This window comes from Pollicipes pollicipes, unplaced genomic scaffold, assembly GCF_011947565.3.
Source record: "Pollicipes pollicipes isolate AB1234 unplaced genomic scaffold, Ppol_2.1 Scaffold_4002;HRSCAF=4701_pilon_pilon_pilon, whole genome shotgun sequence".
Classification (NCBI taxonomy): Eukaryota; Metazoa; Arthropoda; class Thecostraca; order Pollicipedomorpha; family Pollicipedidae; genus Pollicipes; species Pollicipes pollicipes.
Window position 1 is genome coordinate 2,043,506 of NW_023596420.1, and position 71,170 is coordinate 2,114,675.

The 71,170-nt window shown below is 52.8% G+C and overlaps 4 protein-coding genes and 1 long non-coding RNA gene across 5 annotated transcripts in view; 3 read left to right on the plus strand and 2 right to left on the minus strand.

Annotated features, from left to right (window-relative positions):
• LOC119094075 (uncharacterized) overlaps nt 1-1,262 on the plus strand; it is a 2,103-nt gene extending 841 nt beyond the window's left edge. The window contains exons 2-3 of the long non-coding RNA XR_005093752.1: nt 684-880; nt 1,131-1,262. This is a non-coding gene — a long non-coding RNA (uncharacterized LOC119094075). The remainder of the gene's footprint in view (nt 1-683; nt 881-1,130) is intronic.
• Nucleotides 1,263-12,398: 11,136 nt separating this feature from the next.
• On the plus strand, nt 12,399-14,576 carry LOC119093380 (cysteine sulfinic acid decarboxylase). The gene has a single exon (XM_037216336.1). It carries the CDS (start codon nt 12,399-12,401, stop codon nt 13,863-13,865), a length of 1,467 nt encoding a protein of 488 aa, XP_037072231.1. The 3' UTR covers nt 13,866-14,576.
• A 6,167-nt stretch (nt 14,577-20,743) lies between these two features.
• LOC119093748 (7-dehydrocholesterol reductase) lies at nt 20,744-30,301 on the plus strand. The gene is made up of 2 exons (XM_037216754.1): nt 20,744-20,914; nt 28,945-30,301. Exon 2 carries the CDS (start codon nt 28,960-28,962, stop codon nt 30,190-30,192), a length of 1,233 nt encoding a protein of 410 aa, XP_037072649.1. The 5' UTR covers nt 20,744-20,914; nt 28,945-28,959; the 3' UTR covers nt 30,193-30,301.
• A 1,257-nt stretch (nt 30,302-31,558) lies between these two features.
• Nucleotides 31,559-45,659, minus strand: LOC119093381 (zinc finger protein GLIS2). The gene is made up of 5 exons (XM_037216337.1): nt 45,529-45,659; nt 35,778-35,918; nt 35,356-35,474; nt 32,176-32,523; nt 31,559-31,620 (listed from the first exon to the last, which is right to left on the minus strand). The coding sequence occupies exons 1-5, from the start codon at nt 45,657-45,659 to the stop codon at nt 31,559-31,561; spliced, it is 801 nt and encodes a 266-aa protein (XP_037072232.1).
• Nucleotides 45,660-68,757: 23,098 nt separating this feature from the next.
• The window catches only part of LOC119093383 (integral membrane protein GPR180), a 97,479-nt gene continuing 95,066 nt past the window's right edge, over nt 68,758-71,170 (minus strand). The window contains exon 7 of the mRNA XM_037216339.1: nt 68,758-70,751. Within this exon, the coding sequence (XP_037072234.1) occupies nt 70,483-70,751 (269 nt within the window). The 3' untranslated portion in view covers nt 68,758-70,482. The remainder of the gene's footprint in view (nt 70,752-71,170) is intronic.

A 71,170-nucleotide genomic window follows, 5' to 3' on the forward strand; every position in this document is an offset into this window, starting at 1 on the left:
CAGAGTCCCATCCTGGCTGAAGCTGAAGATATGTGCTAGATTCTGCCCTAGTGGAATGGCTCCAACTTCTACTCACAGGACACATTGTCACCTGCAATGCTGACTCTTGGGCAGCACAGCATAGTTCTGCAATTATGACTTGATGAGACATGATGTAATTGTGTGATCCACTTTGATGGTGTTGCACTAGCAATAAGCAAGACATTTATGAATGACAATATAAGGATATGCGACATTAGTGTGACAACTTGTCTTTTGGTACCATGAAAGCATGTAAATTACAAATATGTTGATAACAAGACAGTGATACATATGTTTCTTCCGTATGTTGTCTATGCAGGATCTGTCAAAATAAAAGCATGCATTGTTATTAGAAGTCTAGAAGGTATCAAGGCCACTGAAGTCACATTTTAGAAAGATATGTGGAAAGAAATAGCATACCATTCTAATTCATTCTGTTCCTGGATGCATAGAATGTTGTAGAGCACTTCTTCTGTCTGATCAAGTCTGATCTTAGTATATCATGCTTGCACTCTCATTGAACCAAATCCATTGAGCAATACAATTCAGGAGAACATACAAACCTCATTTGCTTGCTAGACATTATGAGAGGTAAGGGCACCTTAGTGCTACTTGTTTTTTATTGGTACATTTATATATGGATGTGCCTGCATATATTTCAGGGAACTGGCTAGGCTTCTTCACGGGTGCTGGTCTGCCTACCCGTGTGGCAGCAGACTATGCAGTCACCTTCAGCGACAACAGGATGAGGCTGGACATGCTGCCTGACCTGAGCAAAGATTACCTCAGGGATATGAATATCACAGTAATGGGCGATGTTATTGCCATACTCAAACATGCCAAAGCTGTCAGCCAACAGGTGAGCCATTCAGGTTGTCAAGGCACTGTTCATCAAGTTGGCATTGTAGTTCACAAAGTTGCAGTTGAAGGGTAGGTGTATGAGTGGCAGTGTCTCAGGTGTTCAGAGTTAGTTGGAATCAAGGTACTGTTTTTTTTTTGCCATGAGTATATTTTAGTTCTAGGACAAATGGACTCAATAAACTGTGTCATTAGGCTCCTTCTATCCTGTGTCTGTCATCCATGTGATGGTTGGTGTACAATGTATGCAGGAGTACACGGCTCGGAAGATCGGCGTAGGCGCGGCGGCGACCCAGCGGACTTCCGGTCGGCCGGAGGCGGCGGCACCACCGCCGGCGCCCCGTGCCGCCGTCCGGCCGCTGCCGGCCGAGCCAGCCGCCCGGCCGCCACCGGACCGCGCCGGCGTCGGCCGCACCAAGCGCGCCGTCGACGCCGACGACGACGGCACGTGCTCACCCGCTGGTGGCGACATTGCACGGGCCCGGTCGTGCCGTCATCCGCGGCGACCAGAGCTGACATGCTGTGGGAGAGGCTGCGAGCATGAGTTACCTGCGCCGCTCATAGGCATCACTGAAAATTGTGTGTGTTAAGTTGCAGTGCAAGGGAAGAATACCACGCTGACACAGTGTGCTTGGCGCGAGCGCAAGACTCTTACCTTGTTATCGTCCCCGTTTTGACTGACGGGATATTTGGGTTCGTCCTCGCCAGGCTGGCGGTGGGCAGCGCCGCCGACAGCCAGGCGTCGGATCGTGCCGCCGGGGCCGGACGCGCCGCACGTCGACATGCCAGGTCGGTGGGCCCGTGGGGCCGCGGGTGCGACACGGCAGCGATGTCAGCTGGACACCAGATGCTCGGATCGCTAGCGTTAAGCTGCTTAACCCACTCCCGGATGGCTGTGTGTCCGGTACACTCCCTCGATGACGGACAGCCGTTTGGCCTTGCAGCATGTTCTTGTGTCCATTGGTTGAATTTCGTCGGACGTTGCGCGTGCGTGCGCGCACGCACGCGCAGCGTCCGACGAAATTGCGAAATTGCGCGCGTGCGATGCGTCGGTCAGCATTGTGACGCGGGCCGATGTCCCTGGTGCAGTAGCTGTTCGGCAGAGAGTGGCCGCACCGGAGCGGATGAGGCCGGCTGCACCGGCGCCGAGCCGACTCCGGCCGCCGCCGACGCCACCGACGCCGCCGCCGGCCCCGGCGCCGGCGCCCCAGGCGGGCGCCAGGCCGCGCCGCACCGCTGAGAGCCGGGTCAGCTCCACCACCGGCGAGGGCACGCGGTTCGCCGTCACCGGACTGGGTGGTGGCGCGGCGGTCTCGCAGCTGCTGCAGGTGCGGTTTGGCGACGGTCCCGCAGCCGGGACGGGTGGGACCGGGCAACCCGGCGTGGCTCGGCGCGCTCCACTCGTATCGGTCATATCTGAATGTAAGGATGTGCGCTGGCGCTGTTGTGCCGTGCGATGTACGCATCATAGCCCTGTGTGCTTGCTGTGTTCGTAGACGTTACGGTTTGTAGACGTGGCCCGGAGTACAGCGGTGTGTGTGTGTGTGTGTGTGCGTGTGCGTGTGCGTGTGCGTGTGCGTGAGTGTGTCTGTGTGTGTGTGTGTGTGTGTGCGTGTGCGGGCCTGTATGTGTGTGGCGCGGTGGTGTGACGTGGGCGCCGTCTCCGCAGCGGCAGCCGCTCGGTGGCCGGCCGGCCGAGGCTGCTGCGCCTCGCCAGCGCATCACGTTCGCCGGTGGGGAGCAGCAGGAGGAGCCGCGCCCCCTCAGGAGGACGGCCGCGCCAGGTACGCAGACGGCGACTCGGCCCCGCCCACGGCCTGGCTCGGTGACCGCCGCCGGGCCGCCAGCCGGCGTACCGCGCCGAGCCCGGCAGAACTGACCCTCACTGACGCAGAACGCCGCCAGTGACCGGCGTACCGCACCGAGCCCGGCAGTGACCCTCACTGACGCAGAACGCCGCCAGTGACCGGCGTACCGCACCAAGCCCGGCAGTGACCCTCACTGACGCAGAACGCCGCCAGTGACCGGCGTACCGCACCGAGCCCGGCAGTGACCCTCATTGACGCAGAACGCCGCCAGTGACCGGCGTACCCTTACATACATACACAACTGGCGTATGGCTAGTAAAAACACAAGAGCTGCCGGCGCAAAATAGTTCACAAAGGCTCGGCACTCGGAAGGACGTGATGGAGTAGGTTATTAAACTGTTGCCTCCGATCTGTTCAGGATTTTCGTGTTGACGCGGTTCTAGTCTACTGATAGAAAGATTTTCCGAGATCACCATTATCCCATCTTAACTTGGTTCGGTGTATGTCAGAATTGCTGTACATTCCATCTGGCGCTGCACGCCAGATACCGACTTCGTATTTGGTGGTAGCTGCACTGAATGTCACTTGTGGTCGTACATTGCACTGGAGCATCCGTCAGAATCGCGAAAGCGGCCAGTCGCGGAGATGACTGGAAGTGCTCCTGAAGTGTTTCCGGGTCAGCCGATGGACGCTGGAGCGCTCCTGAAGCGTGTCCCGGTCAACCGGTGGACGCCGGGGGCCCTCCTGAAGCGTATCCCGGTCAGCCGGTGGACGCCGGGGGCGCTCGTGAAGCGTATCCCGGTCAGCCGGTGGACGCCGGGGGCGCTCCTGAAGCGTATCCCGGTCAGCCGGTGGACGCTGGGGCGCTCCTGATGCGTATCCCGGTCAGCCGGTGGCGCGGGGGCTCCTCCTGATGCGTATCCCGGTTAGCCGGTGGACGCCGGGGGCGCTCCTGAAGCGTATCCCGGTCAGCGGTGGACGCCGGGGGCGCTCCTGAAGCGTATCCACGGTCAGCCGGTGGACGCTGGGGCGCTCCTGATGCGTATCCCGGTCAGCCGGTGGGCGCTGGGGCGCTCCTGATGCGTATCCCGGTTAGCCGGTGGACGCCGGGGGCGCTCCTGAAGCGTATCCCGGTCAGCCGGTGGACGCCGGGGCGCTCCTGAAGCGTATCCCGATCAGCCTTTGGGCGCCGGGGGCGCTGGCCGTGGCTCGTGGTCAGCGTGTGTCGTACAACACATTCTGTGCCGAGATCCAGCTCTCCCTTATCCGCCCAGTCACTACTCTGACGATTTTGAGGCTCCTCTGTACACACCGTCACGCGACCAGTTGGTTCAGGACGAAATTGCCGCATATCTTTACGTATGGCTGCAGACAGCGAGTACAAGAATAGGGTTGCACCAGGCTTCTGTACCGCCGGACAGCGAATGCTATCCATGTGGGCCCGATCACTCCATTTGCTGTCGTGTTGGATAGCAGATTTTCGTGCAACGATGTGCTAGTAGTAGATTGTAGGGCACTGTTTCCCGGTCTGGCATGGTAAGCAATCATCCGCCCAGCACGGTTAGAATGGTGTTTCTCACTCTGCGCAGTCGGATGTTCACGCTGAGTAAGGAGTTTGGAGTACTTTGACTGGTGATAATTGACCTCTGGTGTACGAGGAAGCACTGGGTAAATGACGTTCTTAGGCAAGCATGTGTAGGCCGAGGCGTCGGGGAGGGGGGGGGGGGCAAGTGCGGTGGGGGGGGGGGGGGGATGGGCGTGCTTTTGAGGCTTCGCAACTTATGTTGTGTCCAAGGATGGGAAGATATTTCGTATAGTGCATTCAGAGTTGAACGCCATCGACAAATTAGAGATTTCTTGCAGTGGAGGGGTCTCTTCGCAGGTGTTCACAGATTGGGAATCAAGACGCTTCTGCTTTGAAATGCATTGCAGTATCAAGAATATTTGTATTGGGCTACAAGTAACCTTTATATGTAGCTGTCTTCCCAAACTTAGATTCGCCGAAATTGGCGTAACTGACTTCCACTGGCCTAGTTTGTTTGGTTTAGTAGAATACAGATGGTAGCCCTCAGTATGAAAATACGTACGTGCAACGGTGGCTCTGTGGCTTATGGTTATGTATCGCCATCCTTCACTCGTACATTTGCACTTTTTTAGTATTTGCCACGTGCTTCGTCGGGAAGTGCCTTTTGTAATGTCGAGAACTTGTGGGTTTGGCTATCTGGAGGGGATGAAGTCAGTGTGAATGGACGCGGACCCCCGCATGGAATTCTTGTCGTTTCCGGTTGCCTTTTTAGCCCCACAGGCACTCATGGACGAGAACGTGGTTTTGTACGTGTACACGTGTATTTACTTGTGTACGGAGGTGTGTGCTACAGCTCACATAACACATGCATGCTGTGGACCATGATCATGGTAGTTTTCCTCCCCCTTTGATAATGCTAATTCGCCTCCTCTCCCCCTACGGTTATGATGTTCTCGTCTATAAGGTAGGTGGTATGCCATGCCGAGCATCGTGACGCGCCTTGTGTGTCGTGCGGTGGGGGCGTGCCGCCTGCGGGTGCGGTCGGTGCCGCTAACCCCAGCTGTGTCCTGTCTGTCGCAGCCGCTGTCGCGCCGGCGCGAGGACCGCCTCGCCGCCGGGTGGTGCCGCCGCCGGAGTGGCCGGTCCGGCCGTCGGACCGCGGCCAGCCCAACGCCCGGCCGGCCGTCTCTGTGGAGCCGGCCCGCTCGCGGGTCCGGCTGGGCGGCGCTGGGCGTGAGGAGCGGCCGGCGGCGGCCGGGCACGGCGTCCGCTCGCGGCTGGGTGTGGCCCGTGTCCGGGTCACCGCCAGCGGCGGCCAGGTGGTCCGTCTGAAGGGCAGTTCCGTCTACAGCCGGCTGGGCACGTCCGAGCGCTGAGGGGAGCGCCGCAGCTCTGCCTACAGCTGCTGAGGGGCGCGCCACAGTGCCCATCACCCCTCGGCTGCTCCAGCCAGTGCCCATGGAGCCGTCAGTGTGGCGCTGGCAGCAGGCCAGACGCCACGCTGACCTGGGCCGCCGGCAAGCTGTCGCGGAGTCAGGCCGGCAGGGTCTGCAGGGTCTGGCCAGACGCCACGCTGACCTGGGCCGCCGGCAAGCTGTCGCTGAGTCAGGCCGGCAGGATCTACAGGGTCTGGCCAGACGCCACGCTGACCTGGGCCGCCGGCAAGCTGTGGCGGAACCAGGCCGACAGGGTCTGCAGGGTCTGGCCAGACGCCACGCTGACCTGGGCCGCCGGCAAGCTGTGGCGGAGCCAGGCCGGCAGGGTCTGGCCAGACGCCACGCTGACCTGGGCCGCCGGCAAACTGTAGCGGAGCCTGGCCGGCAAGGTCTGCAGGGTCTGGGGCCGAAACGAGGGCTTCGTTGTGAAATCGGCTGCATCTGGCAGGCCTTCTCACGTCAGTCATGTGCGTTCGTGTGGCCAGAATGTTTTGCTGGCTGTCTATGCTGGCGAGGCGTGCTTTGTGAAAGCACGGGAGTTAACGGTATGTGACATCATTATAGGAGACAGCTGCGTTACTTCATGGCTCTTCACGCTTGCTAAGGCAACCATGCTGCAATATTTTCAATTGCTTTCTTTGTGTTTGGAGAGAGCTTCTCGGCGTGTGCAGCGTTCGCAGTAGTGCCGTGACGGGAGTTCAGATCACTGATAGTAGCATTGCTTGCCAGGATATGAGCTGGCGTTCGTCCGCAATTGATTGTCATCACGTGGCTGGCTCGACTAGCGCTGCTTCCTTTGCATCATTTATGCGTACAGGTAGGGCACTGGGCCAATGTTTTGTTAGCTTACGGATGGGTCTCTTGAACTCTGCGCCTTGTGACGGGTTTTGCGGTATTTCAGACCTTCCGTCACCCTCGCTGAAGTGTTTCTTGTGTTTTGCCGATGCACTCAGCTGAACATGGATTTAAAAATGTCAGACTATGTTGTGGCGGCAGCAAGCGCACTCGCGAGACGCCTTATTCTGCGCGCGGTCTGCGGAAGTCACGTCATTCATTGCGATAGTCGTCAGAGGCGCCATCTGATGCGATCACTCCGACGCCGGAGGATGCTGTCGGTCGACGAGCTCGCGGCTGTCTCAACTCCGGGAACGCCGTGACGTGATTGCCGTTGCGCGCCTGTGACTGGCTTTGAGTTTCGTTTGGTTCGGCCGATGGGGTGAGCCGAAGGGCTGATTGTGAGCTCCACGAAGCCTTCGGGCGAGCCCGTTGGCACATATTGGACATGAAATGGCCATCGCCGACTTTATGAGGCCATAAAGATTGTGCAAGCGAGCGTGCTCATGATGTGGCCAGCTTGGAGTCTGTTGGCAGATCAGTGCGACGAATTGAACGCTGGTGATCAATGCGCGATCTTGTCACTAGGCCGATCGTAAGAAAAAAACATTTCAGATAAAAATTTAAGCTACTGGACGCTTGATCTTCACAGACTGAAACGTTGGCTTTTAAAAAAGGAAACCTCGAATTTGCATGTCGCCCTTTCTTCGGAGGGCGGGGGTCGCGGGGTATTTTCGTTTTTTTTTTTTGCTTAATGGATCTATCCATGAAGAAATTCGGGTATTTCCTGGAAGGACTTTTTTGACAGACGCTAGCCAATGCAATCAAGAGGATTTTGATCCTGTGCATTTCAAAATGGGCCGATGAGCTTCATGTGACGTGGGATTCCCCATCATGGAGCTTGAATTTGACCTTGGAGAGTAACCTCAGCGCAGGGGCGGACCCAGGGGGGCACGGGGCCATGCCCCCCTTTGGGCCCGAAGGGGTCCAATGGCTCCGAGGGGCCCGTAGCCGGCCGAACAGGTGGATTTTTGTTAACACAAAATGCCACAAAAGTGGGTATCTCTGGACTTCCGAGCGACCAAAACAAGTCGTAAGCGAAGGCGAAGGGCCTATAAGAAGCCCCAAAAATTATTTAGCAATTGGAAAAGTTGTGAACGGGAAACTATAAGCCCCATTACACTTTTTAGCGGCTGTTTGCTGTTTCCGAGGGACCTATATGCCCTCTTCCTAGATCATTTCGATCGTTAAGGAGCATTCCACGTCGCTCTTTATCTCTTTGCATTTGCTCGGAGGGCCCTGTGCTCTTGTTGGGGCTTTTCCTGCTGGCGTGCCGGGGCACTCTTGTCAATCACGGTCCCTTCCGCGGACTTTTTCCGTTTGCCAAAAAGGCTCTGTGAGCTATAGCCGGGACCCCCATATCTTAACCTGCCGGGGTCTTCTCGGCTGCTCAAGGGCCCTTCACGTGGGTCCCGGTTAACCTATCGACACACTTGCGATATGCTCATGGGCCCTCTACATTGGTCTGGGACGTTTCCAGTTCTCTGCCACTTGTTTGGGGCCCTACACTCCTATCTGGGGCCCCATCTGATTGCCTGCTTGGACACGCTCAGTTGTTTGGGGCCGCTCTACGCTGGGCCTTGGGCATTTATTTTCTGAATGGGGGGCCCTACGCTCTTGTGGGGGCCTATGTGGTAACCTGCTCGGGCACATTCGATTGTTCGGGGGCCATCTACATTGGGCCTTGGGCATGTGCTAATTGAATGGGGCCCTACGCACTTGTCGGGGGGGGGGAGCCTTCTGTTCGCCCCCTCGGCCACGCTGGATTGCTCGGGGCCCCTTCACATTGGTTCTTGATATTTGGATTGAGGGCTCTCTGCTCCTATCGGAGTCATGAGGTAACCTGCTCGGATACACTCCATCTTTCGGGGCCCCCCCGCACCGGGTTTTGGGAACTTCTTATTTGAATGGAGGGTCTTTCGCTCCTGTCGGGCCCCTTCTGATAAGATGCTCGGGCCCATTCCATCGTGGGGGACCTCTGCATCTGGTTTTGGGCACTTCCTTTGTGAATGGATGGCCCTTCGCTCTTTTCGGGGCCCTCTGTTAACCTGCTCTAACCTATGTTAACCCCATCTGCTTGCCTCCTCCGCTACATTGGCTTATTCGGGGGCTCTGTATATTGGGTCTTGGTGTTTGAATTTAGGGCTGTACACTCCTGCCGGGGCCATCCGATAATCTGCTCGCGTGTCCTCCATCTTCCGGGGGCACTCAGCACTGGGTTTTGGGTACTTCTTATTGGAGGGCCCTACGCTCTTGTCGGGCCTCTTCTGATAACCTGCTCGGGCACATTCCATCGCTCGGGGGCCATTTACATAGGGTCTCCGGTATTTCCCGTTTGAATGGAGGTCCTTACGCTCTTGTTGGAAGCCCTATCGATTAACATGCTCTGGCACACCCGATCATTCGCGGGCTCTTTACGTTTGATCTTGGGCGCTTCCTATTTAAATGGAGGGCCCTACGCTCTTGACGACGATCCTACATTTTAAGCTGCTCGGGCACGCTCGATCGTTGGGAGCCCTACATCTTTTGTCGCAAGTATTTCTTTTTGAGTGGATGGCCCTATGTTCTTGGCGGGCCCCACCAATCAGGTGCTCATGCCGGTGGCGGATGCAGAGGGGGTGGGGGAGGCACGTGGCCAAATTGGACGCCTTTGGACCTACAGACGACCAATAACAATTGTTTGCAAAAGCAGAGTTCATGAGCAGACGAAGTTAACTCTTTCCGTATTGAAAATGGCGTCTCTTGGGGGGAATTTTGGGGCTCAATGCGTTGCCCAGAGGCCTTACGCTGCTTCCCGAGCCCTATATGTCCACTTGCCGGGTCAATCTGATCGCTAAGGAGCTTTCCATGTTGACTTTAATATCTTCGAAATTTCCTCGTAGGGCCCAACACTTCTGTTCGGACGCTATCTGCTTGCATGCCTGGGCGCTCTGGATCAAGCAAGGTTTCCTCCATGGATTTTTCCCATTCGCCTAAATGGCTCTATACGCTTTTCCGTGGCCTCATATGCTAGGGTACGCTCAGTTGATCAGGGGCCCTTCATATCAGTCTCAGGTTCTTTCCGCTTACTGGAAGAGCCTTGTGCCGTTGCTGGGCCCTTATAAGGTAATGCACCGAAACACTCGATGTTCAGGGGCCCTCTACTTTGATCAAGGGATCCTTCCCTTCGATCTCATTTGCGAAGGGACTCTGCACTCCTATCGAGGCTTTCTGTTAGCGTGTTCGACTCTCTTGATAGCACGGGGATATTACTTCATGGTCTTGGGTAATTTCCCTTTGCTCAGAGGGTTTTGTGCTCTGAGTGGGGCAACATATGTCAGCTTGCCGGGACACTACCGACCGTTTATGGGCCCAACACGCTGGCCTTAGGCTCTTTTTGCTTGCTCTGAGGATCCTATACTTGTTGACGAGGGGCCGATTTGTCGGCCTCCAGCGGCACCCATGATCGCGCAGGTTTCGTTCCAATTGCCCTTTGTACCTTCGCCGTAGAGCAGTAGCCGAATATGCGCCGATGAATTTTTACGCTCAACTGCCGGGCGTAATTTTACATACCGCCGGCGTCGTATGTGTCATTTTCATTGGCTATTGAGTGCGTGACACTTATGATACTGGAAATCACGTTCTTTGCATAGGTTGAATTATATGTTCTTCTTTATGATAAAGGAAAAGTTATACGTTGGTCACCAGCCATCACCTAATGTCATCCCCCAGCCGGCTAGCCGTAATTACAAAAGCTAGAAATTAAGCCCATGCTTGGTTTTGATGGTTGTTGGCAGCCAACTCAAGTTCATTTTGCCTGTTGCTCCGAGACGCCTGCTTCAGAATCACAGCATTTAACATGATCTGTCAGGTCTATGTGTATGCATGCGTAGCACGCCTAGCTTTATAGGGCTGTGCACATGAAGATGGGCTTCCGTACTTAAAAATAAATGAATAAGTAAACACACACACACACACACACACACACACCACACACACACACACACACACACACACACACACACACCACACACACACACACACACACACCCCACACACACACACACACACACACACCCACACACACACACACACACACACACACACACCACACACACACCACACACACACACACAACACACACACACACACACACACACACATATATATATATATATATATATATATATATATATATATTACATACGTCTTGTCTCAAGATGTAATGACGGAAAAGCAAGAATATTTTTGGACAGGGCCTCACAATGTTGTGTGCCCCTCCCCTTTGACGAAATCCTGGACCCGCCCCCAAACTTTTGGTTATACGGAGTTCCCGTCATTTGATCCTGGATGCTTCCTTGAATTCCTAGTCAGCAACAAAAAAGACGCCAGGTTCGGTGTTCTCGCGCCGTAATTGACGACGTGCCGTGCCGTTGATGTGCCGTAATTCATCATAGTTGGACTGGTTGCTGACTGGATCACAAACTTCGCAGATGTGTGTGCATCATGGATACCTTTTTGCTGTTCCGATACTTATCTGGAATTGGGATATGCTAATTTATGGTGTCCGGTCCACGGTGCTTCTAGCCCGGGCCGTGCCGGTTTTAAATCTTGGGTGAAGTTCTCCGGGGTTCTGTCCGCCCATTCAAGCCTTGGGAATATCTTCAGTCCTCATGTCACCCGTTGGTCCATTAGATCCAGGTCTCAGCACATCGGTAAGCACTTTTATTCCGTAAGGCGCCCTTGCCAACGAGACACATTTCCGGACATACGGAGCGCCGGTAGAGCACCTAAATAGGACCATCCGGGGATTTTATGGCGTTTAAGGTGACCATTCTCCTCTGCAAGGCGTTTTTCTATGCTCTTACTCCTGGCACAGACTGGACTTACTCCTGGACCTACAGACTTACTCCTGGCACTTACTCCAGAGTCCATGGCATGCCTTGGGTTGAAGGTTCGCCCAATACTTCGTCTCGCTGTCAAAAATGGTTGAAATTGTGCGAGCAGTTTTCATTTATTACCTACTCTACCTCTTCTTAACCGTTTAAAGCTGCGCCGATACCCCGGTCCTGTATCCACCGCTGGTGCCTCCGGTCTCTCTAAGACTTGAACCGCCCCCCCCCCCCCCCTCACCGTTTTTTCCTCTGACACATATAAAACCCGCGTGGTCACGGATGTAGATTAGTTTACAAACAGCCCATCAGGTGTCGCCACGATAGGTCGACGCCCAGCCATGCGCTGGTAATGACCTTGAGCGTCGCTGATGACAAGGGCGAATCCGTTGGCACTGGCGTGCTCAGCGCTTATTGTGATTGCGAATTGAAACGTGCAGTCTGTTCTAAGCAGAATTTGTCAAGAAATAGTTCCTTCCACGGGATTTTGTTGCGACTTTTTCATCAAATAAGGAATACTGCAATACCCATGATGGGGACTATGTTGGACCCGGCAGGTCTCAAACCTGTCGAACTGGCGCTGCGGGCAGCTGCGTGGCTGGGTACGCCGCTGCGTTCTGGCGCCGCCGCCTGGCCAGTGTGTCGGCGATCGGCGCGTTCGTGGGACGTGGGCTTGATTTAGCGGCTTTTTCTCCGCCGCGTAGATAAACAGCTCCGGCCTCCCACGTTACCTGATAACCGCGGTGCTTGTGATTGAACCGCAGCCGTCTTGCGCGCCGCCGCCTGCCAGAAGCGCCGCGACGTGCCGGCCGGGGCGGGCATGCTGCCCAGCTGGGGTCGACTGGTGGGCTTAGTGCCGCCCGCACGCCTGGCCTCTCAGTTGGCAGGCGCGCGTCCCGAGTGCGCGCGCGGCTATCCCGCTGCCCGGCGCCAACCGACCCGTATTGAGCCGACAGCCGACGGCGGTCGCCGAGCCGGCTCCACCATGGCGGCGGAACCCGACGCCGGCCCGCTCTACCGGCGCGTGCTGGCGCTGGTGGACGAGCTACGCCTGGCCGAGAGCGCGCCGCCGGCTGAGCGGCGGCCCGTGCTGCAGTTCCAGTCGCCTGCCCAGCTAGCGCAGCAGCTGCCGCTGACACTGGGCGAGCCGCTACCAGACGAGTCGGCGCTGCTGCAACTCTGCCGCCAGGTGGCCAGCTACTCGGTGCGCACTTCTGACTTTCGGTTCCGAAATCAGCTGTACGGCGGCGTGGACCAGTATGGGCTGGCGGGAGCGCTGCTCACCGAGTGCCTCAACACCAACCAGCACACGTTCGAGGTGGCCCCTGCCTTCATTCTGTGCGAGGCTGCCGTGCTCGAACACGTGCGCCAGCTGATCGGTTGGCAGGACGGCGACGGCATCTTCGCTGCTGGCGGCTCGATGGCCAACCAGTACGGCCTGGCTCTGGCGCGTTACCACCGCCACCCGGAGGTGAAGGCGCGGGGCCTGTTCGGCCGCCGCCCGATGGTGGTGTTCACCTCGGAGGACGCACACTACTCGATCCTGAAGGCGGCCCACTGGCATGGATACGGCCACGATAACGTGCTGGCCGTGCCTACGGACGAGTGTGGCCGGATGCGGCCCGACGCTCTGGAGGCGGCGGTGACGCGCGCGCTGGCCGAGGACCGCGAGCCACTGGTGGTGAACGCCACGTGCGGCACCACCGTGCTCGGCGCCTTCGACCCGCTGCCGGAGATTGCCGACATCTGCCACCGGCACGGCCTCTGGCTGCACGTGGACGCTTGCTGGGGCGGTTCGGCGCTGCTATCGCGCCGCTGGCGCCCTGTGCTGGCCGGCCTGGAGCGCGCTGACTCGGTGGCCTGGAACCCGCACAAGATGCTGGGCGCGCCGCTGCAGTGCTCCCTGTTCGTGACGCGCCATGCCGGCCTGCTGCACCGCTGCAACGCCGCCGCTGCCACCTACCTGTTCCAGCAGGACAAGTTCTACGACGTCAGCTTCGACACGGGCGACAAGTCGGTGCAGTGCGGCCGCAAGGTGGACGGCTTCAAGCTGTGGCTCATGTGGAAGGCGCATGGGGACGCCGGCCTTGAGCGGAGGGTGGACGCGACGTTCGCCGCGGCCGGCTATTGCGCCGACCAGGTGGCGCAGCGGCCCGGCTTTCGGCCGGTGCTGGCCTCGCCGCAGTGTGCCAACGTCTGCTTCTGGTACGTGCCGCCGTCGCTGCGCGGCCAGGAGGAGACGGCTGCGTGGTGGGAGCGCCTGTCGCAGGTGGCGCCGCGTGTCAAGGAAGCCATGGTGCGGCGAGGCTCGCTCATGGTCGGCTACCAGCCACTGCCGCACAAACAGCTGGTCAACTTCTTCCGGCTGGTGTTTACGGGTGTGCCAGAAATGGGGCCAGCTGAGGTAGACTACATGCTGGACGAAATCGACAGTTTGGGGCGCGACCTCTAGCACCCACAATGGCATCTGCACGGCTTAGTGGCCCCAGTTGTGACGATGAGTGTGCTGGGCGGGAACGGGGTGGACATGCTGTCGGGGCAGCTGGCGGTGGACATACTGTCGGGGCGGCTGGCGGTGGACACATTGTCGGGGCAGCTGGCGGTGGACATCCTGTCGGGGCAGCTGGCGGTGGTCCGCCAGTGACTGGCGGCTGAAGCCAGCGACGGTTCAGAAGCGCCAGTCTCCGGGTCTTTGGAGCGTGTGGAACTGACAGTGGAGCGATCTGAACCTGCCAGCCGCAGCAACCATCTGTCATAGGCGTGCCGTTCTCTGCGATTTGTCACTGAGAGGAGCTTGACGCGAATTTTTTAACTGTTTTGAATACCGTGACAGTAGTGTTATGCCGGGCGGTGTCGTGGGGAGCAGCCTCGCCGTGTGATTGACGACGGCTTGTTGGAGTCAAAGTAGGGTTTGTTCGCACTAGTCGAGATATCATCACTCAGGGGGTGCGGATGTCAGTTATGACCGGTGCGCGCCCACTAGGAAGGATCGCGATCACGACTTCATATCGTCGATGAGGCTCCAGTACCGCTCAAAGCAGACGACGCGGCAAAATACTGCCGTTTGGGCACGTTTAAGCGCGTTTGAGTGTTAGGTTATACTCTGACATCGGTGCCATGAAATAGGCATTTGGCACGTTCTGTAAGAGAAAATATATGTGTTTGCTGCTGCTGTGCATCGCTCATCACGCTACCAGGCGGGCGGCCCCGTTCCAAGGTACGAAGTCAAGGAGTCATGTAAACAAAGCAGATGGCATCGTCCGGCGATCAAGTTTTGTCACCGGATTTGCAGTGCTCCCACAATGCTGCCATTGCACACAATGACAGCATTGAACTGATAACCCTCCCCCCACGCTGCGCATGAACAAATATTTTGTCATTGATCGCCGTAAATCGCAAACCGCTCGCCGTCGCCCGCTCAGCAGCATTGAATGGTAGGTTGTCAGCGGTTCAAGACAATGGAATGGATGACACCTCCCGACAAACGTATTTCAAAGTCAACTGGTAGCTCTTGAGCAGGCAGTGCTTTCAAATGTGCATGACGACCCCATGACGCTCTACGCCCTCGTGTTTTTGCCATTGATGTGGAATGCTGGCCATCACCCTTCCGCTCGGCCGCCTGCATTTAGTTTTGTGCCGTCAATCATTCAGATAAAATCAGTGCTTTCGGCCGACTACCGGTTTACTTTGCCGGCCGAGAGTGTACCAACAGTACTGTCGCATGCACGCGGACGCACACGCTGTCCGCGGCTAGCTGCATTAATGACTGATCGCCGTAACTTTGCCGGCTGGCTCACGATGATTCAGTGATGAGAGTGATGTGTGTGATGTGAGTGATGTGATGTGAGTGACGCGCAAGGTGCTCAGCCCAACAAAATGTATTTCGTCGGCCGACAAGCGAGTTCCTTTTTCAGCTGAGTGAGCATTATCATTGCCATCGAATGCGCACGGTCGCATCCTCCAAGCGTGATTCCAAGTGCTTCCTGACCCGCCATGGGTTTGTCACGACCCTACCGGCCGGCCTGCGACCGTAAAGGAGTGTCTGACTTTTAGGGCATGTTCCAAAAACATACTAAAGTGAAACATCAGGACAAGTTATGTCTAATAAAATCACCGGATAGTACGACTACAGCACCGCCAAAGCATAGTAAGGATGAGTTTTGAATATTTTCGAATCCAAATTACGCCATTCACGCATCATAACAGCACTGCCCAGTGCCACTATATTTATTCCCTGCAGGTGTGACCACTATCGTCATAGCAACGACCGTGCGCACCTCTGCTGGTGCTAACAAAAAACACTTATGATTGGCTCAGCGGGAAACGGCCTGCTGCCGAGAAGTTGGTTGGGTGAAGTTTGAAGCAATGCATCACTCGCGCAGGTCATGTGCTGCTTCCATTTCCGAAGCCAAAGTGCGCCTTCAAACGAGCCACTGTGGTGTTCGCTGTGGGGGGGGGGGGGGGGGAGCAAAGCCTTGGCATAACGTTTCGTTAAATTCGCTTGAAAATAGCCTCGTGTTCGCATAGCGTTTTTGTTTTTAACAGTTTTCAAGCTTTCGTAGCATGCATCACACAAACAATTGGACGCATTATTGTATTGCCAACATTGCGGAACGCCCGCATTAGAAACGCAGGTCTTATTCAATGCATTACTTTCGTAGTGATGAGCAGGTAATGAAGTGAGATTTCTCCCGGGCTCCTTCAAATCAAAATTATGAGCTGTTTGAAAGGATTAGGAGAAAACTGGCATTGCTGGTCAGATCGTGCACGTCTGATGTGACAATAAGTAAAACGCAAAAAGTGGGTATGCTCCCTTTAAAAGAAGTGTTTCACATTTGCCTGGGGTTTTGAACTGGAATAGCCATTTTGAAGGTCACTCGGTGCAGTTTACGCAGCCCTGCCTGTCCTACACCTAAAATACCTAAAACTCTCTGCCTTTTGAGCTATACGCCCGCAAAGATGTGCAGCCTTTTCATGGAGACTGTTCCAAGATCACCCAGACACCCATGACGTCATTGAAATCCTGTTATTTCCGTAAGCCATGCAGCGCTCAAGGCTAAACAAAGTATATTTGTCGAATCGCTCATATCCGGTGTTCATGAGCACGATTTCCAGATTTAACGGCCGTTAATTGGCTCTCAACCAACGTTCTGCAAGTGACGATGACATCAGACAATGATGTTAAGGAGCGTTTTTACTTAACGGAGACATTGTGCTGTCCACAGCAGCCTCTCCCGGTCAAAAGTATATCCACAGTCATAAGCGAGCTTATTTCGTCATGTGTGATGCCTGCTGCAATATCTTTTATTATAAACATTCCCTGTAAGTAGTGAGCTGCCACGATTATATAGGAACAAAATACGTGTAACCGGCTGACGAACAACATACGTAGCCGGCCAACAGTGCTCCCACAGTGCTATCATGTGCACGCAGCCGCACTGGCCGTGAGGGACAACACATATTCTCAGCTAACTGCCGTAACTTTGCATATCACCGCTGCGAGCGACACACTGTCAGGGGGTCAACCTGGTAAAGCTGGCAAATATGTTCCAGCGCCAGCCGACAGCCTCTCAGTAGTGTTATGAAAAGTATATTCGCTCTCTCGGATATGGTTTTACATGCATACACTCACATACATACACACACACACACACACACACCACACACACACCACACACACACCACACACACACAAACACCACACACACACACCACCACACCACACACACACACACACACACACACACCCACACACACACACACACACACACACACCACACACACACACACACACACACACACACACACACACACACACACACACACACACACAACACCCACACACACACACACCACACACACACACACACACACACACACACACACACACACACACACACACCCACACACACACACACACACACACACACACACACACACACACACACACACACACACACACACACACACACACACACACACACACACACACCCCACACACACACACACACACACACACACACACACACACACACACACACACCACACACACACACACACACACACACACACACACACACACACACACACACACACACACACACAACACACACACACACACACACACACACACACACCCACAACACACACACACACACACACACACACACACACACACACACACACACACACTATATATATATATATATATATATATATATATATATATATATATATATATATATATATATATATATATTTATATTTATATTTATATATATGTGTGTATATATATAGGTCATCCTAGGTCATGACTTTCGGATTAAAAAGGGTCAAACAAGGTCAAATTCCAGGTTGATCTCCAAAGTGCCCCTAGAACCTAGATAACCGTTTCTATGCAAAAGGTCGCATTCCCATTCAAGGTCAGTGACCATGTTTGACCTTTTTAAGGTCAAGGTGACCAAAATCATGCAAGATTGCTTTGAGTTTTGCATTTGACAAAGCGACAAAGATTACGCTAGGCAGTACGTTCTTTAAATAAAAAAAAATGTTGACCTGGGTCATTTTAGGTCAATGACCTATTATGAGCTCTAAGAAGTCCATGGAAGATGTATAATGTGGTTCTTGCTATCAATAAACTCGAAATGAGCACCGGACACAGCATGCCCCAGAGTAACAAAACAGGTTGGTTTTGACCTTGGTGTGACTTTCATACCTGACCTTAGGTCAGTGTAATTTGCTCATGTGACTGTTGTGTTGCCTAAGAAAGCGTCTCAGAGATTATGGCTTCGTCTAACACTCCGTTGTTGGATCAGATTGAAGAATTCGCTAGAAATTGTCTTCCCTGAAACCATGGCCTGACTTTGACCTGTCGTAGGTCAGCGACCTTACAAGGCACATCTAAATTTGCGATGCCAAACGATCCGCTATTCAATTGTCTACAGCTATGCAAAATTCGGTGCGGCTGCGCCGCGCCGTTCGAAACCATTCTGGAAAAACCTTCGGGGGGTCAATTTGACCCCCACCCGAGGGCGTCTTAAGAGCCGTGTGTTTTCGACAGCTTGTGCCGACCGGACACCCACTACAGATTATTGGTGCCCAGAAGCTGGTACGGAGCATACGGAAATACGCATTGGCTCGGAAGCTAGTGTTGGAATTCCATAATTGGCGTACAGATTACTGGTGCCCAGAAGCTGGTACGCAGCACACGGAAATCGCGTTGGCTCGGAGGCTATTGCTGGAATTCCATAATTGGCGGTGCGAGTTTTGAAATGCTGGCAATTTTTTGCAAATAGCTGTGCACTTGCCTTCTGATTTCACCAATCAAATGTTTCCAAATATTTCCGTATTGATGCCGGTATTAAAATGCACGGTAAATCCAAACACAACTTCGAACATTCAACTACGAGGCGGTCATTCTCCTATGTCTTGCGGACATTCTTGCCTGTCGAATGCGAATGCTCAGCTTTAGTAAGCACAGCACCTCCGAATTTGTGTAGCTGGTCAGCCAGCCAGGCAGCCAGCAATTGTTCTTGTCGCCGCTTTTTCATGTTACCATGTAGTGAAGCATGGGGCTTAACCAGTCCGCTGTTTAGCCGTTCGCCATTTTGGTTTGCAAAGGTTTTGGTACATTCCTATTCCGCAGATGGTCATTTGGTAATTTTCCGGACTGAGAAGTCGGCTATTTTACGCTCCGCATTTTTGCAGGTTCTTCATCTAGCCTTTCACCATCTCCGCATGCTGACTTTATTACATTTCAAGATGGTTTACCATCTTGTGCTTGTGAAATGAAAGGCGTGCTAAGTATTCAATAAGATTAAAGTGGCCTTCTTACAATAATTACATACGTGATAGTCGTTCAGTAAGATGTATTTTCCATGCATGTTTGGTTACGGACCTTTCTCACAAATTTGAAAAGTAAATTATTTACATGTAGTGTGTGATAATGCTGCGGGCACCTACCCGCGACAATCGGCATTTTTGCCACAACCGCATAGCCAGACCTTAACTCAACTCAACTCGTCGTCGTCAGCTCGTCGGCAACTCAACCCCCTGGGAGGATAATGTACAGCCTGCGACTGTACATGTGAGGTCAGGTATCCTGTGTTTCCGTGCGGCGCTGGCCGGCGACACTGCAGTTGATCAGTACTGAGAATGATGACACATTACACGATGTGCTCGTCCAGTGCGATGCCTTCATAGATAAAAGCCCCTCAATAGCCCCTTCATGACCTTTCCAAAGCGCTCCATCCTCCTTTTCCGCATTATTTCTGGTTGTAAGTGGAGGTAGATCAACAAGATTCCACGCTCGTCAGCCGTTGAAGCGAGCCGACAAAGCTCGGCTGTGCGAGTCTATGCGGGCACGCGCGAGCTGCGTCCCTGCATTGGTCTCCGCCGGCAGGCTGACGGTGTGCAGCAGCGGCTGTGCGACTCTATGCGGGCACGCGCGAGCTGCGTCCCTGCATTGGTCTCCGTCGGCAGGCTGACGGTGTGCAGCAGCGGCTGTGCGACTCTATGCGGGCACGCGCGAGCTGCGTCCCTGCATTGGTCTCCGTCGGCAAGCTGAAGGTGTGCAGCAGCGGCTGTGCGACTCTATGCGGGCACCCGCGAGCTGCGTCCCTGCATTGGTCTCCATGGGCAAGCTGATGGTTTGCAGCAGCTGTATATGCACGTACAGGAGTTTTTAAAAAATGAAAGGACCAATCCCTCTTGGATGCCAATGGCCCCAGACATCAACAATGATCCACTGCTGCACTTAAACGAAAAGCAGAAAGGCTATGACTGATGCTGACATGCCTTCCCAAAACAGGCCTGGAGCCGCCAAAAACGAGGATCTCGCTTACAGTATTCTCTGTTGCTATGCCACCAGATTGTGAGCGCGATGTTCGTTATTCTCGACGTCAGTTTTAAAATGGAAACCATACGCAACCCGCCCAATTGAAACAGGTGAAGCCTGGAATGGAGAGCACCTCGAGTGTTGTTATTTGCTTTTGTTCCCATAAATTGACTTTGGGAAGAAATAACTGAGCTGCGCGCCGTGGAGCAGGTGCCCCAAGCCGGCTTCCTATGCTCATCACTTGCAATCTACGCCTTAAATTCACGTCAGGGTATGCTCGGCTTCCCTTCTGTTTCCCAGAGGCTGATGGCGACGTTGCTGCATCGCCTGCCGTTCAGGGCGGCAGCAGCGCCGCTTCCCGGTGACAGACTCCGCCGGGCGGAGGGGGGCGCCCGGCCGCCCCCCCCCCCCCTACCCCTGGCGGTCACATCTGGCGGTCTCGCGACGACGCGCGTAGCGGGCGGGAGGACCTGATATCCACACAGACGGCCGGCGGCAGCGGCAGACCAGCGCCGGAGTGAGGCAGGCGCCGACCGCAAGCCGGCCGGCCGTGGCAAGGACTGCAGCGACGCACCATCGCCGGACTGGGGCGCGCGCCGACCGCTACTCGTTAACTCAACCTCCTCGGCGGATAAGCAACTGCAGCCTGCGACTGTGCACGTGAGGTCAGTTATCCTGTGTTTCCGTGCGCCGCTGGTCGGTGACACTGCAGTTGATCAGTACTGAGAATGATGACACATTACACGATGTGCTCTTCCAGTGCGATGCCGTCATAGATAAAAGCCCCTCAATAGCCCCTTTATGACCTTTCCAAAGCGCTCCATCCTCCTTTTCCGCATTCTTTCTGGTTGTAAGTGGAGGTAAGTCAACCAGATTCCACGCTCGTTGGACGTTGAAGCGTTAGACCACGTTATCTTGATAAGTCACGATAACTTCTAACAAAAATATTGGACAAGGAAGCACGCATGCCAAAGCCCGTGCGCATGCACGCGCCACCACTGCATGCTTGTTTCATGCTGTTTGTGTCTGGTCTTGCCCATCATCTGAGCTAAAACCGATTTTGTCGTAGTTGTGATCAACGCTTGCGTGTTGAGGATGGTGACATGGCGGCAAAGTCTCTCGTTTCTCGGCCAATACTCTTGCATGCACATGTAAACCGGCTCCCATGTATGCTCGTTTGCGGCGTTCGTTGATATGGTTACGTCATGGTTGGCATGGTTACGTACGCTGTCTGAACTTGGAGAGCTGGGAGCCTGCGTTGTTGTTATCTTTCCTCGTGTCGGTGTCTGGTTGCAGCACTGATGAAAGCAGCATTCGCAGCTGCATAATCTTGTTTCAAGTGAGGGTCAAGAATTTGTTGTTGTTTGCACTTTGCAATGAACGTAGTGTGCACCAACGTCCGTCATCGTCCTCACAAAAAACAGAAGCGTAGTCATGTAGCGTAACAGACTGAAGATGCGCAAACGTGCGAGATCAGACGTGCTCTCGCCTTAGCCTTACCATGACTGACTTGATTTTAGTAGCTTTCTCAATCACTGGTAGGTGCCATTCGATCGGATGCGGCACCTACTGTGCACCAATCCTGAATCCGCCTTGGGCTTTGGGGCATCAGCCGCTGACCTTCGCGCGGTGAAGTGGCCCCGATCAGCGCGAGGCTAGCGCTTGCACGTCTGGTCACAGTCCAGCACTCGAGTTACGTAAGCAAACAGCTGTCGATAAGACACGTAGTATCAACCGATATCTGGCTAACGACACGGACGGGAAAAGTCGAAGCACGTGCTTCCGGAGGCTTCTCAGTAATTGTGAGCTGCAGTATTACGGCTGTGGCGAAAACGGAAGGAGTGGAGTACCCTCCGAACGTTAACTGTTGGTGCCACCCGCTGAAGAACGCGTCAGGCTCGACGTTCTCAAACGGTCCGAGCCGTATGTAACTTGTCACAAATAAATGTAGGACACTCACGTGACTGGTACGTCACGTAAAGACAGTGTTCTTCACGTGTTGATGCCAAAGTTTGGGCTTCTATGGCCTGAGATTTGGTGTTTTTATTAGTCGCGGTTGAAAAATATTTCGTTGAGTTGAAATGTGAAAGAGCCCAAGAACTCTAGCTCGGTTTCTGCCGCATAGTTCGTAAATTCATTTAGTTGAAATTTGGATCTACCAGTTTCGCGCATGCTTGCATTATTACTTCTGACAATAATAATTTCTTGTTGCGACTGCTAGCTACCCTTTATTAGGATATAGGATATCTGCTAAGGCACCCACACACACACACACACACACACACACATATATATATATATATAGGTTATAGGTAGGGTTATATATAGGTAGGGTTATAATCGTAGGTTCCGAGGGACCCTTCGGGCCCCTCGGAACCTACGATTAAGGGGCCAAAAGGCCGGCCGGAGGTCGTACTCAGGGGATATGGCCCGCGGGACCGGGAACTTTAATGCCACCCAGAGGGCCCTGCGTGCTAATCAGGGTCCGCTGAGTCGATCAGGGCCTATCTGTTGGCCAGGCACCACCAGTAACGTTCAGTCGGCTCCGTGGCGGTATGGGCCTGACGGTCGATTTCCCAACCAGGGAGAATGCCGAAGTCAGCAGTTCAAATTGGTCGAGGCCCCACAGCGCCTAACTTTACTGGCAAGGGGCAAGGTCCATTTCCCAACCTGGGAGAATGCCGAAGTCAGCAGTTCAAATTGGTCGAGGCCCCACAGCGCCTAACTGTACTGGCAAGGGGCCCAAGTCGGCCACATGCAGTGTTCAAGGAGGCCCGAAGAGCATCGAGCACAGTCCGCTGCATATCAGTATGGGCCGAGGGTCCACTTCCGCCGAGGGTCCAGCTACAATTCTAGGGCCGGGGATTTACACTGGTTGGGGTCCCCGTCAGAGACCCACAGCGCCTAATAGAGGGTCCTGTGCTCCCAAGGGGCCCCGAGACGACGAGGGGAAGTGTCCGGTGAGACCCGAAAAGGCGTCGGTTCAGGGGGACCCTCCATCGTCGGTCCAGGGAGACCCTCTGGTGCTCTCTTCTGGAGAGGTCGCGTTGCTAGCAGAGGCGGCGTCGGTGGTAGAGGTTATGCCGCTGATGGAGGTGTCGTCGTTGGTCGAGATGGCGTCGCTGGTGGAGGTGGCGGCGCTGGTGGAAGTGACATCGCTGATGGGGGTGCCGTTCCCCGTGGAGGCGACCACGGTCTCGCTCTTTCTATGCCGGAGTGAAGCGGTGCCGTCGGTGCCGTCGGCTGGACTTTTGCAGGCGGCGGTGCCCGGTGTGTAATAGGCTGGTGAGCGTGATCCTGCCGCGGGGAGGCCTGAACATGCTGCGGAGGAACCCGAAGGGCCTGAACGTCACCGATGTGCTGAACATGGAGCTTTGGACGGTGCTGCTGCTCCGGCCTGTCGCGCTGCTCAGCTCGTGGGCCAGCCCCAGCTCAGCAGGCGGCTCGCTCGACAAACGAGCCGACGTGCCCGCTCACCGCCGCCGAGTCACGTGCCAGGCACGTGCAGCGCCTGAGTCGCGCACCCTCCACTGCGGCTGCTATCCAGCTCATGTTTCGCGACCCTCGCCCTGCCTTTCTGGCGTCCTGACGTGCCACCCAGGCAAGTCGTGACGCGTCACCCAGGCGAGTCGTGACGAGTCACCCAGGCGAGTTTTGACGCGTCACCCAGGCGAGTCGTGACGCGCCACTCAGGCGAGTCGTGACGAGTCACCCAGGCGATTTTTGACGCGTCACCCGGGCGAGTCGTGACTGCGCTACAGCGAGTCGTGACGCGTCACCCAGGCGAATCGTGACGTGTCACCCAGGCGAATCGTGACGCGCCACTCATGCGAGTCGTGACGAGTCACCCAGGCGAGTCGTGGCGTGCCACCCAGGTGAGTCGTGACGTGTCATCCAGGCGAGTCATGATGCGTCACCCAGGCGAGTCGTGACGCGTCACCCAGGCGAGTTGTGACGCGTCCAGGGTCCAGCGGCCGCTGAATCTCGAAAGAATCGCGGGCACGTCTCGGACAGCAGTACTTTAAAACACCGCGCCGTTCGTTGGTCCACATGGGTGACCAGTCATCACCCATCACCCGCAACGTACCCTGAGGCCGCTGCGTCGGCAGTGTGCGAATCCCCGCTGTCGGCCGCCCGCTGGCCATCTGGCCGTGGGTTCCGTGTGTGCCTATGGGCGGGCTTGACCGAATCGGTGGTTTGGACATTCAGCCATAGATGGTGCTGAACTCTGTAGTCCATCCTTGATGTATGTGTGTACGGCGATCATATTCCCGTCAGGCGAGCTGCGCTTCGTGATGCAGTTGACGGGTTTATCGTCTCCAGCCTGTGGTTGTGGACTTGCCCCAAGTGCATGCATTTTGTACCCGGGGTCTGTTGTGATAAATCAATATAAAATACGGCCGCGATAAGTCAGGGTATAATGTTCTTTTCACACAAGCGTTCTTTACGCGGGTTGCATTAGCCCGGAGTACAAATCACACATGTACTTACATACAGGGTTTCGAGTTGGGGGGAGGGGCAGGATTTTCCTGGTAATTCCCATTCCTAGCGCCTTGAGCAGTTAGGCTGTGGGGGGGGGGGGGGAGGGAGGGAGATACAAAGTCGGAACGAAAGCTCACGGTGGGAAGAAAGAGCAGGATAAAGTCCTTGCTTTACAAATGATGCATGGTGCATGCAGGATGTGTCCACAGCATAAAAGCGAGATAAGAAACGACGAACAGACTAATGGAAAGTTTGTGAAAAAGTTTGTGAAATTCGCTTTGGGACTGCTCTGACCGCGTAGCTGCGAAGAAATCACATCTGCGCCGTGATAGGTTTGCCAATAGGTAGTTCACGATTAGTCAGTTCCGTCAGTGGGTTCGTGTTTACAGCACGTAAACCCAAATACGAGGACATTGGCTTTGGACTTGGTAGACGGGCAAAATGGAAGCCAAGTCAGCAGCTGCGAACCAGGAGCACAGTCGGGCTTCCGTAAAGGTGGGCGCCGGATTGACAGGCGGGCTTCTGCTGGTGAAAAGTCTACTCCCAATACAATTCTCTGAACGTTGTCCGCCTTATTTCTGGGGAGGATTTCCTTCATCTACCTTGGTTTGCGTTCTTTAAAGGGAACGTTTCTCATTTGGAGGTAATGAGGCCAGCATCAGGTATGATGATACAAGCTCACTTATAACTATTGGTGCACTTTGAAGCGGAAAAGACTGCTCTTCACAGCACAATGCTGTCTGGTAGACATGCTCCTCAATGCGTCATGGTTCGATCACGTCACCTGCACCCAGCACGACGCTGATTGGGAGCCAACTGACGGCCGTTATATCTGGAAATCGTGTTTCACGCTGGGTGTTGCAGTCTCTGTAAGCCGCGCGTCGTCGGTCCCACGCATAACACCAGGCGGAACCAACCGCTGGACGAAACGACCGCGCGTTGGAAGTTAGTCCTTTTGGACGTTTTACGGAAAAATTGGAACATTTGGTCGGTGGTCCTGATGGCAGATTTTACCCATCCGATTATAATACTGATGTCCGTAACGGATTAGCGTTTACAGCACCGCGGTGCACCGTGGCTGCTGATTTTGAAAGTGCACCACCGCGTGGTGCAGTCTGTGTTATTCGTATTGCTGTAAATGCTAAGCCGATCTGAGGATCAGCCGCAATATTGCAGAGGCGAAGTATAACCCCAGTCTAACCTTTCGAACGATGTACAGCGATTCCAATAGGTATCAAGAGCATCGCTCACCGACGTCTGTTTTTATCGCGCTTTCACCTCCCGCCACATAACATTAGCGGCGACGGCCAACGCCACTCGGTTCGACGGCGATTCTAGCTCCAGGCATCGATGTTTTTGCTCCTAAATGCCAGCACGGAAACTCAACATTTTAAAATTATATTTTGCAATTGTTGATGTCAAAAGGACGAACTCAGGACTAAGGTAAACGTCCGTTTGGTGTGTCGATAATTTGTTTTACCTTGTTTCGATGCGCATTGAGCCTTAGGGGGCCCCTCCTCTCTCACGGCAGGGGCCCTGTAGGTAGAGCAGTGGGTGGCAACTTCTCCCGCCAGGGGCTCAAGGGCCTTCTGTCCGAGCCCGAGATACCTACCGGTTGTCATTCTGACTGCACGTAAGCCTGGGCCCTCTGGTCGATTCCAAGGTCCTCAGCGGGATACATCATGCGTCGGTCCGCTTCATGACGCTGCGGGCCACCTGACCGGGGCAGTCGGCCTGGGATCACCGTAGATGGTCCAACCGACGTAAAGGAATCCGTTGATGGCATACTGTGTCCAGTAATTGTGGCGGGGACCCCAGTTTGGCTCATCGGGCCACCAGATGGAGCGGGGCGAAGGGTATCCGTATAGTACTGAGACCCTGACTGGTACAGGGCCGTTACTTCATCTGGTATGGGCATAACACGCAAGCAAAACCATAACGGTTGTCGGCGTGTAAGATAAGCCGCGGTGTTTTGCGTTGTTAGGGTACGGCTTTGATAAAATGACGTCGTGTTGGTCGGCATTCTGTGCGTATTCTGCATATGGAAAGCTCCTGCCAGTGAAGATCTAGTGCTAGACCTGCTAATATTACTGCCTTCGTGAATGACAAGCCTCCGAGACCTTCTCGTCGGTGGCACGTTAGTGTCCCTGATCACGTGCTTGGCCGAGAGCGACCGTTTGGCGCCGCTCCTTTGAGATGTCAGCAATGTCATGCTGCTCTACTGGAGATGATATGGCAATACAATAAGGCAATATGGCTTTTACTAACACCTTAAATCGTCGACGTTGATGTTGGCTCACTAGCACTAGTTCCGCCATGTACTTTAAAAAATACGATGTGGATCAGGCAGAAGAAAATGCAAATATATGGAACTGGCCTGATAAGACACTCAAAGGATTAATATGCAAGTATCCGGAAAATGCCGCACATCACAATCTGGACTATCCATGGGTGTTTGTTAATAGGGTCCATACAAAAAATGAATTTGCCGGGAAACAGTTAGGGACAATTTAGCCTAATAAGACAGTAGTAATAGCCTTATTTCTGGTATAAAAACCAGGAGAATGAAGATATAGGGGCTATTTCTCAATTCTTCCGGTTTCTTTACGAGGAATAAGGCTGTTGCTATTGTCTTATCTATATGCGTAATGTTCCTCGCGAATGCACTAAAACACTCACACAGTTTAGCCTAATATCTCAACAAAATTGCCTTCACGTAGAATATAAGTTTTCACTACGTTTCGAACACAGAAAGGTGTGTCAAAGCTAGTGGAAAATGAGCGGTGTTAACTGATTAACACAATACATGCAAAATGCGCCCCCGTCCATTTCAAAGTCACATCAATGCCGGCCGCTAATGCTCCGACAAATGTAAAATACGTACATGAAAGCTAAATGATGATGAAATTCTAAAGGTTTTTTGCTTATACGTAACTGTATTGAGATAAAAATTCACTGCGTGGGTGGCGAGTGCGGATTTTGCATGACACCTAGCACTGCTCCCAGATATGCAAACTGTCCATGGACTACAAATACTCCAATGGTGATCTTTTTGTAGGTTATTCCATCTCCACATAAGTCTTTGAAGTCAAAAGATCTCTGGTCCAAAAATACATGATTTTTTTTAGAGATTCCGCTTAATGATCAGTATACTAAACCACTATACTGTCATGATCCTGCGCAACGCACGAGCGATGTGGGCATTGCTGGGATTTCAGCAGTGGCATTTGGTGGTGGATGAAATGAGATGCAAGGAGCGTCTTCAACTTTCAAAGAGAGGGGATGGCGAGACCATCGTATTACACAACGTAGTGCTTCAAATATGTTGTTCAGAACTACCTAGCAAGCTGAATGCAGAGCTGGATAATGTAATCAGTAACTCGGCATGAATTTATCAGGAAAGGCAAGTTTGTCCATTGGAAACAGAACGCAGATTGCTGGCATCTAAACTGAATTAAACTGGACATTTAAGTCTGTCCATTAACAACACAAGTGGATTGCTGGCATCTAAGCTGAATTAAACTGAACATTAAAGTCTGTCCATTAACAACAGAACGCAGACTGCTAGCGTCTAAGCTGAATTAAACTGGATATAATCGCTACACAGGCTTGCATCACCATCAGCTGTGACAGATACTCAGCTTAAATGTCCGAGCTCCTGTCGTTGGGTCAAAAGTTGGGTCATGTTTAGCTCAGACGTCAGTCAGTGCACATTCATTTGTCCTGTAAATTGTCAAGATGTTTACCTGCTGGCATAGTTTCTGATTCAGTCTAGGCCAAGGCCGATGTACAACTGGACTGCTGCATGGATCTTTTCCCTTTTTCACTTCGACGTGTGGTCGGGAAACGGCAGGAAGGGTCCTAAAATGCGGTTCAAAGCCAGGCCCGTGTCTTCGCTAACCCTGGCATTGCAGCGGTATGAACACAAACTACAAACCAGCAAAGAACTTCTGGGTTGATGAAACGTCCAGATCAGCAGCTTCGTACCGTGTGCCAATTCGGGTTGGACGTGCCTGTACAGAATTCGGGCCTAATGCACTGCAAAATGTTATGGGCAGTGGTCCATCTCACGTAGGTTTACTGGGCACAAACACAAAGTGTTAGGCCCATGCTCAAACTTCGTCTATGTAGCCAGTGAGCGCTGTCACTGGAAAGGCGTATACATGACCTGTGATGGAATACCAGCATGCAGCTGACTCACTTGCCTTTGCAGGGTGCGCTGGGCGAGATGACTTTGTACGACACGCTACACTACAGCGTGGTGCCACCGCTGTTCCTGCTCTTCTTCACGCCCGTGGTACAGGTGCTGACGCGCGTGGCTGACCCGCAGCCGCTCTCCTGGGCTGTGTTCACCGGCAATGCCTTCTCCTGGTGTTTCACGGCCGTGATGGTGCTATGGGCGTACTTATTCCTGGTGCTGCCCGGGGCCGTCCACCACGGCCCGACCACCGACTTCGGCCAGACGCCCTCCTACCGCGCCAACGGCATGCTCTACTACACAGCCACCCTGGCCGCGTACGCGCTGGTCGAGACGCTTCTGCTGCCGGGCGTCTCGGTGCTCGTGTTCTCCAACATGGCGGCTATCCTGGCGTCCCTGAATGTGCTGGCGCTGCTGCTGTGCACGCTGTTGCTGGTGCGAGGCAAGACGGCGCCGCAGACGGCGGAGGTGGTCCCTCCGCGACCGCTGCCACACGAGTTCTACCGCGGCATGGAGCTGCATCCGCGCCTGCTCGGAGTCGACGTCAAACAGCTGACCAACTGTCGGCTAGGCATGATGCTCTGGCAGCTGCTGGTGCTGGTGTTCTGCGTGGCCGGCGCCCGGCTACACGGCCCCTCCGCCGGCCAGCTGGTAGGCGCCGCCATCCAGACCGTATACATAGCCAAATTCTTCTGGTGGGAGACGGGCTACTTCAGCACGCTGGATATCACGCTGGACCGCGCCGGCTACTACCTCTGCTGGGGCTGCATGGTGTGGGTGCCCTGCTTCTACACGTACAGCACCTGCTTCCTGGTGCGCCACCGTTCGCTGCTGAACGACACGCAAGCGGGGCTGGTGCTGGCGCTGGGTCTGGCCGCCGTGGCTCTCAACTACCGCGTGGACCTGGAGAAACAGCGCTTCCGTCGGTCGACCGGCGAGTGCCGGCTGTGGGGCCGGCCCGCCACATTCGTGTCGGCCGAGTACCGCACGGCCAGCGGCTGGCACAAGGCACGCCTGCTGACGGCAGGCTGCTGGGGCGTGGCGCGCCACCTGAACTACACGTTCGAGATCGCCGCCGCCCTCTGCTGGTGCCTGCCTGGCCTGGGCCACGGCCTCTGGCCCTTTCTGTACGTGATGTTCCTCAGCGTACTGTTGGTGCACCGCGTGTTCCGGGACGAGGCTAAATGCGGTGAGAAGTATGGCAAGGCTTGGCGGCGCTACTGCAGCCAGGTGCCGTATAGGATGGTGCCCTATGTGTTCTAAAGTGACGCTCGGCGGGCAGATCGATGACAAAAAGAGCTGTACACCGAAATAAACCGTGCTACTGCACCTATGTGAACGTCATGTAAGAATGACAATTTTACGCTTTTAAAGGAACGCGCGAGCTTTGTCCTCTTTCGACAGATTTGGGATGGATTTTAAGGAAGGGAGCCACACGCATCAGCACATGAATAATGAAGTGGCCAAAACCTTTGCATCGTCGTCGTCCGTCCTCGGCTGCTACTTTTGGTTCAGCGGGTACGCTAAAACGCTCACCGGCTCGCATGCTGGGGCGGGTGAGGAAGCTCGTGCGGCAATTCTGCATCGCAGGAACCGTACATCGCACCTTAAAAAAGGGCGTGAGCAACTGTCATCGTAATCATGACATCGACATTTATTTGGCGTCCGAGTGGACAAGCCGGTGGTGGCTAAAACAAGCCAGACATGCAATATACAAGTCACCGATAAAACCCAAGCGACGAATCCATGAAGACGAAACGTACAGAAACTTAAGCATTGGGCTTCGCGTCATGGATAAAGACCTCCCGAGGGAGTTGTGAAAGGCAAGCGAGACCGGGGGGGGGGGGGGGGCATAATGTCCCGGCTTCAGGCTGGATTCAGCACCATGAGTTCCCAGCCAAGCTTACAGCGCTTGTGAGCTCAGTCAGCAAAGCGCGGATCGAGGCCATTCCTGTATTGCAAAGGCAACCGAGGCTCATTTACGCATCACTCTCATCTTGCTCAACGTGCTATGGCTCTAAAACGGCGTAGCTTAAAAGAGAAACGAAAATAGTACAGGGAAAGAACACCACACTGATAATACAACATAAACACCAATATCATGTACCAATATAAGTTGTAAAGGTGCCGTAAATCAGCACAAAACATTGACCGTAGTCGCTAAGACCGAGCCGCCTGACGAATTCGCTGGATGTCCGGAGCCGACACTGGCCATCGCCAGGCGATCCCAGGTGAGACCGCTCGTAACGATCACTGCACCATGGCAGCGACACAGATCAGTACGTGCCAATCTTAATGAGTAACTGGTGAAGGCGGTGGCAGGCTCAGGAGTGCAGCAGGCTCGGGTGAGTAGCAGGCTCGGGTGGGTGACAGGTTCAGGAGCGTAACAGGCTCAGGAGGGTAGCAGGCTCGGGTGGGTGGCAGGCTCAGGAGGGTAGCAGGCTCGGGTGGATGGCAGGCTCGAGTGGGTGGCAGGCTCAAGAGGGTGGCAGGTTCAGGTCGGTGAAAGCCTCGGATCGGTGGCAGGCGTAGGTATATGGCAGGCTTACGGGGTGGCAGGCTTGGCTGGGTAGCAGGCTCGGGTGGGTGACAGCCTCAGGTCGGTGGCAGGCTCGGTTAGGTGACAGTCTCAGGTCGGTGGCAGGCTCAGGTCGAGTGGTGCCGGACACGGTGGTCGCTCTTCGCTCAGCACTGGACAGAACACAGTCGGCGCACCAAGTAAGCTGCTCACGTGCTGCATCCAGGGGTGCCAGAGCCAGCGGAGCTGCGGCTGCATCCTCCCGCACGCGCAGCTGCTGGGCTCGCACGCAAGTGGCGCCAGCATGGGAAGCCCGGCGGCTGACTCGCCGATGGCCGCTGTCAGCACCCTCCGTCTGCAGGAAACATTTTTGACCCCGCTGGACTCACTACCAGGCGACGAGGAGGTAGCCAGCGGAGGCTGGCAGTGACAGTTCGATGGGGAGGGCGACTGACAGCGGCCGTTTGAAGGGGAGGACGACTGATAGCGGCCGTTTGGCGGGGAACGCGGCTGATAGTCGCGGCTCAAAGCGGAGGACGGTTGGCAGTGACCGTTTGACGGGGAGGGCGACTGGCAGTGACCGTCTGACGAGAAGGACGGCTGGCAGTGCCCGTCTGACGGGGAGGGCGACTGGCAGTGACCGTCTGACGGGGAGGTCGACTGACGACCGTTCGGCAGGGAGGTCGGCCGACAGTGACCGTTTGACGGGGAGGTCGGCCGACAGTGACCGTTTGACGGGGAGGTCGCCTGACGACCGTTCGGCGGGGAGGTCGGCCGACAGTGACCGTTTGACGGGGAGGTCGACTGACGACCGTTCGGCAGGGAGGTCGGCCGACAGTGACCGTTTGACGGGGAGGTCGACTGACGACCGTTCGGCAGGGAGGTCGGCCGACAATGACCGTTCGCTTTCATGTGCTTGCGCAGAGAGCTGGGATCCGTGTAGGTCTTGGAGCAGCCTGGGAAGCGGCATCCGTAGGGCCGGTCCACCAGGTGCGTGCGGGTGTGCTTGAAGCGGTCCGATGAGTTGGAGTACGCTCTGTCGCAGCCCTCGTGCGTGCAGGCGTACGGCTTCTCACCTGAAAGTGCGCACCCTCTCAGTACCTAGGTCCAGATGCAGCAAGCTGATCGATGTCATTGAACATTTCAAACTGGGTTGCAGTTGATTGCTGAAAGAAGCCTTCCAGATTTTAATGGGTGTTTAAACTAAGATCACAGTTTAAAAGATTATTCAGTTGAGTTCTCAGCACTACGTATTTTGAGACTTAAACCCTCTGGTTTCTGAGCCTGACACCCGCAAACTTGTGCAGACTATTTCATGAGGACTATTTCAAGGTCACCTTAGCCTGCATGATGCCATAGAAACGTCGCAGGAGGCTCCCCCTCATTGACCTATGCTGTGCTCAAGGCCAGCAAAAATATGATCATCGAGTTATTCGCGTCTGACGTACGTAAGCACAATTTCTGTCACCAGCAGACTTCGATGGGCTCTAAACCGCCGTAATACGCTCAGTGCAATGGCGGGAAGCCGAGAGCTTGTTCAGAGGAAAGCCCAGCGATAATTGATGGAGGCAACTTGCTTTAAGTAACGATATCTCCTGCCTGAGAAACAGATGTGTGAAATTGACAACTTCCTAGCGCAGGTAAACAACTCGGCCGCGTCTACGCGTATCGACGTCTCCGCCTTCCAAAGCACACCATTCTGACACCATCCCACCTCGCTCCCTGAAACTGCCCAATGCGGATGAGGCGAGACGGTGGGCCGGTGGGCAGCAGCCGGCGCACAGTGGCGCCGCTCGCCACCCGCGGGTGCATCACCACCGAACATGCCCCTGGACCGTGCACCTGAACACGGATGGTGCCACTGCGGAGGTGTACTGCTCGTCCGCGGTCGCGGGTGCTGCGCGTCCAGCGCGGCCGAGCGGTGGGCAGACTCGCCCGAGATGCGCCGGACAGTTGGTGGCGGAGGATGAGATGGCGTCAGGGTGGTGTGTCAGTCTAGGGCGGACGTCGATCCGTGCAGGGCGTGACCGACCAAGATGCACCGGACAGTTGGTGACGGAGGATGAGATGGCGTCAGGGTGGTGTGTCAGTATGGGGCGGACGTTGATCCGTGCAGGGGCGTGACCGAACCGAGATGCACCGGACAGTTGGTGACAGAATGAGATGACGTCAGGGTGGTGTGTCAGATCCGTGCGGAGGCGCGACCGAGTCGCTGAACAACGGCGGGAAACGCCGGTTTGGGTCGCATCGGCTTTTAAAAAAAAAGGTAACTTGTCATGAGATACCTTGTAATCGTCTGCAAGTTGTACATCAATCAGAGCACATGGGGCAGACTGGCGATCTCCGGCTGGTCGTAAATACCAGTTGACGCGGCTTCGTGACCTGGTATTGACTTGTGCACCTTATCTGACACTGCTGCCATGCACTGCGCACCCATGCGCGTGACACGCCGTCGGGCGGGGTCAATAATGCCGCACTGCCGGTGGATACCGTCGGCCAGACGCACCAGCAGCGTCAGCCGCACTTCTCGCGGCCCACGCGTGCAGCCTCCAGCATCTTCCCGGCAGAGTTAGTAAAGCTGAGAGCCCTCTAGCAGCTCGTCCACCTGCTCAGCCCCCTCATGTGGCCATCGCAGTCCAGCAGCCCGGCCACATCTGCGACTCCGTCATCTGGCCGTCGCGGTCCAGCAGCCCGGCCACATCTGCGACCCCGTCATCTGGCCGTCGTGGTCCAGCAGCCCGGCTACCCCCGCGACCTCGTCATCTGGCTATCGCAGTCCAGCAGCCTGGCTACCCCCGCGACCCTGTCATCTGGCTATCCCAGTCCAGCATCCCGGCTACACCCGCGACCCTGTCATCTGGCCATCCCAGTCCGGCAGGCTGTCGCCACCCAGCTGACCGGGCGCTCCCACATCTGTCCACAGCTGAGACGCCTCCAATGGCTTTAATTCAATGGCCATGACTTACAGGGAAGCAGGACTGTCCAGGCGATGCGTGGCGCTCCTCACTTCAGCAAATTTTTGCTTATCTGATAGTCTTGTACTATTCTAGACAATGCGCCAACTCAGTAGACCATCTCGACATCATTTTGGAGAACGAAGATCTACATGATAAGGATATAATATATGCTGGAAAGACGCGGTCGAATGTGAAATACGGGTCTATAAAACGGTAGAATGAAGGATATTAGAGCAGTTATGTAGACGAAAAGTGTGGGGGTAATTTTTGCTACCAGCTTCACATTCGTCGTCTGTCTCGTTCAAACCGACGCAGTACTGCTCATTCCAAATAGTGTTTCATTTGCTGCCAACCCAGCTGACAGCGATCAACTCATCCGGGTCTTTTTGCAGTCTTTATGAAAGTGGTCAGTATCTGTTCAGCTACTGCATTACGAGAACGCGGTTTTCTAGCTAGACTCAATTCTCCCTTATAAAGAAATCCGTGGCGATACTCCAGAGACTAAATGACGATCTCGGACATCACTTGGCAGTTTAAACCGTAGATATAGATAATGAATGAACTGGAGACGCACAAGATCCCACTTGTACTCTTCATGTTATGCGAGAAAAGCCCAAAACGTGGCGGCTTAACGCCACAATTTTCGTGTTCAAGCATGATTTTAAACGGTCACATTATGTCACGCAGTTCATGTCATACACAATTATTTCCGAGCAGCGACCGCGGTAGGTCCAACTTTGGAGACCGGACCTGGGTACTTGTATTAACCAGCAATATGCAATGGCTTCATGCTAGCCTCAACATACACTCATCAGCCATGCTTGTGATAAAAGCGAGATGAAGTTGGTGGGCTATCCTTCTGATCACCGGCAGCGTTGTCGCCGCCAGGTGACGGAATTGGCTGGCAGGCCCCGAGCCCAGCACGCATGTCATGAGAACGAAGGTACGTACCGCTGTGTGAGCGCTTGTGAATTTTCAGATTCTCCTGCCTGCTGAAGCCCTTCCCACAATCCAGGCAGACGTGGGGGCGTTCTTTGGTGTGTGTTCGGATGTGCACAAACATTTTATATCTGGAAAAGGTTAGACGCAGTGCTTCAACACGACCGACCCGCGTTAGGAGTACTGTCTCGGGACAGCTACAAATATGTCGTGCAAACAGAATCCCCCGTGAAAGCAAATACAGAAACGACGCACGACCAGTCCACTGCTACTGAATCAACAGTCTCAGCACCTTTAACAAAGTCATATGAGGCCCTTGTGCGTGTTTTGTACCCGGATGCAAAAGTCGTAGTTTCAGAACATTATCTAAATGAACCCTGGACAGAATGGTTCCGGGCCGTTCAGGGAGACGCGCCATCTGTATGCTGACTGACCTGGCATTGAAACCCTGCCTCTTCCGAGAGCAGCCTTGCCACAGGCAGCGGTAGGTGTTGCTGGCCAGCTGCACGTGCTCCGCGGTCACGTGATCCACGAGATGCTGCTGAGAGGGCAATACCCGATGGCATTTCTCCCACCTGTCGGCAAGAGATATACGTTCTATCGCAGTATGTATCTAACTTTATGGCTAAATACATAGTCCCAATAGTTCAGTATCTGCCACATGTGGTGCATGCATTGCATTGCTGCCGATTGGCCGGTAATTTTGATCTGGGTCTGGTGTCGGAACACAATTGTTAAGCGCAACTAGGTCGTGGTATCAACAGTTGCAATATACATAATCGTCATCAAAAATGCCCAACAACACTCAATGGTACTCAATAACTCATAATGAACAGTTCACATCGACCAGTAGGGTATCGGATCGATGCTAAAAGCAATCTGCTTTGATTAGATGCCTAAAATTTGCTGTGCAAATAACGGTAGGATGAGTTTTTTTTTGCAATTGTGGTGTTGCAAGTGCACGTGCTATCAATAAGATCATCGAATGCTTACTTAATTCTAAGTCGCTATTGCACGCCTGAGGTGATGGTAATTTCCGTTAAATAGATGTATTTCATATCATTTAAGACAGTTTGATTTCGTGAGAGCTAGTTCTTCATCGGCATTTAAGTCCTGAATGACCAGCTCACAAAATAAGTTTGGGTTAAATGCGCAAGATTGCTTATTATCAACACGCGCTGGGGTAGGGGGTCAAATCGCTCCCCAGAAAGTTTTTCCGCAATGGTTTTCGAACAGCTCGGCGCAGCTGCGCCGATTTTGCATAGCTGTATGCAATCAAATAGCGGAATCGTCCGGTATAAAACATTTAGACGCATCTTGTAAGGTCACTGACCTAGGGCAGGTCAAAGTCAGACCATAGTTTCAGCAAAGGCAATCTCTAGGGAATAGTTGAATCAGATCCAACAGCGGAGTGTGTACGACAAAGTCATACATCTCTGAGATAGTTTCTTAGGCAACAAAATAATTAAATGAACAAATTGCATTGACCTCAAGGTCATTTATGAGCGTCAGACCGACCGAGGTCACTGAGCCTCATTTATTACTCTATAAATCAGCCTCATTTTATTACTCTAAGGCTCGCTGTATGGAGCGGTCTCTGGTGCTCATTTCGAATTTATTGATAACAGGAAACACATAATACACCTTCCATATACTTCTTAAAGGTCAGACCAGGTCACTGACCTAGAAGGACCCACGCCAACATCTTGTTCTTAGGAACATACTGCCTAGCGCAATCTGTCGCTTATCAAAATGCAAAGCTCAAAGCGGACTGGTGTGATTTTGGTCACCATGACCTTCAAAAGCTCAAACAAGGTCACCGACCTTAGATGAGCATGCGACTTGTTGCTTAGAACAAGTTAACTAGGTTCCAGGGGCTCCTGGAAACCAATCTGAAAATTAATCTTGTTTGTCCTTGTTTGGCCCAAGATCATGAACCAGGAACCTCAAACCCTGAATCTAAGTGAGTTCACGTACAGCTCAAGGACAGCCTGTGAATTTAGTGTCTTTAGCTCCCTTAGTTTCTGAGATCTCAGGGGGGTAAAATTAATCCCCCACCCGAGCAAAGGATATCTAACCGCCCACCCGGGCGTGTGCCTAAATGGTAGCAGCATCTGCTGTACACGGAGGAGCACTTTTCCCTTGAAGTCTGAAAGTCTGGTTAAATGTGCAATCGTTGAACTTCCGATGGCCTCGCGACCAGAGCCAGCTGTTGGAGCCCGGTTTATTTTCGCATAGATCAAGCAAGAAAAAGTGACTAAGTTTTACACTTTGCTTCGTGCGTTTCTAGTGCAGCATCATGTTCAATAACCGTGGAAAATTGAGAGAAGTAGCAGCCCCCTCTTTCTTAACTCTCGCTTTATCTCGCAGCCTCGTGACACCCCACTGATCCGAGGCCACATGCATGAGCCATGAGTGGGATGAGTGTCCACTTGGTGGAGTTTCGCACAAGTGTCGAATACATGTCCCGTATGGTTGCCGGACATTCCGATCTGATTTGTTTAGGTTCATCGGCACATGTGAAGCATTTTCTTGATGACTTGATGCGCCACTGTGCGTAATGTGTATGTGTGTGTGTGTGTGTGTGTGTGTGTGTGTGTGTGTGTGTGTGTGTGTGTGTGTGTGTGTGTGTGTGTGTGTGTGTGTGTGTGTGTGTGTGTGTGTGTGTGTGTGTGTGTGTGTGTGTGTGTGTGTGTGTGTGTGTGTGTGTGTGTGTGTGTGTGTGTGTGTGTGTGTATTGAGGAACATATTTACTTAACAGAGAAATAGGGTTATATAAGACAGTAATGTTAGTTTTGTTCCTCGGAGAAAACCAGGAGAATAGACATATAGTTGGGTTCATATTTCGGCAATATGCCTTCATCGAAACGATAGCTGAAGTGAATTAAAAATTGCTCGCCGATGATCCCACTCGATTTTCAGCTTTGTTGTTTGTTGTAAAAGCAAGCCAAATTTTTTTACAGGACACCAACATTCAGGGGATCAAACAAAGAGGGACCGCCAGTAATCACCACAGTACAGTGTCTATCCAAGGATCAGAAGGCGCGAACATACGTGTACATGCAAAAGAATTCAGGCAAATAGGCATCACGCACACGTTTCATTCAAACAGCAAGCGAGTGGAAGTAAACAGGCATCATACGTCGACGCATCAATTATACAAGCAAACGATTTCGATTGAACAGGCATCGCGTATCACGCGTCAGGCATCACTTACTTGTGCAAACGATTTTAAGCTAGCTCACATCACACGTAAAGCCTCATATCACGTTCGCATAATCGGCCATGATGAGCCCTGTATGTTAAGATTTGGTCGCCGACTTTTTCTTATAAGAACGGATTCACTTATTTTCCTGTCTGGGTGGTCCTGTGCTCTGTAGATGACTTTGAGCTCTAAAAGGGGCATAGGGTTCATACTTCCCTCGATTTCGACCTGAGCGTGTGTTGCCTAAAAAGGGTCACCGAAAGGGATGTTCCCTGTTTTGTTTTTAGCGCTTCGGGGGTGTTCATTATATCTCAAACGAGTAGAGCGCATGGACTCGCCGACAAAGACTGTGTCCCTCCCATGTTTTTTCACGCAGTTTACACTTGATTTCGTAAACCACGCCTTCTTGCGCGAAAACCCCTTGAAAGTCCAAAGCTGCATAAATGACATCTGTTGCCACCCGGGCACTTAGGCTTCGAGATGGCAGATTTCACTGGAGACATTTTAAGCTTATTGTCGTTTTTCCAACCTATACGTACGCCCAGTTTTGATTTTTTTACAATGTGTTTGATTTTCCAAAGAAAATGCTCATCTTTGTAAGGTAGTGTTAAGAATCCGTTTTTAAGAAAACATTGTGGCCTCGGTAGGGAAGACGCAGAAGATCGCAACAAAGATCAGCCTCATCGACGTCGCATCCCAAATCTGTCGTTTACATTTCCAGACATCGGTAAGAACTTCCGGAACCTTCCAGTGATGAAGTAGAAGTCAGCCTACAGAAATTGAAGGATGACGTACTGCGCACGTTAAAAAACCATACAGTAGGCAAACTGAATGTCACTGCAGATCAGCGCAAGGCCTTTAGCAAAAATGATGATATCATACTTAAACAGATCGATAAGTGTAACGGTTTTGTAATCTTAGACAGGCTAGCTTATGATAACAAGGCTGAGGCTATACTTAACGACAGCGACAGCTATGAAAAACTGAATATGAACCCGGTCCGTCAGGTAGAGTTAAAACAAAAAGAACATTAAACAGCACAGTTAGCGGAAAACGTTCGGACAAAACCATCAAAAATTTGATGCCTTAACAAAGTAGAACTCCTGTATTTTATAGGCTTTCTCAAGATCACAGACCTGCGGTGCCCCTTAGATCTGTCATATCTGCGTGCGGTGGTCCTACAGAAAGACTTCGTGTCTTTTAGAAAAAAAAATACATAACCAGCTCCTGAGGCTTGTTCTCACTCATCTGTGGGACACCAGAGCCTTTAAAAAAGGCTTCTTATCATTCGCAAACAGAAGGGTTACCAGCAACAGCATTTTCTTCAGTGTAGATGTCAATTTATATGGCAACATACCAGTCAATGAGGCTATCGCTGCCGTGAAAGCCAAGGTAGACAAGCATTTCCATGAAATTGATGCTTTCGGTCTGCCAAAAGAGGATGCCTGCGGTCTTTAAGAGCAGTGTCTCCTGGATAATGTTTTGTCGTTCGGAGATGACCTCTACCGACAAAAATGGGAATAGCAATGGGGAACCCATGCGCTCCTCCTCTGGCGATAATATTTTTAGACCAATTTGAAACGAAGGCTCTGGCCACCAGCCCATTAAACCCAACTTTCTTAGCTAGACATATCGATGATTATTCTGTGGTCTGGACGCACGGACAGCGTGCCCTTGAAGAGTTTTTAGAGTTCATGAACAACCAGCATCCAAATAAAACTTTTATGATGGAGCATTCAGGGGGCGGAAAGGAGGTCCAATATTTGGATACGCTAGTGACGGTGGAAAGGAGGAATAACGGCACAACGTTGGAAACAGAGCTCTTTATTAAGCCCACCAACTCTGGTATCATTTTGCACTGTGCATCTACGCGTTTAACTTCCACTAAGCACAACATAATTTGTTACATGTTCCAGAGGGCTCTAAATAACTTATCAAGTGGTGAAATGGAAAGAAAGAACGTAAACAAGATATGGTCTTTGCTGTTGGGCAGCGAATATTCTCCGCAACTTTTAGGAAGAATGTTGGAGGAAGTAAAAAGGTCTAGGGCGCGTAGGGGGATGAGTGGCAGGTGGTGGGAACACGTCCTACCGGAAGACGGATTCTTAATGCTACCTTACATAGATGAGCATTTGCTTTGGAAAATCAAACCCATTGTAAAAAATAAAAACTACGCATACGCATAGGTTGGAAAAACTACAATAAGCTTAAAAAGTCTCCGGTGAAATCTTCCATATCGAAGCCTAAGTGCCCGGGTGGCAACAGATGTCATTTATGCAGCTCTGGGGTTTCAAGGGGTTTGCGCGCAAAAAGACGTGGTTTACGAAATCAGGTGTAAACTGCGTGAAAAACATGGGAGGGACATAGTCTATGTCGGGAAGTCCATGCACCCTAGGGTTTGAGATATAACGAACACCAGCGAAACGCTACATACAAGACAGGGAATACCCCTTTCGGTGACCATTTTTTGGCAACACGCGCTTAAGCTGAAACCGAGGGAAGTATGGACACTATGCCCCTTTTAGAGCTCAAAGTCATCCACAGAGACAGGACCACCCAGACAGGAAAATAAATGAATCTATTGTTATAAAAAGTTGGCGACCAAATCTTAACGTACAGGGCTCATCATGGCCGATTATGCGAACGCGATATGTGCCTTCATGTGTGATGTATGCCTATTTGCTTGAGTTATTTTGCATGTACACGTATGTTCGCGCATTCTACTTCTTAGCTAGACACTGTAACGTGGCAATTACTGGCGGTCGCTCTTCGTTTAATTCCCTAAATGTTGATGTCCTATAAAAAATGTGGCTTGCTTTAAAAAAACTGAAAAATCGAGTAGGATCATCGCCAAGCAATTTTGAATTCACTTTAGCTATTGTTTTGGTGCAGGCATGTTGCCGGAATACTAACCCAATTATATCTCTATTCTCCAGGTTTTTCTCCAAGGAATAAGGCTAATACTACTGTCTGTACTTCAATATCTTCAAATGTGGGGTATTCCCGTTAACTATGATTGATTGCTTTCTATGTCACTGGTGATATCTCTTGAAAAATATAGTTAGTAAAGGGGTAGGTTGTTGACATCGCCTTTCTCCGAGCTAGTTGGCTGCAGTGTGTAAAATGTTCGCACAAAGAACTATATTGTCGCGTAGAACGTTAAACGTCGAGGCGGAAGCCCAGCTTGGGTAGAGGGCTGAAGTTATACTGAACGCAGCCGTGACGTAGCGGAACGCGTGGTGGCAGGTGCGCCTTCCAGAATGAGGGTTTGGATATGGCTCTTCAAAGAGGACCATTTGGCCTTTGGTTTGCTAGCATCAGCCTGGTCACAGGACAGCCGAAGTCGTGAAGTCGCATGGTGCGACAAAAGTCCTTTCGTGCTATTTCGATAACGGACCGGGGCAACATCGATCCGTTCAAAATGCATTCTAAAGCTAGGATGTTGCGCTCGGAGCGCTGGCAATAGAGAACGCTCAGCACGGAATCAGATTAAAAATCCGTCTCAGAGAAATGAGCGTCCTCTGTATTGTTCATTTTGTAGCTGAACTGGACCTATAATCTGGACTAACGATGCCATGTCAAACGATTGTTTTACCCAATTTTGTTTTCTCATGAAGAGTTGCCATAAAACACTTGGTTTTCAACTTCAAGTAAAACAATGCCAGGTTCGTAGCCCACCATGGGTGGAGGGACCAAATTTCTCTTGCCATAAGAGACCATGTAGCGGGTGAATTAGTAGCGTTAAGGTCATATTTGGTTTGTGGATGAAAAGCGTATGGGCTCACGTTTGACAGGCAAAACAAAAAACCGTAAGTGTTAAATGGCTCACCGTTAACGTCTGAAGCTACCCAGGAATTAACGAATTAGTTTTGAGGTTGCAGGCTCAAGTAACCCCGCTGCACTCTCCATGGCGACGCCACTATGAGGAAGGAACAAAGGTAGTCTTCTGATGTGTCAGCTTTTCCCGATGCTTTTGTAATATTCCGCACAAAAAATATTGGGGAGAGGGAAATCAACATTCGAGGGGAAGGGGGGGGGGGCACTCAAGATTGGGAGGCGTGGGCACACACAAAAGAATGCAAACAGACATGCTGATCCCGCCTGTTGGGTTTTTTAGTATTTCCGTTTTGGTACCAAGTAAGGTCCTTGTCCATTTACACGCGCTCGGGTGAGGGCCAAGTTGACCCCGAATTTTTTCAGAATGGTTTCCGAACGGCGCGGCGCGCTGCGCCAATGTTGCGCAGCTGTAGGCAATTGAATAGCGGATCGTTTGGGGCCAAAAATTTAGATGTGCCTTGTAAGGTCGCTGGCCTACGGTAGATCAACGGTAGGCCATGGATTCTGCGCGAAGTCAATTTCCAGGAAATTGCTTTATCTGATGCAACGACGGAGCGTTCGACGAAGTCATACATCCCTCAGATACTTTCTTAGGCAATGCAATAATTGAACGAACAAATTCTGTTGACCCAAGGTCAGTTTTGAAGGCCAGACCAAGGTCAAAACCAATATGTTTTATCACTCTAGGGCTTGCTGTATGGAGTAGTTTCTGGTGCTCATTTGGAATTTGTTGATAATGGAATCGCATTCTACATCTTCCATGGGCTTCTCAAAGGTCAAAATAGGTCACCGATCTAAATTGACACAGGTCAACATTTTGTTTTTTGGAACATACTGCCAAGCGTAATCTTTGTTGCTTATTCCCACGCAAAGCCCAAAGCAGTCTAGCATGATTTTGGTCACCAGGATCTTCAAAGGGTCAAAAAAGGTCACTGACCTTAAATGAAAGTGTGACCTTTTGCTTAAAACAGGTATCAAAGTTCTGGGAGCACTTCTGACACCAGTCTGGAGATTGACCTTCTTGACCTTATTTGACCCGTAGGCCATGACCTAGAAACCTAAAACTTTGACCTAAGGGAGTTCAGGTATAGGCAACACACCCTGTAAATTTGGTTTCTCTAACTCTCTTAGTTCCTGCCATCTTAGGGGAACTAAGAGACCCGGATCTTCACTCGGGTGGGGGTCAAACTGACCCCTCACCCGAGCGAAGGATATCAAACCGGCCATCCGTGTGCGTGTTAGACCAGACAGGGACCGGCTGGCTGGTGTCCGAGCGTCACTTAGGCAGAGTGCATAAGTGATGCGCTTCGCACCCAGGTCAATGAGTGGTACTCGCCGCAGCGATCACGTTTCATCCGTTCTGGAAGCGCTCGGCTGGCGTAGCGTCGCAGATCTTGTACAGCACCGGGACTGCCTGAAGGTGTGCCGGGCACCGCACGCCCCCGAATCCGCGCGGAACCGGCTACCTGCGGCGGCCGCCCCCCCCCCCCCCTCGCGTCGGGCGTTCTTGGTTGTTTTAAACAGCTTACTCATCGACTGAAACTGCTTCCACCTGCGCGCATGTGTGTATCTCTGTGCACTGTGCGTGATTTTTTCTTGTGCGACAAGGTGCACAACAACCACCACGTGGACGAGGCTGCAGTGAGATGAAGGTAAATATCAATGTAAATGGCTGTGGGCACTTTCAATGGCCAGGGCTTAAAGCAAATGCTCCACTGTTGAAGATTTGGAGGCAGTGCAAATGGCTGCTCTAGAAAACAAAATTTCCGTATTGAATAAACATGTCCCCCAGCACGTCACCTTTTAATAACGCCACGGAACCTTTTTATGACGTCAGAGTCACTGCCGGACTGACTGTGATAGAGTTGTCATTGTAGCGCATGGCTAACTCATTTGTAGTACTTCATCTCGCTATAAGGTGACTTGCTTATTTAGGCGTGTTATATAACCCAACTTTCGAAATGTGCGCGTGTTTCGACCCGTCATGGTGATTTTTAGACGTTTTCGTGTGATAATACTTTTTTTTACTTGCATTTGCATCCCCTCATTTTTGGATACGACGTTATTCTTAAGTCATCTGATTCCCGGCACGTTCCATACAAGTCACGATTTTTAACTTTCCGTTCACATGTACGACGCTTTGTCAACATTTGTGCCAACGAGTATGATTTCTGGACTTAACGTGAGTGGGGTGTATTTGGAAAAGCCCGCGAAAGGATCGCGCGCGACGGAATAAGATGGACAAAAAATGACGCCACAGGAAAGGGATATCTGCTTCGATCCCATGCCGATCAAACAGTCCCAGCCCAGGCCATATTGGTTTCATTCGTACGAAGCTTGTGTAAGCCATCTGATCTCCGTTCTCTGTCAACCACTGACGGCGGCGGCGGTTGGTGGAAGGTGGTCGGTTGCTGATCATGGCATTCTTAATCAAATGACGTCGGTTTTACGCAGCGCGCGATGGAAAAAATGGGAGAAAAGTTATCCTCAGAGTCAGAAATTGGGATATTTCACGCCTTAAAGAGGTTTGACAATGCGTTCTTGTGTGGCACACTCCGGCCAACTCATCCAAAAGGCAAACGTGAAAAGTTTTCTTTACAATAACGGATTTGACAACGAGATGGAAGAAATGATAAATAATAATGGATGTTGCTGAACGCCACACAGAGTCTAGCAGCACAGTTTTAAGATGGCAGCAGGCATTTGTTTCGTTGTGTGTACTTAATCACGACTTTAACAACTCCAATCTCTTCAAATCAGACAGCTAAGCATGAACCAGACGGCCTAGCGACCAATGGCTCGGCTAAACGTCAATGTATGCATACAGGTCAAAGGTGACGACCGGGTCAGCGACGGTCAGTTCTTCACCGTTATCCTAGCCAAAGCCCCTGCAGTTCAAAACCTCAAGCAACTCTGATCGTTAAACGGATCAGTCATACCAGAAAGCCTTCTGAAGTCAATGATATCTAGAACGGTACAAGTCGTGGCTAAATAGAGCGAAAATTTAGATGTCAGAATCGCACAGATGAGGTTTGAGCAATCGCACTTCATCGCCCAACTCATGTTGATCGCCGAAACAGTGAGCGGACGATCGTTCCACTTGGACTGCGCGAAGCGGCTGCGGGCCGGTGGCCGCCACTCACCCACAGGCGTATCGAAGGCCGTTCTGATGGCTGGCGCCGTCTGCGTCGGTCCCGGACCGCTCCATGGCCCCGTCTGCGCCGGTCTCGGGCCGCTCCATGGCCCCGTCTGCGCCGGTCTCGGACCGCTCCATGGCCCCGTCTGCACCAGTCCCGGGCCGCTCAATGGCCCCGTCTGCGCCGGTCTCGGGCCGCTCCATGGCCCTGTCTGCACCAGTCCCGGGCCGCTCCATGTCCGGTCCGGTGTAAGGCCCGGCCACGTCTGTGTGTATGTGTGTGTGCATGTGTATGCCGGCCGGAGCCGGTCGCCGCGAGGTGGCGCCCCCCGCCAGGCGACCAGTGGGGGCGGGAAAGCACCCCCTGCGCCGCCGCCTGTCCGGGGGGCCTGCCCACCTATCGCTGATATGGAGATGTATTTGCTTCTAACGAGTTTAAATGTGCTCGGGCGGCGCGGCCTGACCGCGCCGGTCGGTGGGAGGGCGTGCGGTCGACACGCATGTGGATGCCGGTCAGGGGTCCCGGGAGGTGCACACAGACACACCGCTGACCGCACCGCGGCCAGGAGTTAGGGCGGCACCACCGGGGGGGGGGGGGGGGGGGGCGCCACCAGTCATTGATGTGGAGGACGAGGTTGTAAAACCATCACGACACATCATGACGCTGTCCTGCAACGCGCCTTGATACCAAACGTGTTTAGGTGCGCGGTGAGCAGAAAAGGTACGCATTTTTTTCCTGTGGACTCTGGAGACCGGCCTGACGGGGCCCGCGGCACGGGGTCCCTGTCTCATTAGCACTACTGATGTGTTGGTGTGTTGATGAGGCATCGGAAGTAAGCGTGAGCATATGCGTGCGCGCGGGTGTGTGCGCGTACTTGTGGGTGTGCGTGTGAAAATGGAGGGAGAGAGAGAGAGAGAGAGAGAGAGAGAGAGAGAGAGAGAGAGAGAGAGAGAGAGAGAGAGAGAGAGAGAGAGAGAGAGAGAGAGAGAAACATGTGCTCGCAGAGCACCCACAGGGAGTTCGATGATCCGTGAAGTAAAGTGACGGGATTTGACGTTCATGCATTTCATTGCTTAAAATAACTTTGAAGGCGTTTGTGTATGTTGTCTTTCGTAGTCTATCGATGCACCACGCTCATGCTTGCGAGTTGGTCGACTAAGACCACAGGAATGCGCGTGGAGAAAACGATTAACATCTTTCAAAGCCCACTGTGCATCCCTGCATCAGGTTTGCATGTTTACAGCAACAATACTGGTCCACGTGCAGCGTGTATCAGCCGATGTAGTGAACAATGCACTTTTCATGCGAGTGACGTTTGTTTAACATTAAGAAAACGTTTAAATGCAATAAGAAAAATTGTTAACACGATGAAACACGAAAGAGTTAGAAGAATATCATTTTCTTGTTGAGCAGACTGGGAATGATTACGTTGGTTCCATGCAGAGGTTACACCATTTTGAGTTTGGCGATGACCGGCTGCAGACAGCACCGGCTTCACTTCGTCTTTCGTGTCGGCACTGCACGCCACATGTTCGGAGAGCGACGACCGCACGTTGTAGTCAGGTTACCTTGCCTCCGCCCCCCTCTGTGCTGGCGCTCTGCGGGGGGGCTAGAGTCTCACTCCAAGTGGGGGCCTGATTATGGACGGCCGGGCGCGGCTCCGCAGGGGCGCACCCAGCCGACGCGACACCGGCCGATGGGAGGCGACTGACGCTGCGGCCCGGGCGGCCCGCCCCCACCGTCGCTGCCGCCCCCGCTCCGCCGACGGCCGGCGACACGCGGCCACCGGTGACAGCGTGCTCACAGCTCCGAGCGCCAGACGCAGATGGCAGTAACGCCAGATGGTGATAACACCGGCTCCGTGCCGGCAGATCGACGGGACCTGCTCGCTGTTTTGCCCTTGGCATCGACACGGCGCGCTCAGCGTCCACGTCGTCAAGATGCAACATCGGCAACGAGCCCACAAAGCTGGAAATGTGATGTTTGTACTTCCTAGCTTGATACATGACTGGTCAGCTCATGAGCTCATAAAAGTGCATAGTCCTCAGCGGCTCACAATAGGAGATAAGAGAAGAATCTGTGAAAGAAGTGGAACATGTTGAAAGAGAGTCGCCCAAATTGCGTAATGATTTGAGATGAGCTACCATGCACTCTGCAATACAATGCCGTGTACAGGCCCCAGTGTTAGAAATGTAACGCTGAACACAAACAGATATGTGCAATTTGCGCTGCAAGTTAGGTAAAACATGGACAACGCACAGATACCTGTGTTACTTAAGTCACTACAGACGCATTTGACTAACCTTCAGCACACGGCATACTGTAACACACACGCACGCACATACGCACACACACACACACACACACACACACACACACACACACACACACACACACAATCACACACACACGCGCGCGCACGCACCTACATATGCACGCACGCATGCACGCCCCCCCCCCCCCCCCCCCACACACACACCTGTCAGTGACCTCGTCATCACAGCGCCCGCGACAGCAACGCAAACGAAGCAACAATGGAGCCGAGCGCAGCTGCGGCGGCGGCGGCGGCGGCGGCCGACACCAGTGTAGGCAGGCACGCGCCGGCCGGCCGGGGCCGCCGCGGCCCAGCTGCGTGTCGCCTTGACATGTGATGCCGGCGACGGACGGGGCGACGCGACGCAGCTCGCGGCCGATCTCGGACGTGCGAGCGCCGCCTGGCTTGGCAGTGCGAGCGGAGGACGCCGGCGGGGACGGGCTGGCAACGGCGGCCGAGCCCGCCGGCTATTTGTGGTCAGTCGGGTGCATCTGGTCCATTGGCGGCGTGCTGACCGGAGGAAGCCGCGGGTGGCTCGGCAGCGGGTGACGCGTGACCGCCGGCCAGGGAAGTGGCGGACTGCTGAACAGCACGGACGCAGCCGAAGGTGGATCGGCCGTCGGCAGTGTGAAGCCATCAAGAGATACTCGACATTTTCATAATTCTAGGCGTCAGTTTTGTACGTACTAGTCGGCGAGTGACAACACCTGATATGGATGCATCTGGACATCGACCAGGTTTGGAGCACCCATCACACCGCACCTCCGCAGTTCAGCAGCAGTGAGCAGTCAGGACATTAGGACAGGACAGGACACATGTGACGCAAGAGACCTAACTCGGCTGATCGCCAGACGTCTGATGACCTGAGGCATGTCCCAGGAAGACGAACCCCAGCAGGACTGGGCCGAGCGGTGCCTGGAGCAGTTCCGCGCCGAGGCCGTCTCCTCGCTGGAGGCGCTCCTACAGGAAGACGGACAAGACATGCTGCCGGCAAATGATGAAACAGGCATCGGCCGTACATCACAGTTTGGGATGGGAGGTAAGGCGGTTCTCGATGGTCCCCTTTGTCCATCTCGCGTATACTGTATTGGCCCTCAGTGCCTCATAATGAGTTTGCGGTTTTGGATAGTACTCGTGGTGGAGGCGGCGTACCTTCTGTATTTGGAGTCAGCCTCTTTGCCGCTCGCCTGACCATCTTACCCTTGGCCACCCGACTGATGGCTGCACCAGGCCTCGCTCACCAGCTTCATCTCTTATCGCAGGAGGTGTGAGAGCCTGCGACACTAATAAGTATATATGTCTGGGGAACCCTGTGACCAATTCCCAACGTTTTTATTGGTCTTCCAGTACAAAGTCCGAATTTCCAGAAGAAAAACACCACAAAAGGCAATGAGAGCCGCACAAAACGCGCACACACACACACACACACACACACACACACACACACACACACACACACACACACACACACACACACACACACACACACACACACACACACACACACACACACACACACACACACACACACACACACACACACACACACACACACACATATATATATATATATATATATATATATATATATATATATATATATATATACACTCCCGCTTCCTCCCCCGCCCCTTCTCCCAACTCATTTTAGAGTTGATCCTGTTTACAGATGTTACGCACGCGGTCACCCTGGCAATCATTCAAGCCGTTTTTGCACACAAACAGCCTCAGGCGGTGATGGATGTTGGCTTTTTGTCCTACTTTCGTATGGTGCTGCTTCTGCTGTACCCGGTTCATATTTCATCGCTGAACAGTTCCAGCTAGAGAACATTAAAATTGGATAACTTCTTGAATATTTTTGTTGACAATCGTTGATCCTCTTTATCGTGCAGGGGTAGTTCGAAGCTTCATCATAGGAAACACCCTGGTAAACATGGCTGTCTTCCTGTTGGCGTGCCGGTGTCTAATAAGTTTGAGTCTCAGTTCCATGACAAATTTAACACGCAACACAACTGGCCACACACCGGGTTGGACGAGAGGGATCCATTTTGTGTTGAATAGTAATAAGGAGTTTGGCTACAGCACACAACTTCCAGGCCATCTATCTTGTATAGCTTAGGCCATCAAGTTTCAGGACATATCTGCTCCACTTAAAACTGGCTCCACCAGGCCAACTCGTATTCCAGACCGCAACACTGCATTTCCCCTCATCTTCACCTTCGTCGCTGTTTCACTTCTCGACGTCCTTGAGGTATGCACTGATATTTGCTGCGCTCGAACTGACCTGTAAGGGCTACCGCCGGTGCCTGGGTCTGTTCATGCCCAGCTCGACGATGATGGTGATGAGTGGATCGCGGGTCACCACCAAATGGTGGAACTGGCTCACTACCAGTCGTGTTTGTTTCTTGCGTCCTGCGCCTTCTCTCTGTACATGTCATTGGGCATAGACCATAATGCGATCACGCCCACTCCATGAGCCAGTACTTTGTGTACAAAGGAAATAATCTGGTAGCCGCTTCCACGATGGATAAATGCACTGAACTTTTAAAAAAAAATATTTGTAATGTTTCCGCGAGGTTTTAGGGCGCATGATTTACTCTGACAAGGAAATGATTGTTTTCGTGGAATTTTATTAGCATTCAGTAGCCAAGCCACGTGTTTTCAACAAAGAATAAGTATATTATGCGACACGATACTCAATGGCCATTTGTCTTCAGTCCATATCCTAGGTGCACCCAAATCCTATGACAGCAACGGGCCTGGCACTGAGCCGTGTGGATCGGTCCAGACCGTTGGACGCCAATTGCGCCATTTATGTTAAAATTGGTGCTGTGTTGAGCGAGGCGGCCTTTGGGGGTCGTTTAATCCAAGGCTCATTCATCATGAACCATGCTTAGTATGTAAGCTCACTAAGTACGGCATGCCCATGAACAGGACGTGGCAGGGATAGATAAGTTAGTCTTGTCGCATCTGCGTCAGGCATCCCGCCAAATGTTTTCAAAAAAGCTTCGGTAGGAAGAGATTTGGCATGATGCCTGCCGATGAAAACGCGTTATTGCTTTTCGCCAACCAACTGCAGTGTTATCAATTTGTAAAGCTTAAAAGAACACGTGTTTTAAGTTCTGCAAAACATTCTTATCTAAAATTGTGTAAAAAAGTCGTGTTGTTAGAAAATAAGCGCGGTATTTTTTAAGCCTCATATCATCATCCATCGTGAATACGGCTAATTCGTGTCACTGCCAGAGTGACATGAACGGCTTAACCTTCTCCATTGCATGTTGAGCGTAATTTTACGTGTCAATAGGTGCTGATGAAAGCCGACCAGACAGGATAACGGCCAATCTTTCAAGAAACGTCGGAATCACACCTGTCACTTCTCTGAATTTGCTGACACTTCGGAATTGACACCTCGGAATGCACAACGCGCCGTGTTGGCGTCGGTCGGTGTCGTCTTCCCTTGATCTTGGCTGATCAGAAATTTAGCTCATCTTTTCTTTTAAGCGCTGTTACGCCATTTTCTTCCGTTTTTGACCACCGTTTTGTGTATGGAAGCCGACGCCCTGGTCCCAACTGGCCACCCGCATGACACGCGAATGGCGCGCTCGGAAACAGGACTCCAGAAGCGCATCGTTGAGGGACCAAATTGGTATAGCTCTGTGCGTGTGAAGAGAGCTGATAACGCACCCAGGTCATTGACTTTCCTCACTGAAGCTCTGCACACAGTGCAAGGCGCTCTGCTCCTGGCGTCTGTCACAGAAGAGGTGAGTTGACTGGGCAGCTGCCGTCCAGCCGTCGCGCCGCTCGGTGTCCGATCGGCCGGCCGGCGGAATGCGGGATTACCAAATCAATATGTTTTTTCGGCGTTGTTTTACAGGTATCACTATTTTTGGGCATTGTGCATTACACACTCGCAAGTACCCCGGATACAGCCAAAAATGGCCACTGACACTTTTTAGTTTCCATATCTTGGATGTCAAGTGCCACGCATGTGTATCAAAATCATATATAAATGTCAGCAATCGATAAAGCACGCTCTGGCGATCCTTTCATGCCATCACATTTTTGACTTGGAGCACTCATCATTCATGAATGCACGACAAACATCCTGTCTATCTATGGCAGAATAAAGGCGTCAAGTAACAATCAAACGGTTTAATCTTCATACGCATACAAAACCAACACATAGGGGCTCAATCAAAATCACGCTCGCAATTCATTCCTGAGGCCAATTCGCATAGTCCGATCAGTTCGGAGGTAAGCAACAAAAGCAGAAAGGTTCCCGGAATTGAAGCTTCGGAGACATTTAAGCAAGAATTAGGCCACTGTGCGGCGTCTCTGGTATTTCGCAGCCTGCGACCACGTAGGGCTTTACATGTAATCCCTTTGATATCATATTACGTAACCATCGGACCAGAGAAAAATTGGATAGCACTGAATGGCCCTGGTCACCTCCACCATCACATGGCTGTGTGGATATTTTCCACATTGATAATGAAGTCCGGGTAGCGCAAAACACCTCAGAAGTTTAGACAATCACTGAATAAATTTAGAAGCCCCTAACATAGGTAGCATCGTTCTACAGCTGTGCAGTGCTGGTAAGGTAAGAGCGTGTTATTTCGTTTGGGCTCATATCGAGGTATGTTTCTAGCATGCCTCGATGCGAGCAGAGATTAGAGATTAATTAAGTTATGCCAGATCTTGCCAGGACCATGCCAGGTCGTGACCCGGCCACATAACTGGGCATGGTCTTTTACCCTTCTGGTTCACATTTTACATAGCAGCCAGCGTATTGGCGGGAAATGTGTCACTTACGCCGTCTTAATTATCACCGGACGAAACTTGGCTCGACGCTTATGGGATGGCCTGGGGTGATCTTGGAGGATGTCTTGGTATGGTATGACCAACCTCGACTGGTAAATAGGCAATCCAAACAATGGATTACATGGAAGCGATCTAAAACAAGGAATAAAATAGTAAATTACTGCATGTGGATCCGAAATCGCGCACAAAACTTAGCCGAAGATGTCATAACTCAGCTATCTGACGGGACATCGAATAAGCGCTTAGTCCAGGATGTATCGACTTCATACCTTGGCGAAAATTTCATAAATCGACCTGGCATAGGTCGGAAATCACTCTCGAATCTTGGAGCGCGTCACAGATTAACACTGTCTTGGGCAATCTTCTACTTACGCGGTCTACACTGGCCCGCAACATCGCCTTAGCTGCTGTATTCACCGTATAGTTATGGGGCCCGGGCCATTGACAATAAAAGAAGAAAAAGAACACTTGATCGGCGACAAACTCTGCCTTATTCACAAACACACCCCACAAGGTCACGCCAGGATCCAGGAGGTCCCAGGCAAAGATGAGGAATGCGCTACGAGAATCTGTAGCTGCTGCTTGCAGACTTTCTCACGTGAGAGCTTCTGCCGGGGGCCACCGCAAGGAACGCTGTTCGCTATCCCTTTTGCTGCCCCTATTCACCATCCACTATCCAGCCTCATGAATAAAGTCCCGCGTGCGCCTCTGACTATCCAAAATTGATTTAAACACGCGTATTTAACTCGTTCCCCTGTTAGGCCCGAGGAGGTTGCTTTCGCCAGAGATCAAAGTCCTGTCAAAATCCCCGAGACTTAGGGCTCACAGCCCAATGGCTCAGGTGTGTGTGCTGTGGAATAAAAGTACGTAAACACGTATGCTGCGAAATGGAAGTACTCAGGCTTGGGCTCGGACTCTATGTCCTAGAACTCCGGCTAAAGTATTGTAAAACGCGATGGACTCGAACCCCAAAGCAGATTCAGACTTCAACACAGTTTTTTTTTTACACAGACCTGCGTTTGACGAAGGATTTTCCTACCGTCGCGGTCCTCTAAACTCCGCTTCTCGTAGCAAGAAGACATGGGACGCGGTCTACAGTCCATTACACCGCGCTCCAGTTTCCTGTAGAGCTATATATGTGGTGCGCTTTTGTGTTGTAGCATCACTCTGACACTGCTAATGCGCTGCTCATTTTGAAGCAGAGTATGTGACATACTCCATTTGCTGAACATGGAAACAGTAGGCACATTCAGCGCTTTCGTAACTAGCCCAAGAACACATAGAAATTAGACATGTACCCGGAATCACCGGCCAACATCGACACGAGAATATTAATTTTTTACTGAGGATAAAGTGAACAATCACTTTTGTGTAAACGGCCGTGTCGCTATGTAATCGGTCACTCGCGCCGCAGTGCAAATCATGGATTCACAGGTTTAGAGCCTTGTTGATTATTTGCATTTGATTGAGGTAGCCAGACCAGATCAGCATCAAAATCAAATGCACGTTGTAGTAGCTCTATTAAACTGCCAGCCACTCAATAAATGCAACAGCTTCGGTTAAAGGGTCTGCTCCTGATTTGCATGGTGTTTTGAAATGGGATAGCCATTTTCGAGATGATTTCCTGCAGTTCACAGTTACGCCTATTTCAAGACTTCAAAACCTCTCGTTTCTGAACTAGACTCACGAGAACTTGTGCAGAGTATTTCGCGCCGCCTAATTCAGTGTGATTCAGAGATATATGGCGTCATAGAAATGTCTCTTGAATTCCGCTTTCTCAATGCCATATCGTGTTCAAGGTCAAGAAAAATTAATCATTGATTCATTTGTGTTTGCGAGTAGGTCAGCACGCATCGTCGTATCACTGGACAGCAGTCCGTTGACGTCCAGCAGTCCTTCAGCCAGCTTGACGCGTTCAAGGCAAGTTTCGATACGAATCTTGTTTTCTGATACATTGTACAGGCATTTTGAACAGTGCGACCACTTGTGACGGAAATGAGTCAGGGAATCGAATAATATAAGGAAAGCGTCGTAACCAAGCATGCAAATGCAAGTAAAAGCATGCTATTGCGGACATATGTACAAGAACACCACGAGAAAGGGACAGATTACGACCAAATAACGATATTCAACTTAGTTTACACGCATTAATTCTGTTGTAACAGGCCACCTGTCGGTAAGTTGAAGTACTACAAGCGAGTCGGCCTGGCCGCTGAAGCGGCAACTCTGATCCGGCCAGTTTTGTAGCGACTCTGACGTCATGAAAATGTTCCATGGTGTGATCAAATGAGGATATTTTTAAAAGTGCATGTATTTAATTCTAGAGCTTTATGATGCAGAGCAATATTTTGCGCTGACAAGCATATCAATGTTGACAAGTGAACTTTTACATCACATCTGATTTTTGCCTCAATGTTTTAAATTGTGCCACTTTCCCTGTTAACTCCGTTCGACTTATGTAACGCTCCGTAATGGCCATTGCATATGTTTAACAAGCGCCCGGGTGGCCGGCTAGATACCCTTCGCTCAAGTGGAGGTCAATTCCCCCCCCCCCCCCCCTGAGATCTCGAGAACTAAGAGAGCTAGAGACACCAAATTTACAGGGTGTATTGTAAATTGATCTGCCTATGCGTGAACTTACTCAGGTTAAAGTTTGGGGTTCCTAGATTATGATCTTGGGGTCAAATAAGACCAAATAAGGTCAAATTCCAGGTAGGCCTCTGAAGTGCCCGCAGAACCTAGCTATCTGCTGCTAAGTGAAAGATGATAGTCTCATTAAAGGTCAATGACCTTGTTTGACTTTTTAAGGTCATGGTGACCGAAATCATACGAGACTGCTCTGAGTTTTGCATTTGAATAAGTGACAAAGATTACGCTAGGGAGTATGTCTCTACAAACAAAATGTTGACCGGGGTAATTTTAGGCCAATGACCTATTCTGACCTCTAAGAAGTTCGTGGAAGATGTATGATGCAGTTCCTGCTATCAATAAATTCGAAATGAGCACAAGAAGCTACCTCATACAGCAAGCCCTAGAGTAGTAAAACAAATTGGTTCTGACCTTGGTCTGATCTTCATACCTGACCTCTGGTCAACGTAATTCGCTCATTTAATATTTTTGTTGCCTCAGAAAGCATCTCAGAGATGTATGGCCTTGTCTAAAACTCCGCTGCCGCATCAGATTGAACAATTCCCTAGAAATTGACTTCGCTGAAGCCATGGCCTGACTTTAACCTGCCATAGGTCAGCGACCTTACAAGGTACATCTAAATTTTTGATACCAAACGATCCGCTATTCAATTGCCTACAGCTATGCAAAATTTGGCGCGACTGCGCCGCACCGTTCGGAAACCATTCTGGAAACAACCTTCCGGGAGTCAATTTGACGCCGCATCCGAGCGTGTGTTCAAAATTTCATCTCGTACGCACGTTTTTGGTGCATTCGCCGACCGACCATGAGCAAGGAAGTGTGTACCATCTATTTTGTTCCACGTGTTCTGCAACCAAATTGTTAAAATCAGAAGATCGTAATGTAATTTAGTTGAATTTGGAAATGGACCTGTGTAGCAGATCGGTCCACAACAGGCTGTTTCTGAATGCTAAAAAAGCATGCAGCTGTTTCAAAATGGACATGGACAATTCATCTTCGTTGATTTTTCGCACGCAACAGACGAACGGCGCTTCGTGAAAAGATGAACATCCGACAGCTGATGATCGTTGATGAAACAATCGTGATGGCCTGGTCTGACATGGTAATGTTTAATGCAACCATGTTAGTGTGTTTACAGCCTAAATAATATGCATTCGACCAAGAAGTTGATCACGCATTAATGAGGCATTGATATACCACAGATTGCTGTTCAGGGTAGGAATATCTCATCGGATTTTCTGGATATTTCAAAAATGAATTTGTTAGAATGTACAGGTGAGCTAGTCAGCAGGAGTGTCGTGGCGCGGTGAAGCGCTCTGAAGGCCTTGCTCCGTTAGCGCTACACGGGGCCAACATTCGGTGAACCTCCCTGAAACCCCTGCTCCGTTAGCACTACACGGGGCGAACCTTCGATGAACCTCCCTGAAACCCTTGCTCCGTTAGCGTTACACGGGGCGAACCTTCGGCGAACCTCCCTGAAACCCCTGCTCCGTTAGCGCTACACGAGGCGAACATTCGGTGAACCTCCCTGAAACCCCTGCTCCGTTAGCCTTACACGGGACGAACCTTCTGTGCACCTCCCTGAAACCCTTGCTCCGTTAGCTTTACACGGGATGAACTCTTGCTCCGTTTTTTGTTACACGCGGTGAACCTTCTGCACGGACTTATACCGATGGCCTTACGGTTGCAGTACGAATCAGAAACCAATGTTATTTTAGTGTTGGCTCTTCTTCCCAATATATACCAAAGCAACGTGGCGATATTTGGCAACAAACGCCGCTTGGAAAGTGTGGAGTGGGCTTAGTTGAGGATCACTTGCTAAAAATATGTGCTAAGATTTTTCGAGCTGGGTACGTTGACACGCGTATGGGGGTAACATTGACCCCTCCAAAGATTTTCCAGAATTATTTCCAAAAGATGCAGTGAAGTCACGCCAAACATTGGATAGCTGTGGAAAATAAATAGCGGATCTTTTGATGCAATAAAATCAAATGTACCTTGTAAGGTTGCTGATCTACGGCAGGTCAAAGTCAGACCATGGCTGTCAGCGAAGGGCATTTCTACGCGATCGTTGAATATGATGCAAATATTGGACGAAGCCCTATGTATCTGAGATAGTTTCTTAGACAATTAACCTACTAAATTCAGAATTACAACCAATCCCATTGACCTATGGTCGGGTGTGAAGGTCAGAATGAGGTCCAAACTAACCTGCGTTTTTACTCGAGATCTTGGTTTTATAGGGCGATTATGGTGCTCATTTTGAACTTAATAATGACAGCGACCGCGACAGACATGTTCCATGGAATATTTCAGAGGCAGAGTGGATCACTGACCAAAAATGACCCAGGTCGACGTTTTGTTTTAGGAACATACCGCCTAACGTCATCCCTGACGTTTATTCGAATGACAAAATAGGAGCAATCCAGCAGATATTTGGTCACTTTTATCTCATTTAGGTCAAGAGAGGTCACTAACCTCATTGTCTTTTTGTTCAGAACAGGTGTCTAGTTTCACAGTGGTTGCATGAAGAGTTTTGGGGGTACTTGAACACCAATCTTGAGTTTGACCTTGTTTGACCTTATTTGATCTTAAGGTCTTGATCTAGTAACCTGAAATTTTAACACAAGTGAGTTCACGTGCAGGTCAATCCACCCTGTGAGTTTGGTGTCTCTAGTTGTCTTAGTGTTTGGGATCTCAGAGAGTGAAACCACCCCCTCCCCCTCCGAGCGAAAGATATTTAGCCAGCCACCCAGGCGCCTTTTTTCGTCTTCATTTCATTTCAGAGACTTTGGTTCGCGTCCTGGCGGGTGGACCTAAATTTTCCGCACTATCTAGCGAAGTCCGTCCCGGTGGCTCAGTCGGTTAGAGCGCCTGCCTTCCGATCCACCCACCCGTGGCTGGGTGGGTTCGAGTCGCTTTAGGGCACTCGCTATTTGCCCTTGACAGGTATGGCCTGCGGCCGGTGGCAGCGGTCGCGCTAAAGGTCAGTTGACGTCAGAGGGCAGGACGGACCGTGCCGAGCATTGCGTCACGTAAAGCTTTCGCCACTAAATTCTGCCGTTGCCTGGGATTGCGCGATCGGATGGTGGGGGTCAGAGCTCACACAACAAGCACTGCCTAGCGTGAGCGCTGATCCCAGAAATCCATCCACCCAAAAGGGTTCGGATCAAATTTATAAAAAAATATCGCCATGCTGTAAAGCGGTCAGAAAATTATGCCCCGTCAAAACTGGAGTATCTTAAAACCACCGTCTTTAAACGTTTTCATTTATTTAACAGTTTGTGCGGTGGGTGGCTCACTATGGCCGAGCACGCGTGCGTTAGTTCATGTGACAGCAAAGTTATGATCGGATTTTATCATATTTCTGTGATATTTTGAAACTAATTGGGGAACAAGCGACAGCGGAATGATGAACCTACATTAGTAGCGTTAGTGAGCGAGGACAGATCGCGGCAGAGTACATCTACCTAGCATCACGTCACAACGGGAAGCGTTGGCAATGCCAATGGAACCCTTCTGTGTGGAAAATTCGTCAGGCGACTTCGAAATAATCAACGCATTTCAAGAAGTCGATCGTCTTGGGGAACGGTGGCAAACTGAACATACTAATGACGTAAGGCAAAGTGGAAAAATAACAACCGAATAGAAGATGAAGGTTGGTATAGATGCAAAACGATGATTACTGCACGTAATGCGCACAGGCATTCAACGAAATAGTACTTCGTAATAAACGAATTTTGGCATTGTGGAACTATCCATTCTAATGTCGCCTCTCTTCATAATGATTATTCCTTGGTTGTTGCTCAATATTATTTTATTCGAAACGTTTGATTCGGCACCCGTGCGTTTTGTGTCTTCAGCTGCTTTGCGTAAGAAACAATATCCCTTCTCGCGAGGCTCTTGGACAGATCTTGGAGACTTCAGCGGCCAACACATGAGTACAAATAAATCATGTGATTGTTTTCTGTTGCCTGTTTTCCCGTGCTTGGGCACTGGCATGAACACTTGCTGTGGAACCGAAAATGTTAATGGATGAGTTTGGCATCTGTCATCATGAACGTACGGAACTTCTTTCGGCACTTCGGTTGTTTCGATATTTTAGGAGCACTAACCTGAAACTTTTTGTGTTGTGATTGTCATGACATATGCCCAGACTCACATGAAGCTGCCCAACTACCATGACCTTAAGTCCAAACATCTGAATTTTTGTTTCAGTATATACAAAGACCGGTCCTGAGATCATTATCACCCCAGCTGACCTGGATCACGATCAAGCATTGTTCACTGACATCAAGGAGGAAATGGCTGTCCGAGCCCCGTCCTGCAGATCAAGAAAGCTATCCCGGAAGTCATCCTCGGCGGGACGCTCCCTCAAACGACTCCTCACGCGCTCACGAAAGAGCCGGCCCCCTGACCGAGAGCCGGCCTCAGGGCACGCCGTGGCCGCCACTGAGGGACGGGCGGTCGCTGGCCGACACGACCCCGCGCCGAGTGACGACCGAGCGGCGGCACCGGCCCCGTCCGTCTCCGAGCCGCCCCAGCTGAGCGGCCGGGACCGCTGCATGTCGGTGCGCTCTCCTAGCGTGGCAGTCGAGAAGCCGGAGCTGACCGGCCGACTGCGTGCTTACACCGAAGGTGGGGCTGGCCGGCCGGGAGCCACCGCCGCCGCCGCCAGCGACGGCTCGCTGTCAGCCGACTTCCAGCGCTACCTGGCCGACCGTCTGGCCGAGCTGCGCGAGCGGCGGCGTCGGGGCATCAGCGACGAAGAGGCGCGCGACCAGTTCCTGCGCGAGGTGGGCAGCATGCTGCGCGAGCTGGCCGACCAGATGAGAGCGGCGCGGCTTCAGCAGCAGGTCAGTCGGTTCGGCCAGGTCAGTATACGGCCACCAATCATAAACAGCGCAGCGCCCGGTGTAGTGTGGGTGGCCCGGGTCAGCACCCAGGCCAGAGATTGCTGGCGCCCGGCGTGCGTGGCCTTGTTCTCGTCGCGATGAAAGGGCTCCGAGTAAACACAGTGATCACAATTTGGCCATTTGTCCATCTCAGGCGCAGTAATGATAAGTCTTCCTGTTGTCGCGCTTCCTACAGAGAAATAAGACGAGAGGGATGTAGTGATGTTTTACATGCATACATACACACACACACACACACACACACACACACACACACACACACACACACACACACACACACACACACACACACACACACACACACACACACACACACACACACACACACACACACACACACACACACACACACACGCATATATATATATATACATATATATATATATATATATATATATATATGTATATAGATAGATAGATAGTCTCCGGTAGATATACATGTATATGTAATTAAATATCCGGAATGTCCTGACCTTCGTCCTGACGATCTGCGAGCTGCATTTAGTTAACCCCAGTATGTCCCAGTCCGTTTAGCTAACCCCAGGATGTCCCGGTTCGTTTAGTTAACCCCAGTATGTCCCAGTCCGGCTAGTTAACCCCAATATGTCCAAGTCCGTCTAGTTAACCCTAGCATATCCCAGTCCGTTGCTACTAAATTTTGCAAGCACTCCCTTGTCCACGCAATTTTCGACTCTGATGATCGCTGCGACCATTACAATGTGGGCTCCATTTTTATTGATCCACTTATCACCAAAAGCTTGCTTCTAATCAGCATTGTTTACGTTCCCATCATTTGTCCCTAAATCCACGGAAACCGCGCATTTAGCCTTATCCTATACGCATGTGGCCTGTGAAGGATGTCTCTACTCTGTACGCCGAATTTGAGCAAGTGTTTTGATGTGATAGAACACTCAACGCATCTGTCAAAATTTCGTCTTCCGGGCATGAACACATCCTGGTTTTCTGCATACCTTCGGCACCACACCTGGGCTGTCAGCTTCATCGACCATGTCAGACCATCTGTGGTCAAAACCTGCACCCGACTGTCCAACAGCATCGGCGTTTTTTTCAAGGTTCATCTATTGAGTCTGCCTCCACTGCGTATTGGCTAACATCTGCATTAACGGTTTGATTGTCAATTACGCCGACGGCTCCAGTACGCGGCAAGAAATCTCAAGTCGATATGTAATCGCACCAGAGAGCAGGTCATGGCCTCCCTCAACATTTGCTTCCAAGCAAGCGGACTTAAACGGACGCCGTCGAAGGTTAGCTGATTCTTTCGGTAACAAACTTGCACACCGTTCCGGCCATGACAGGAAAATTCTTGCGACGTTGATCTACTCCCTATTTCGAAAACCAGAAGACTAGGTCTCCACTTTGACCGCCCATTGAGTTGGAACCCGTGCGTTTCGATGGCAATGCTTCTCTGGGTTTCTGAGAGATTTGTGACATCTGAGGGGAGCCTACGACTCACTGTTGTCTGCACTGGCCAGTGTCCTGGTCCTCTCGCAGATTCGTCTTTGTAGCCTGGCATATGGTAACGAAAAAGAGGCTCCACACGCTACGAAAATGAGCTAGTCCGCAGCAACAAAATTACAGACTACCTGCACGTCGGAAGTGATTTTCGGCCGCCAAGTCACGACCATGCGTACGATCTGGCAAGGGACTTGGGGCGATTCAGAGCGAAGAGCCGAAACAAGTACGATGCATTGGCTCTTACACTCAAGGCGCGCCGTCACGGCGAGCCAGAGGAGCGGACTGCGTGTCTCACCGCCGCTACGGCGAGCCAGAGGAGCGGACTGCGTGTCTCACCGCCGCTACGGCGAGCTAGAGGAGCGGACTGCGTGTCTCACCGCCGCTACGGCGAGCTAGAGGAGCGGACTGCGTGTCTCACCGCCGCTACGGCGAGCTAGAGGAGCGGACTGCGTGTCTCACCGCCGCTACGAGGAGCCAGAGGAGCTGGCTGCGTGTCTCACCGCCGCTACGAGGAGCCAGAGGAGCTGGCTGCGTGTCTCACCGCCGTTACGAGGAGCCAGAGGAGCTGACTGCGTGTCTCACCGCCGCTACGAGGAGCCAGAGGAGCGGACTGCGTGTCTCACCACCGCTACGGGGAGCCAGAGGAGCTGGCTGCGTGTCTCATCACCGTTACGGGGAGCCGGAGGAGCTGGCTGTGTGTCTCACCGCCGTTACGGGGAGCCAGAGGAGCGGACTGCGTGTCTCACCGCCGCTACGAGGAGCCAGAGGAGCGGACTGCGTGTCTCACGGCCGCTACGAGGAGCCAGAGGAGCGGACTGCGTGTCTCACCGCCGCTACGGCGAGCTAGAGGAGCTGGCTGCGTGTCTCACCGCCGTTACGGCGAGCTAGAGGAGCTGGCTGCGTGTCTCACCGCCGTTACGGGGAGCCAGAGGAGCGGACTGCGTGTCTCACCGCCGCTACGAGGAGCCAGAGGAGCGGACTGCGTGTCTCACCGCCGCTACGAGGAGCCAGAGGAGCGGACTGCGTGTCTCACCGCCGCTACGAGGAACCAGAGGAGCGGACTGCGTGTCTCACCGCCGCTACGAGGAGCCAGAGGAGCGGACTGCGTGTCTCACCGCCGCTACGAGGAGCCAGAGGAGCTGGCTGCGTGTCCCACCGCCGCTACGAGGAGCCAGAGGAGCGGACTGCGTGTCTCACCGCCGCTACGAGGAGCCAGAGGAGCGGACTGCGTGTCTCACCGCCGTTACGGGGAGCCAGAGGAGCTGGCTGCGTGTCTCACCGCCGCTACGGGGAGCCAGAGGAGCAGACTGCGTGTCTCACCGCCGTTACGGGGAGCCGGAGGAGCTGGCTGCGTGTCTCACCGCCGTTACGGGGAGCCGGAGGAGCTGGCTGCGTGTCTCACCGCCGCTACGGGGAGCCAGAGGAGCTGGCTGCGTGTCTCACTGCCGTTACAAGGATCCAGAGGAACTGGCTGCGTGTCTCACCGCCGTTACGAGGAGGCAGAGGAGCTGGCTGTGTGTCTCACCGCCGTTACGGGGAGCTAGAGGAGCGGACTGCGTGTCTCACCGCCGTTACGGGGAGCCGGAGGAGCTGGCTGCGTGTCTCACCGCCGTTACGGGGAGCCAGAGGAGCTGGCTGCGTGTCTCACCGCCGCTACGGGGAGCCAGAGGAGCAGACTGCGTGTCTCACCGCCGCTACGAGGAGCTAGAGGAGCGGACTGCGTGTCTCACCGCCGCTACGGTGAGCCCCAGAGGAGCTGGCTGCGTGTCTCACCGCCGCTACGGGGAGCCAGAGGAGCTGGCTACGTGTCTCACCGCCGCTACGGCGAGCTAGAGGAGCGGACTGCGTGTCTCACCGCCGTTACGGGGAGCCGGAGGAGCTGACTGCGTGTCTCACCGCCGTTTCGGGAGCCAGAGGAGCTGGCTGCGTGTCTCACTGCCGTTACGAGGAGCCAGAGGAGCTGGCTGCGTGTCTCACTACCGTTACGGGGAGCCAGAGGAGCTGGCTGCGTGTACCACCGCCGTTACGAGGAGCCGGAGGAACTGGCTGCGTGTCTCATCACCGTTACGGGGAGCCAGAGCCAGCCACCTCGTTCTGGGATGACTCCGCGTGACGCTGATAGATGCTCACCAAGGCGGGGCAGCTGGCATCAGAGACGTCCCCCCGGCTGGGCAGCAGCGGTGCGGTGGACCCCGCCGTCCATCTCGGCCGCCGCCGCTCTGGGCAGCCGGCCTGTTCCCGTCGTCTCGTGACCCTAGCCCACTCCGCTGGGACGGCGGCACCGCCGCATGGTGGCTCGTCTCTGGCGGCTGTCTCGATGCCCCACTCTGAGCCCCGCCCGGGCGTGTGCCTATCGGCAGCACCTGGAGGACTGCGCCCGGTCTACTGCACCCCGCTGGTGGGGCTTTGCGCTTTCTCCTCTCGGGAGGCAGCGGTGCCTGAGGCGGTCTCTGATGCCGTGGTGTAACCAGAGAATCGCAAAGGACCATGTTGCCACCCAGTAGATCGAGAAATGACATGAAAGACGACAGTCAATGCTTGGGATGCTTCATTAAAATCACGGAGTTGGTTTTCACCAGTTGTAATCTCGCGGAAGGGATATCACTTCAGGTGAATGATATTGGGACAGCGAGTACAGCGAGCCTAGGGCTGTCGTAAAGAACATTACAGCATCAAATTGTAACACCTAGCCTGGAATTGGTTCTGTCGATGCCTTACCCAGCAGCCTCACTAAGATCAGAATCAACTCCAGTTAATTCTCTCGGTGGTGATTAGAGACGGCAGCGAGCATCGCCCAAATGACCCTAAAAATTGGTCAGCTTAAGCGTTAAGAGTAAATTTATAAAAATTTGAAAGTACGGACAATACTATTGCGCGAAAGAGGGATTTATTATGCCACAACTGTACCCGCTTCTGTGAATGAGCCACTCGTTATAATGGAAAATCGTGCGTAATTCTGCTGCTAAACAATATGATACGACACAACCCAGCACTCATTTCATCTGATACCGATCTCAGGTCAGTCAAAATTAGAATTGCATCGCCGGATTGGCGTCATAATCGAGCACTGCGATGATACCAGCCGCCAGTACGTGCGTCATCGCACCCGCTGTCCCTCCTTGTCTCCCCGGGGTTACCTGTAACACACGGCCCGTGTCTCCTGTAATACATGGCCCGCGTCTGTCGACAGTCCCTGCCTCACCGCGCCCGCTGTCCCTCCTCGTCTCCCCGGGGTTACCTGTAACACACGGCCCGTGTCTCCTGTAATACATGGCCCGCGTCTGTCGACAGTCCCTGCCTCACTGCGCCCGCTGTCCCTCCCCCTTTCCCCGGGGTTACCTGTAACACACGACCCGTGTCTCCTGTAATACATGGCCCGTGTCTGTCGACAGTTCTTGCCTCACCGCGCCCGTCGTCCCGCCTCGCTTCCCCGCAGTTACCTGCAGTACACAGTCCGTCTCTCCTGTAACACATGACCCGTGTCTCCTGTAATACATGGCCCGCGTCTGTCGACAGTCCCTGCATCACTGCGCCCGCTGTCCCTCCCCCTTTCCCCGGGGTTACCTGTAACACACGACCCGTGTCTCCTGCAATACATGGCCCGTGTCTGTCGACAGTTCTTGCCTCACCGCGCCCGTCGTCCCGCCTCGCTTCCCCGCAGTTACCTGCAGCACACAGTCCGTCTCTCCTGTAACACACAGCCCGTGTCTCCTGTATTACATGGCCCGCGCCTGTCGACAGTCCTTGCCTCACCGCGCCCGTTGTCCCACCTCGCTTCCCCGGAGTTACCTGCAACACACAGTCCGTCTCTCCTGTAACATGCGGCTCCTGAAACACGCGGCCTACGTCTCCTGTAACACGCGGCCCGTGTCCCGTGCAACACATGGCCCGTCTCTCCTGTAACATGCGGCTCGCAGCTCCTATAACACATGGCCCGTCTCTCCTGCAACACACGGCCGGCGATTCCTGTAACACACCGCCCGTCCCTCATGTAACACGCGGCCCGCGTCTGACGACAGTTCGCCAGCCGTCCGATGCTGCCGCCACCAGTAACAGCGCGCGGTACACCCGCGCTCCTACCGTGACGGTCTTCCGGACCGGTATCTCCGTGCCCGCATCGTTGCGTCCATCACACTCTACCGTGACGGTCTTCCGGACCGGTATCTCGGTGCCCGCATCGTTGCGTCCATCACACTCTACCGTGACGGTCTTCCGGACCGGTATCTCGGTGCCCGCATCGTTACGTCCATCACACTCTGCCGTGACGGTCTTCCGGACCGGTACCTCGGTGCCCGCATCGTTACGTCCATCTCACTCTGCCGTGACGGTCTTCCGGACCGGTACTTCGGTGTCCGCATCGTTACGTCCATCACACTCTGCTTCAACACGACCATGACTGTGCGCCTTTGAGACACACTCTGATTCAACACGTTCATGAAGTGCGCCTGATTAGCCTGCGCGGATGATGATGTACGGACTTGCATGTCGTTCACCGTCCGTAAGAGCATGCCAGGTTGTGCTTGCGGCAATCTAAGCCCGGCGCAGCTGAGCAAAGGAATGTCTCTCGCAACGCACTCTGATCGGCGTGCCTTATTGTCTCCCAGGCTGATTGCTGACACCACGGGCTCAGAGCCGCATTGGGGGAATGAGCTCAATGTTGGGGTTTGTGCTGTATGGACAGCATGTGCCTGTCTCTGTACTGATTGGTCTGTTCCGTGCTGACAGCACTTGCCTGTCCCCAATCTGTCACGTCTGTCCCGTGCTAGCTGCAGGTGCCTGTCCTGGTTTGGACCCTGTTTCCTGTGCTGACAGCGTTCGCTAGTCTCTAAGACAGAATCTGTCTATTGTGTTAAAGGCTCGTGCCTGTCTCTGAACTGAAAGCCCTGTCCCTGAGCTAACCAGCCTGTTTCTGAGCTTACCGGTCTGTTCCTGAGCTTACCGGTCTGTCCCTTTGCTCACCGGTCTCTCCCTGAGCTGACAAGTCTATCCCTGAGCTGACGGGGCTGTCCCTGAACTGACAAGTCTGTCCCTGAGCTGACAAGACTGCCCACGAGCTGACGAGTTTGTCCCTGACCCGACCGGTGTATCCCTGATCAGACGGGTGTGTCCCTTAGCTGACGAGTTTGTATCTGGCTTGATGGGCCAGTCCCTGAGTTGATAGCTCTGTCCCTGAGCTTACGGGGGTGTACCTGACCTGACGAGTCTGACCCTGAGCTGATGAGTTTGTCCCTGAGCTGACGGGTCAGCCCCTGAGCTGACGGGTCGGCCCCTGAGCTGACGGGTCGGCCCCTGAGCTGACGAGTCTGACCCTGAGCTGATGAGCTTGTCCCTGGGCTGATGTGTCAGCCCCTGAGCTGACGGGTCTGCCCTGTCCAGCTGCAGGAGCGGCCGCCCGGGATGGCGACGCAGGCCGTCCGCCGGCTCGGCAGGGGTCTGCAGGCGGCCGGCAGCGCCGTGCAGAACGCCCTGCGTCTCCTCACCAGGTCTGGCCAGCAGCAGCGCCAGCAACAGCACCAACACGCCTAGTGCTGGCTTCCGCGACACCAGGCCTGGCCAGCAGCAGCGCCAGCAACAGCACCAACACGCCTAGTGCTGGCTTCCGCGACACCAGGCCTGGCCAGCAGCAGCGCCAGCAACAGCACCAACACGCCTAGTGCTGGCTTCCGCGACACCAGGCCTGGCCAACAGCAGCGCCAGCAACAGCATCAACTCGCCTAGTGCTGGCTTCTGCATCACCGGGCCTGGCCAGCAGCAGCACCAGCAACAGCACCAACTCACCTAGCGCTGGCTTCCGCAGGCTTCACTGCGCGCAACAGTTGTGTAGCGAAGCCGTTGGGGCCTGTGGTGGCAGTCGAGCCTTTGGACCTGGCTGGAGCCACATGACTGTTTTTAAGGCACTTAAAATCGCACAGCAGGAGATACTTGAGTTCTAATCTAACGGAAATACCACTATGTGGCACTCCCGCAAACAGATTGAAATGAACAATTCTTGAATGTAAGCTACTTGTCAAAAAAGGAAATATACCACATGAATCATGAGGCGGCATGGACGTCTGCATATATAACTGAAAACGCATTTTTGGGTCGGCCCGGTCTCCCAATTTGCCATAGAAATAGGAAATAGCCAGTTCTTTCTTCATAATTTAAACTAGACCATTACATGTAGCTTGTATCACTTGTCACCTGCAAACTGCATGACTCTCCCCTCTAATCATGATATGCGACGCATGTTATTCACTGTCGTATATATGGGAAGAGCCTGTTGTGCGAAACCGCAGCTGTATGGGAGCAGTCAGAGGTCCTCTCCGGCCGGAGCTCAGAGGTTCCTCGCGGCCAGAGCGCCCCAAAAGCTCGCGCACAGATCACCATGCGAGAGCGTGACGTACTGCGTGCGCCGATACGGCCGTCTCCGGGAACCGTACAAGCATTGTTGCTTGTTACCCGTTTCCATGGAGCTTAAGCAACATATTTCAGACCATTTTAAGCTTCAGGACATCTCAAAAGTTTTCAAAATATTACCGATGTCGGGAAGCTGCAAACGGTCAGCCCAGTCATAGCACAGTCAGTAGAGGTATTTAAAGCAACCATAATGGTTCGAACTAGTGCGAGTTTTAACATTCGTGCAGGATTTTCCGCATGCCCTAACAGATGCTACAGAATAAACGTTCGTGAAAGCTTGCGTTATATTTGACTTCTGGCTGTGAGCTGTGAGTGTGCTGCGAGTGAGCTTCGGGTGAGCTGTGAGTGAGCTATGAGTGACTGCGGGCGAGCTGTAAGCTGCGAGTGAGCTTCGGGTGAGCTGTGAGCTGTGATTTGTGGGTGAGCTGTGAGTGAGCTGCGAGTTAGCTGCGGGTGAGCTGTGAGTTGTGAGTGAACTGTGAGGAGCTGCGGGTGAGCTGTGAGCTGTGAGTGAGCTGTGAGTGAGCTGCGGGTGAGCTGTGAGCCGTGGGTGAGCTGTGGGTGAGCTGTGAGTGAGCTGCGGGTGGGCTGTGCGCAAGAGGCGGATGACAGGCTGGAAATCAGCGCATACACAAAAGGATAACACCAGTACACGCAAACCGTATGAGCGCAGTTGTATATTTGCATGTCACGCTACATGTTGCAAGACAACAAACGAAGGCCAGGCGTAGATGAAACCGCAAGGCCGGCCAATACAACACCAATCAAGATCACAACCAGGATGCCCAATACCTCATCTGATTGTTATGATACTAGCTGGATGGGACTGAGGAAGTGCCTTTACAAATGCCTTCACAATACAATGCCTTTCGCTGGCGAAACCCAAGCCTATTCGGACAAGAAAACGCTGCTCCGTTGCACTGCACCACAACACATGACCATACTATTAGCATTACAGTATACCGCTGGCGAAAAAATGTTGCACTTGGGCAAAAGGCAGCAACCTATCGAATTTGAGCTTTGTGGCGCATGTAGCCCATCCCACCTCCAGCGTGAGCTGATCCGGGCCTGGTACATGGAAAAAGCGGACAGTCCCAGCTGTGATGCGACCTGTTGCTGGGACGGTGGCGAGTGCAGCGCCTCTCAATGGGCACGCCCTGCGACCCACACACCCCCAGACAGCAGCTCCCCGTCTGCCATGAGTCCGGCGGCGCCCGCTCCTGACAGGCGGCACCACGATAGACCTGTACAGGCGGCTGTGGAGGTCCGAGCACGCCTGACTGTCCTGCCTGCACGCCACGGCCGCTCCCGACAGGCGGCACCACGATAGACCTGTACAGGCGGCTGTGGAGGTCCGAGCACGCCTGACTGTCCTGCCTGCACGCCACGGCCGCTCATAAGACTAGATATCCCCAGCACAACTAACACGACTTTATGAACGACTAGACGATGCTCTGTTTGCACTGTAAGCCAGATCACACAAAATCACAAGTTTTCATACTTGGCTTTTCGTAACAGCTCGAAACTCTGCCCACGCGGCTGTCCCGCCCTGTCCCAGAGCTCCATCCACTGCCAACAGCGCACGAACCGCTTCGTCATCGTCGTCATTGGGGCTTTACGACGTACTCAGCTGCTGAGACTGTGGCGTCGCCTGCCCCTGATTCTGGCAGGAAGGAGGGGCACCGCGGGAATCGAACCCCGTGTCCGGCTTCCAGAGGCGCAGCGGTTGACGCAAACACGTTGACCATTACACTTTCGGTACCCTGACGAACCCTTCACGCAAAAGAGACACGTATCACTCGAAACTCCCTGGTTACAGGTACCATGGACGGACAGCTACTGGCTACGTCGAATACTGTGGCAGGTATAGTATATTACCTTTGGTACTAAAAGCTCTGACAGATAAATTCCCGAACAGCAACCATAACGCACCTGTGGCGCTTCAGTCGGGATTTCCACTCGGCGTACAAGGTGACATCACTCAAAAATATAACGGATCCAAGCAGCCTACTGTCGATTAGGAATGGTAAAGCAGTGGACCACCAAGGACGACTAGACTCTCATCACAACGTTATCCGCCCCACACAAAACGGAGCGATACTACGGCGAACGAATCTGGTACAACTGAAATATGCCCCAGACCAGTCCCACACACTTACCCACACAGCGTGGTGACTAGTACGCATCACCACATCAGCCAAAATAAGATGGTGTAATGCCAGCAGCTAACAACGCAAACACCTTAGAGACGGTCCCACGCCCCAGTGGCCCTGTTACCAGTCCCGCAGTTGCCCTAGAGTCTACTGTGAGCCGCCTCAGCCGGCGACGTTCGTCTGGAACGGACTGACGTCGAGACAAATGGGCGCCGCGGCCGTGGCCGCCTGCTCAAGCTGACCGCTTTGTGTCGGCGCCGCGGCCGTGGCCGTCCGGTCGCTCGGCCGTGCCCAGGCTTGCACCGTTGCGCGCGGCGCCCCGAGTCACGTCCGGCAGAGGCGCGGCGCTCAGTAACACATGCGTGGCCTGGCTGAACTCCTCCAGCTCGTCGAACACGTCCAGGTCGGGCGTGTCCAGTTGGAAGTAGCGCCGTGAGCGGGCTGGCCAGAGCAGGTGCGTCATGATGGCGAACGCCAGGAAGTCGGCCGAGCCAGACAGCGCTGCAGTCAGACACCCACCGACAGGTCAGACACACACCGACAGGTCAGACACTTACCGACAGGTCAGGCACCCACCAACAGGTCAGACACCCACCGACAGGTCAGACACTTACCGACAGGTCAGGCACCCACCGACAGGTCAGACACTCACCGACAGGTCAGACACTCACCGACAGGTCAGACACTTACTGACAGGTCAGACACCCACCGACGGTTCAGCCACTAACCGATAGGTCAGACACCCACCGACAGGTCAAACACTCACCGACAGGTCAGACACTCACCGACAGTTCACACACCCCAACTGGGCACAGATCACAACACAAACACACTAGATGTTGCACGGGACATTTGTGTCTGGCTTCGGATCGTTTTGCTTATATATACATGAAAAATATATTACGTCAAATTGTCTAGTC

Excerpts from the sequence above, each read along its gene's own strand:
- LOC119093748 (XM_037216754.1), top strand. The coding sequence starts at position 28,960 with ATGACTTTGTACGACACGCTACACTACAGCGTGGTGCCACCGCTGTTC.
- LOC119093381 (XM_037216337.1), bottom strand. The coding sequence starts at position 45,659 with ATGGAGCGGTCCGAGACCGGCGCAGACGGGGCCATGGAGCGGCCCGAG. Across the intron at positions 35,475-35,777 it reads AGGCAGGGTTTCAATGCCAG|ATATAAAATGTTTGTGCACA; the intron begins GTCAGTCAGCAT and ends AACCTTTTCCAG. Across the intron at positions 31,621-32,175 it reads GGCGACCTCCCCGTCAAACG|TGCTGAGCGAAGAGCGACCA; the intron begins GTCACTGTCGGC and ends TGTTCTGTCCAG.
- LOC119093380 (XM_037216336.1), top strand. The coding sequence starts at position 12,399 with ATGGCGGCGGAACCCGACGCCGGCCCGCTCTACCGGCGCGTGCTGGCG.